At 39.8% G+C, this 72,089-nt stretch overlaps 1 protein-coding gene across 1 annotated transcript; it reads right to left on the reverse strand.

Annotated features, from left to right (window-relative positions):
* Positions 1-26,026: 26,026 nt before the first annotated feature.
* On the reverse strand, positions 26,027-27,785 carry LOC147639333 (12-oxophytodienoate reductase 7-like). The gene is made up of 4 exons (XM_086783249.1): positions 27,672-27,785; positions 27,137-27,505; positions 26,812-26,994; positions 26,027-26,740 (listed from the first exon to the last, which is right to left on the reverse strand). Exons 2-4 carry the CDS (start codon positions 27,291-27,293, stop codon positions 26,082-26,084), a joined length of 999 nt encoding a protein of 332 aa, XP_086639375.1. The 5' UTR covers positions 27,294-27,505; positions 27,672-27,785; the 3' UTR covers positions 26,027-26,081.
* Between the last annotated feature and the right edge of the window lie 44,304 nt (positions 27,786-72,089).

Genomic DNA, 72,089 nt, shown 5'->3' on the forward strand with positions numbered 1-72,089 from the left:
TGATTCTGGGACTGTTGCTGCTGCTACTGCTGGCCATAATTCTGATTACCTGTTCGGCCACCTCCTTGACCGCGTCCACGGCCTCCTCTACCTCGTCCTCTTCCTGAACTCATGTAGAAGGCCTGTTGCTCTGAACTGTTTTTGCTTTGTGAAGACTGTTGGTCTTCACCCAAGCTCTTCTCTTCGATAATCAGCATAGACACCAAATCTGTAAAGTTGGGAATGTTTTCCTGAGTCTAAATGGACATCTTGAATGCCTTGTATTGTGGCCCGAGACCACATAGACAGACTTCCACCTTATCATCATCATCTACTAACACACCAATAGATGCAAGGGATTCCACAATACCCTTTATCTTCAATGCATAGTCATTCACAGACATGCTCTTTTTCTCCATAGTATGAAGTTCATTCTTCAACTGTATCTTACGTGCCTTGGTATTTGTTTCATAGAGCTTTACCAAGGTGTCCCATGCCTCCTTGGGGGACTTGGCATCCTGAATATGCCCAATCATGGTGTCCTATATACTAACGGAAAGCCAATACATAACCTTCCTGGCTCCTTGGTTCCAGTCTTTAAACTCTTTCACATCTGCAGTAGTCGGCGGATTTATATCCGGTATCTCCGGTGCCTCTTCATGCTCACCTTCTATGTAGTCCCAATAGCCTTTTCCCATCAGGAAATTCGTCAACCTGAACCTCCAAGCATGGAAGTTATTCTTATCAAGCTTCTCAGCCACAGTCTGAGTTATCCCATCATTTGACATCTTGCCAAACACACAATTTTACCAGAAACTGCACTCTGGTTTTTTTGCACAAAGTGCTGTATTCTCTGCACAGTGGTACTGTAGTACTCTCAAATGTCACAACCAGTGACTTCAATGTGCATACATACACCCAATGGCAACTGTAGACCTCTTTACACCACCCACAGTGTCTTTACAGTCAATCTGTCATTCTTGCAGTTCTTAAAACAGAGTTCTGCAAAGAATTGATGACTTACCCGCAATGCTCGAAATCACCTGCTTTTTGAAAAACGGAGGTCCAGACGCGCCCGAAACGCGTTTTTGGCCCAAAAATCTTAGTCCGATAGGATTGTATAGTTGCCCTATAGCTTTACTTCCGCGAAGAAAGCTCCTCAATCAGAGATCGTTGCCGGTGCCTCCCGTAGAGCTCCCGACAAGGGTGTAGTCACCAACACAAATAGGGAAGAGTAGTTGAAGCTCTTACCCTCATACCGCTTCCTGTGGTTCTCTTGCTTGCAACTCAGCCCTTAGCACGAACCAGGCTCTGATACCATGAGAAGATGCAGGGGGGAAGAGAGCTTGAGCTCTTGCAAGCACACACACACACTCACAAAACCCTAATAGAGAACACACAAGGTGAGAGGCTGAAAAATATTCTTCTTCTCTTCACAACACTCAACACACCATATACAAGATAAGAGTACACACAATATGAAAGGTACTCAACCAAATACATACACGGGTTCTCTATAGTGTGAACCCGACTAAATGAGCTGGCGCTATAACTATGCCAGTCTCTAGAATGGCTGTCACACAGCCTGTCATCCCACTGGCCGCATATCACCCAAGATCTCACCAACCATGCCAGTGGTGTAAGTGTGGGGCCTATCTCCCAGGTGGGTCATCAGTGTCCACCGCCTCACTAGACGAGCTCGATATCTCAACATATAATACATTCACTGATATGGAGCATATGGAGGATGTAACAAGCTGCAATGAAGATGATGTCGAATATGCCAATGAAGATGTTGTGATCGATGATCAAGAAATAAGAGATGATCATGATAATGAGGATGAGCATGCCATTTCTCATGATCATGAGAATGACCCTACCATTGAGGAGAATGATGGTGATGTTGATAAGGATGATTAGGACGGTGATACCATTATCAATGGACAGAATATCGATAGTGGAATAAATTTAATCTTAGCCTTACAAATTGATCAAATGGATATTGATATTGATCGTTTGGCAAGGATGGATCTTATTGAAGATGAGATCGAACCCTAACCAATCCGTCACTATATCGTTCTAAATTGATGACATTTCTATTGTATATGTTATCTTTTAATTATCTCATGATTTATTTTTGAATATATTTCATTGTTGTAAATGCATGTAGTGGGATTGTGTAATGATATATACTGTAATGTACTATGAGATGGTTTAAAGAAAATAGTTTTTAATTTTGTAAAGAAATTTAGTTTTTCTAAATAATAATGTATTGATGCGTGTATTCATGCGTGTATTAATGCGTGTATAATTGCGTGTATATACACGCGCTTATACACGCATTTTTGAAACCAGTATACACGCGAATTTAGATGCTAATATACACGCGTTGGTAGACGCGTTACTTAAAGTTCAATACACGCAAATTTAGATGCCAATATACACGTGCTCGATACTATTCAAATACATGCGCGACCATACACGCACCCGTAACTTATCGCGTGTATGGCAGCAGTGTCTTATAGTGTGCCCAACATGGTGAGACATGGTTGTAAGACATACCAACTTGAAATAGTGCCAAAGATATTGCCAGTCTTAGAGAGGGAAGTGATGAAGGTTGGCTTGTGGGAAAGCCATAAACTAGACCACTACTTATGTCAAAGAGTTTTCAGAATCTGATATATTTGGTATGTCTTGGAAGGTGACCACCCGATGGTGGTGGCCATGATTCACAGGTTGAATCGAAAAAGGGTGTGTTTTATTCATGAAAAATTCACTAGATAAGGAATTTTTAAAATAGACCTTGAACGCACATGATATAGAGGGTTTACATATAGTGAACCCCATGAGCACATGACTAGATGATGATGAGTGGTTCTAAGAATTAAGGGATTTTGAAAAATCACATTATGTGATGATATAATGCACCCTTCAATGCACATTAGGAGAGTATCTTAGTTACTTGTGTTGATGTGTGAACATAACAAAGAAAATGATTTCTATTGTGCAAATGATTGAGAAGGTCCTATATGTGAGGTTTAACCCTCATGAAAGTTATGAATGTTTCAATAACTAGAGCCACTTTGTTATAAAGGGAAACATAGTTGACAAAATGTTTACCCTTTGGTGCACATTGGGAAAGCCCCTTAGTTACTTCTGATGTGCAAACATAACAAAGAAAATGGTTTCTATTGTGTAAATGATTGATCAGGGTCTATATGTGAGGTTTAACCCTCATGGATGTTATGTGGAAGATTTCAAAAACCAGTGCCGCTTTGTTATAAAGGGAAAAATAGTTAGCAAAATGTTTACCTTGGATGTAAGCATACCTGAAGTGAAGGTTTCATATGGTACATATGTGATTGTAGACAAGCATAAATGCATTGGACATGCTAATATTCAGAGTTGAAGAACATACATGTCTAGAATATCAGTATAGCTTTACGAAAAGTTCAAAGTGAATGGAATGCATAGAGAATCAAGTATGTAACACATGCCAAAATTGGGTCAAAATTGGCTAAATAGGCTGAGAATGCATTTCCACATGATAAGTATATACATCAAAGACCTTTGCATTTCCACATGATAAGTATATACATCAAAGACCTTTGCATGTGGTGCATTTTGATCTTCAAGGCTCTATTCTAAGACACTATCTCCATCAACCCAAGAGTGACCTATTAAAACATCAAGCATTTTGAAAGGAATGCTGTTACACCTAGTGTACAAAGAGCCAAAGCAATGTTGAGAACACCTGTTTGGTAATCTAGGTAGACATAGGTCTACTAGAGCTGTTAGGGGATATCCATTGGATAGGTTGAGATATGATGACACATCCCATCATTATGAAAGGAATGTTTTTACACCTAGTGTACAAAGAGCCAAAGCAATGTTGAGAACACCTGTTTGGTAATCTAGGTAGACATAGGTCTACTAGAGCTATTAGCGGATATCCATTGGATAGGTTGAGATATGATGACACATCCCATCATTATGCATATATCGTCAAATATTTAGAAGAGTAGAGCCCACATATTTTTAAGAGGAACTTGGATATAAACATTGAAAGTATGCCATGGATGTGGTAAAATCTTTAGAAGAGGTAGAGCCCACATGTTTTGAGGAGGTACGTGGACAGAAACATTGGAATGTTAGATGGTAATGAGACATGGGATTTGGTGTAACAAAGGTATTAGATGTATGGAACTGACTATGAGGAGACATTCAATCTAGTTGCTATGATGGCAACCATGAGAGAAACAAAATCTATTTTTGCAGTTAAGGGATGGTCTTATCATGTATTTACATGATAAGAATGCAGTTAAGGGATGGTCTTATCATGTATTTACATCAAAAGAATGTATTTTTAGATGGTGTCTTGCATGTGGAAGTGTACATGGCAATTTGGCACCACCGCCAAACACACAGGAATAAACTAGTGAAGATGATGGGAAGGACCGAAGGTTATCCTTTCCCATCCATGAGAAGAAACTCACTTAACCACCAAATGTGGAGGACCTCATCTCTTAAGGCAGCTTCTATGACATTCTTGACACACCCTTTGATATGATTGAAATTTGCTCAATGGTGAGAATCAACACATGGATAACTTGTTTTTCCACTAGTGGGAGAAGGCTAGTAACATTGATCCAAGGAGTACTATAATACATAGCCATGTATCACCTTGGAGAACAATTCGAGTGGAGAAAACCCTATCAAATACATGATCACCAGACGTGGAGAAAGTGCATGGCCATGATGCTAAGAGAAATCCACATATCAATCCAAGGTTCATGCAAATTCATGTGAATCAAATGAAGGTTGTCCTCGTGGTAAGTTCTTACAATTGGTCCACCTACAACTTTCTATGCTTTGATGGGGCCTCACACCACTCATCACCACATGGAGATACAACTCAATACTTTGATGGGGCCTCACACCACCACACAGAGATACAACTCCATACTTTGATGGGGCATCACACCACCACACAAAGATACAACTCCATACTTTGATGGGGCCTCTAACCACTCACCACCACATGGAGATATAGCTCCATACTTTGGTGGCCTCACCACCATAGAGATGTAGCTATGAATGAGAAAATTTAATGATCTTTGTAATACACAAAGGTACCCAATCCCACAGCCATAGTTTCTACATAATGTACCTTCTAGCTCATCATCCTCATCCTCTACTAGGTGCTAAAGGACTAACATATAAGCAAATAACACATGATCTTTGACCTCAATGATGGTGCAAATTGTTTCCAGCAAATCCATCTCTATAACATGGACAAATCAGGGTAAAAATTAAGACATCGATAAAATGATCTAAGTATAGATGGGTTGGCAAATGATTTTATATATGAACCTAAACCTTTAGGAACTTGGGTGAATCTTTGAAATTTTCTATCTTATATGGTATGATATAGTGTACTTTTGGTGAATTTGTCTCCACAACCCACTAAAAATTGGAATATTTTGAGTGATTCTTCCTTTAAAAAAAGTTTGTGGGGTGAAATAGCCCGACAATATCAAAGACCCCTCTAAATTAGCCATTGGGCTAAAAATATCCCCTAATGTTTTCATTAGGCTAAATACTTAGATATGCTCCCTCATGACTAGTTCTTTTAATTTTTTGTTATACTTTTCATGACGAGGTATCAATATGCTCCCTCATGACTAGTTCATTTAACTTTTCATTATAGTTTTCATGATGACAATCTTCCTCTTGCTTATCAATGTATTACTTTCAATTCATGCACATGTGAATCCTTTTCTCCTTATCTATTATCTATGCTAGATTTTTATTTTCAACTTCCAAAGGTAAAGATATTGCACTAGCTTTTTTTAAGCTTAAAGAGGCAGGAGACGGAGAAGACAGGGATGTTGGGAAGGAGCACATTTTTCTCTTTAGTTGTACATGAGCATTTGCACTATAGACTACATAGCCATCTTTAGTGCTTGGGTCTAACACAAATAAACGCTCTATCACCTATGTGGCTAGATAGAGATAATTCTCACTTATAATTCATGGTACACAAGATGTTTATGTGAGAGGAAAATGTTTTCTAGAAGATTTTCCATGCATTACAATGTAAGTGAAAAAAAACAAGCACATTGTACATACCTAGTATAAGAACTAATTTACTTGATGTTATTTTTTTAATGTGATCATGTTCAATGACTTTTAAATACAAAAGCAATCATTATTCATACTACGCTATGTTTAAAAATGTTGAAACTCCATATCATTTTTCCTAAAGGTAAAGAGAGTGAGATAGAGAGAAATTGTGAGTTAGGGAAAAATAGTGAGTGTTAGAGATAGAGAGGGTCAAAAAGAGAAATTAGAAAGAGATTGAGAAAGATAAAGAGAGTTTTAGAGTGAGTGTAAGAGAGAGAGAGAGAGAGAGAGAGAGAGAGAGAGAGAGAGAGAGAGAGAGAGAGAAGGGCTAGAAACATAAAGAAAGAGAGTTTGAGAGAGAGAGTTAGCGAGAGAGTGTGTGTGAGCAATCCCCCTGGGGTAGACCTAGATGCATCGTTCGAGAAACAGAATGATGAGGCTAGGAAGGTACGTAATTTTTTTTAAATATTCCTGAAAATTTTGGTGCGGAGCCTCAGGGGCCTGGGGACCCCACACATGTAATCTGCAGATTTAGGGCCATCTTTGCCAGCCTTCCGCTGGCTTGTCTGGAGGGCCCTGATGAATCCTAGATTACATGTGTGGGGTCCCTAGGCCCCTGAGGCCCTGCACAGACAATTTCATCTCATTTGAAAATATTTTTTTCATGTAATTGTATTTTGGAATAATTTTTTATATTTTATTTTTGCATGTAAATATTTTCTTGAGGAAATTGTCTGTCGAATTATTGTCTTTCACAAGGTATGATCCCCTGATGGACAAGTCTCTCTCATGAAGATCAAGGCTTTAACAAAGGGTGCTGCATCAAGTCCATGCCTACAAAATCAAGCTTAGAGAAGGTGATGCTTTGTGAAGCACTGCAAGCTTCTATACTTGCTCGAAGCTCAGCGTCGTGAGTGAAGGGAAGATTCATTCACCAGTTGGCCTAGGCCTTGCCACTAGGAAGATTGATCTTCATGCTATCCAACTCGACGAGCTCGAAGGAAATTTTGTTGTAATTCCTTCGCTTAAACCTCCTACTGACTCTATTGAGCCTAGTTCTAAGAGGCGCAGAGTTTAGGGTTTTTGTACTTGCTTCTATGTCATGATGTAACAGTTTCTATATTAATAAAAATATATTTTTAAAGTTTTGTTGTATTCATGGTGTGATCAACAAATAGTATTTAATCATTGATTTGAAATTGAAATCAACAAATAATATTTGATCATTAATTTGAAATTGAAATCACAATATAAGTAGAAAATTGGCAAGGATCAAAAAAAAATTCATTAAGTAAAGCAGTTACATCATAATCACATGAGATTACATTATGAAATATACATGAGATTATCCTAAACCCTAAACTGTGGCTCATCACTCATCACCATAATCTTCCCTCCACTTCCGCATGCATAGAACTAGCCGCATATCTTTGTTGTCAATGATGGTGACTCTCTTGGCATGGACTGCTGCGTACACTGTGTCACCATATATGTCCACCAAAAAAGCTTTAGCAGTCTCTTCAAGAGCTTCCAAAGCTACTGCTATCCATCAAGTGGGAGCCTCACTATTGTCAACCTGACAATGCCATCGAGATAGCCGGCTCGCATTCAAATCATCCATATTCTCCCTAATGAGGAGCGATGAAAATGCCTCCTCGAGATTAGAAGGTTTGTTGTCTTATGATACTTTTTGATTTCCCGAAGAGCAACGTTCGGTGCCGGGTCTCCACCGACGTTTGGGATGTATGGGCGGTGGTGGGGGCTTGACCTTCATGGGATCAACCCTCTTGGCAATGTGCTTCGTGCGAGCCATGTTCTTGAAGAAGATAAAACAAGAATAGAATGAAAACGAAAGACTCTAAACTTATATTTATAACTTCAAAAATTGAAAATATAACTAATATTTATATTTTTATAGAATAAAAATAAATAACAAAATTTTTAGTAATTTTTATTATATTAAGTAATTTTCTTATTTTATAAGAGCCCCTCTGATGCAATATCTCACTAATTTCCTAGGGTTTCTAGAACTTCATTCTATGTTTAAAGTAATCTAATTTTTAGAGTAATTTTTATTATATTTTTTTAGTAAAGACAAAATTTTCAAAACTTCTAAATTCATTGAAATTTTATACACTTATAGTCTTTCATGCATACATGTTGTGTGAAAAATCCTAAATCCATATGAGGCGGCCTATGAACCAAAAAAATAATGCTTTCAATAAACTTGAAAAACTATGCGAGAGAAAAAGATAATAACACCCAAGATATTGAGAAGGAGCATCAAATTGTTCTTGTATTAAAAACACTTCTCATAGATTACAAGTACATTGAAACACAGGTTTACAATGCATCAAATGATTAAATTACTCAAATCATATATCCATATTCAAATTGAAGGCATCACCATTATTATGAATCCTTCGCACGAGTCTCAAATCCTTGTCCATAACAGTGATGCGCTTCACCATGAATAGCTGCCAACTGACCATCATGCATGAGGTCCACCGAATATGCCTCAACTGCTTCTTGAAGAGCTAGCAACACTTGGGCTGACTATCGCTCCACATTGTTGACTGTAGAACTAAGTCTTGCATAGAACCTATTACGAGACATTGGCTGGAGATCTTGCAATATCTCTCTCACCAGTCTTGCAAATGGCACCCTCGGTATATTATTAAGTTTGTGCTTTTTTGATACTTCCTTATTTCTTGAAGAGTAGCAGCACCTAGTCTCCATCTATGCTTCTTGTGACATGGCGGATGTGGATGCATTGTACCTATAGTAGTGCCTCCTAGATTGTCAGATTGAGTGCGCTCACTATCTGTCTCCGTTGGTATATCGATCTAGGGCTATGTTGGGCGAGTCTTAGTAGGGTTCCTCTTAGCACTTTTCTTGGTGCGTGCCATGGCTTGAAAGCTAGAAGACTATAAAATGTAAATGTCTCACCACTTATAAGCACTTATAAGTAATACTTTAGTCAACTTTAGTTAACTTTAAAAATAACACAACTGTTCACACACAAGTATGCATATACTCTCACACATAAAATCATTTAATATTATGGTTATAGTTAGTGAGATTATGGGTGATATATCACATTGGTTTACAAGCTCTATGATGTGAAAGCCATTTTGGTTTAGTAGAGTAATACTTGCATCAACAAAAAATTACAGAGTTTCAACTTGCATTTGCTCATTTGAAACACTTGACTCTCGGGTTTTCCGCTTGCTTCCCTCTCTTTCTTGAGTTATCAACAACCATTCAGCATGTTTCTCTCTACCTGATCAATTCTCAAATCGTGCCTTTCTAACCTCACTATGACTCTGTGTATTGTCTGTGATCCATGGACATACTAGGTTTCTTCTCCTCTAACCTTATTATTATCTTTCTATACCACCATAGATGTAATTGTTTCATTGGATTGACATCATAGATTCTACCTCCATGAGCAGTTGTCTTTTGAAAGCACATTGTGCTTGCTAATGAGATTGCTCCATGCCCTGTGTAGACCATATCGCTAAACTTCATTTGCAAAGTAAGGACCATGAGCATGCAATATATGCTATATTTGAAAGATCCCTATCGCCTCCGCGCAACGAATTCTAGGGTGCTAGCAGCGGAAGTAGCACTTCTTATACGGGGCAGGGGTCCCTTACTTGGGGCCTCGCCCATGTATATCCGGACAAGAGACTAATCCCTCGGTTCTTCCAAAACTGAACCCGAAAAAACTTCCCTCGCCCGGAAAGCACGGGCGATTCCACCAGGATATTTTTACTCTAACGTAGTCAAGAGTCTTAACTGAATTGATCTGACCGAACCCAAAAGTCCCATAGTCAGATCAAGAAAAAAACTTGCACTTGGATCACAGAGACCAACGCTTTTTTCCTCATTGAGAGGCATAGCCGTTGATTCTTTTCCATAGAACAATTTTTATCCGAGATTTACTTCATCTATCGTAGCATAATAGAATTGAGTTTCATTTTAGGGATCCATCAGTCCCGCTTAACCCCATCCAGTCCCGTGGGTTAGCCAACTGCCTAACCACTGTAGTGATGGGATCCATTTAGGAATTTGGTTAGGTTTTGTCCTAGGTACTAGGGAAAAGAGTTCCCAATCCCCCTAGCCGAATATTCATGCAAATTTAAAACTAGTCACTATAGTATCACTGATCATAATCCTCCAAAATATCCGATTGAATCCTAATTTCAAATTTTTCCTTCATCGGTGTATCTATGGCATCATTGGCAACCAGAACGCTCACCACCCGTCCACTCAAGGGCCTTTTGGATAGTTCCTAGCTCATAGTACCCGGCAATATATTCACTTATAAAAATCAAAATGGAATCTTTGTTGAAGATCAGCCAACAAGATCAACCAACAAATCCATATAAAAGAGCCATGGACTCATCTGTTGAGGACCAACAAGGTCAATCAACCAGATCCATGCCCAAATTCAGAAAACAACTCTTACTCCTTGTTCCAATATCTTCCACGATGCACGTGTGGGTATCTTCAGTGACCCAGAGCCCGAGCATCGTATGGTCAGCATCCTGTAGGATCCTTCGCAGGTCACCTAAGGCTTCACTCATAGGCTGCTTCCTTAGTCCCTCATCCACCATACCGGAAGCTCACCATTTAAATCGAATCAAGGCTGGTCAAGACCTGGGCCGACCTTGCTATGCGAGACGTCCTCCATTGACTCTCCGTCAGCTATTGCAAATTTAACAGATAGGTCTCCACAACCTCATTCACAACCTCATTCACAGATAGGTCTCCACAACCTCATTCACAAGATGGTCAAAAACCTTCCCCAACATTATTGACATAAAACAGTCATTTAAAAAAACTGGTCATAAATATAGTTTCTATAATGAACTCTCGTCTTTCCACATTGTTCCACATCAATCCACATTACTTAATCCACATCCAATTCATATGTATTCCCATTCTCATCCAATCACATCATTTTCCATCTCATTACATATTTCCTCGTTTATCCTCATCACATCTCATCCACTTGCATCTACCCATATTCATATCTCATCACACCTCATCCATTCACATCACATCTCATTCATTCACATCTATCCTATTTCACATCACATCACATTCATTCACATTCCATATCATTCATTCACATCTATCCTATTTCACATCACATCACATTCATTCACATCACATATCATCACATCTATCCTATTTCACATCACATCACATTCATTCACATCACATATCATCCATTCACATTCCATATCATTCATTTACATCCCAATTCACATGACATATCACATCTTTCCTCATTTATCCTCATCACATCTCATCCACTCCCATCTACCCATATTCACATCTCATCACACCTCATCCATTCACATCACATCTCATTCATTCACATCTATCCTGTTTCACATCACATCACATTCATTCACATCACATATCATCCATTTACATCCCATATCATTCATTTACATCCCGATTCACATGACATCACATCTCATTCATTCACATCTTGTTTCACATCACATTACATCTCATCCATTCATTCACATCTATCTGATTCACATGTCATCACATCTATTCACATCACATCTCATCACATCTATTCACATCACATCCCATCCATCTATTCATTCACATCTATCTGATTCACATCACATCTCATCACATCCCATTTATCCATTCATTCACATCTATCTGATTCACATGACATCTCATTACATCACATCTATTTACATCACATCTCATCACATCACATCTATTTACATCTCATACATTCATTCACATCTATCTGATTCACATGTCATGTCATTCATTCACATCTCATTCATTCACATCCCGATTCACATCACATTACATCTCATCCATTCATTCACATCTATTTGATGATTCACATCATAGCTCATCCATTCATTCACATCTATTTGATGATTCACATCACATCTCATCACATCTATTTACTCAGGGATAGCTTCGTCGGTCCTCGCCCATCGTACCAGAAGCCCACCATTTTTCAACTATACCGAGGTTGGTCAAGACCTGGGTAGGCTTTTCCGCGTGAGCCATCCTTTGAACACTCCCCGCCAGCTGATTGCAACCGAACTTCCCTTAGAAAAACACATACCAAATGCTCCCTCCAGCATTTTGGCATAAGACAATCCTTTAAGAAAACATGGTTTCTATGCAAGTTTTCAGTTTGATTTTCTTTTGAATACAAGAGTATTTCTTGAATCAATATCCCCAAAACTTCTTGATCGGAATTCTGAATTTCAAACCAGAATTCCTCGAATTCTATAACCTTGATCCACAGATCAATTCGAAGGGTCTCAAACTTAGTTTCAGATTTGGCGAGAATTTTGAGTGTGTTTTTCTAAACTGCACACCTTCTTTCCTCGAAACTTACGAAAGAGTTTGGTCTTGGTCATAGTCTGATTCAAGATTCAAGTCGGATAAGATTTTTCCTGAACTATCTTTCTTGAAAAGGTTTGATAATTCAGTTACTACTTTACCAAATTTATTTCTTTGAATATGCACTTAACTGATTTCTAAAATTAGTTACGAATTCCAATGAGGAATAAATTAATCATTTATCTAAATATTTCGATCTCGATAGATTTCGTGAATTTTCTTTTTACAATCCGTGTGAATATAAAACGATAGAAATTTTTTTCTTAGAGTATTTAATTATTCATTTATCAAATACTCATAGAATTTAAACATAGAAATTAAGAGAATTCTAATTTTGATATAAAAATTCTTTATGCATCTATTTATGCATAAAAATCAACTTCAATGGAAATAATACTTTTATAAAAAAATCCTTTTATGCATCTATTTATGCATAACATCAAATTTAATAGGAATAACACTTTTAAAATAAAAAGAATTTCTTTATGAATCTATTTATGCATAAAAATCAATTTTTATAAGAATAACGCTTTTATAATTTTAAAAAAATTTCTTTATGCATCTTTCTATGCATAAAAATCAAATTTAATAAGAATAACACTTTTATAATAAAAAATTTTCCTTTATGCATCTTTCTATGCATAGAATCAAATTTAATAAGAATAACACTTTCGTAATTAAAAAAATCCTTTATGTATCTTTCTATATAAAAATAAAATTTAATAAGAATAACACTTTTGTAATAATAAAATTTTCTTTATGCATCTTTCTATGCATAGAAATAAATTTTAATAAGAATAACACTTTTAAAAAATTTCCATTATGCATCTTTCTATGCATAGAAATCAAATTTATTCAGAATAACACTTTTATAAATAAAACATTTCCTTTATGCATCTTTCTATGCATAAAAATCAGATTTAATAAGAATAACACTTTTATAAATAAAAAAATTTCTTTATGCATCTTTCTATGCATAGAAATCAAATTTAATAATTGATATCAGTAATATCCATGCATATTCATAGATGAATATGTACATGGAGTAATTAGAGTATTTCTTTTAGATGCAAAAATGGTGGGAATTACTCTTTTGGAATAACATAAAAAATAAACGTTCTTTTTCACAAAATTCTGAAAAATTTTACCATAACCTCCTTTGTATGGCTGGCCATTTCTCATTTTTATCTTTCTTCACTTAACTTAACTAGCCCAATTTAGAATTATAGAACTCTAATCTACACAATTTTCTAAATTCAAGAGAGTAAACAATAAGAAGAGTTTAATTAATCACTTACTTAATCTTTCTAGGATTAAGAAAGGTTGGAATGTAAAGAAGAGAAGGTCAAAGACATAGCATTTGAATTTAATTCAATCATTTGCAAAACATAAAAATCAAGAAAACCATAGATTTTTCATTAAAATTCATAAACAAAGTAAGAAAATTAGCTTACATGGAGCTTGTAAGCTCTCCTTTGGCTTGTAAGCTCTCCTTTGGCTTGAGGTATTGAGGGTTCTACTCTTGTTTGAAGCAAAAGTGGCAACCAATACACTTTGGAGAGGATTAGGCCAAAAACAATTGAATTATTGAAAAATTCAATGTAGATGGCTCAGGACAGGAGTAGAGTAATAGTGCATAAACACCATTAAGATTTTACAAATGGGGAGGCTTCTATTTATAGGAAAAAGTGAGCCTCTAACTAAGCAAACTGATTCTAGAATTTTCCAGATCAGTTTGGTCAATTTTTGACCATTTTTTGTTCAGTTTAGCTTACTTTTTGGATCTAGTTTTGAAACAGGAGAGAGGAGAGATGAAAATATCTCATTTTATTGATTAAAAATTGGGAGTAATGATGAGAAAAAGGCACCTACTTCATGAGGGGAGATCCCCACACTGAGGTGTCGAAATTTAGTTTTTTAATTCTTTGCTTTGGTCCTTAGTAGTCCACTCTTCATCTTATGTGAGCATTTACTCATTTTTGGGGGGTTTTTATTTTATTCTTCAATTTATCTCCTCCCTACACTTGGATTGCTCCTATTGGCCCATAGGAACCTTAATTGGACCATAATCCAAAAATTTCTAAAAATCTAGACCCTTAGACTAAGGTCCTTTATACCTATTTTCAATTAATTCCAATTGCACATTGTCCAGAAAGTTCTTTTTGAATTTCTATTTCAAGGAAAACCATTTTAAACACTAGGAAGATTTTTATATCTAAAAGTATCTCAATTTTGAATTATCTCCCTCTAGATACTTTCTCTCTCCAAGCCAAAACAGGGTAAAACAGGATCTTTCTTTTATTTCAGAGAGGGAAATAATTATAAGATCAGAAGGGGAGGTTCTTACACATGCACACCTCAAAAGCTGGAGGGAGGAATCTTACAACATCAATAAGCAACATAATCATATTTAGTCTCTAAAACTATACAAATTAATTGTAATGTCACACTTACCATGTAATGTGTTATACTACTTGCCAAGTCTAGGCTTCAACAATTGATGCATAGAATATACCAACCACCTCCTAAAACATTAAAAAACTAGAAACACTTAGATACATCACTATCTCCATTGAGTACAATCAATGCCTACAAGAAAACTCACACAAAATTTCATGATTATTAACACATACGTGTAATTTAACACCAACTTTAACACATATTATTATTATTAACCAATAGTAATGCACATATTATTATTATTAACCAATAGTAAAACATATCTTACTATTAACTTTATTATTTACGAATAGTAATGCACATAACTAATATGAAAACATAACTTCTAGAACTCAATTGAACATAACCAACATCAAAACATTGCTAACCTCTATTTTTGTTCTCTGTTGCTTCTCTATGTTGGCTCTGTGTTGTCTCTTCTCTGTGTCTCTCTGTGATAGCAAGATTAATGAAGAGGGAAATGGTTTGTTGGCTCCAAGAAAATGACACCAGAAAATCAAATCACTCTTCATTCTCTAGCTTTTTAGTGAACAAGTGCAATAGAACAGGAGGGAAATACAAACTGTTTGGAGATGGAGGGAAATACAAACTGTTTGGCAAATTTGAAAGTAGAAGAAGAAATGAGCTATGGAAAGAATAAATTACCTAAAGAGAAGAAGAAGAGAAAATTCGTAATGCACTATTTTCTAAAATAATAAATCTAAACACATTCTTAAAATCTTAAAAAATGTCTATTCTCTTCAAATCTCTAAAAAAAAACATAAAAATGCACCAGAATGTAGATAAAGCATGAATCTACGTACTTGTAAAAAGAAATTATGAAATACAAAGTACAAATCAAGAAATTCCATTTTTAAGATAAAATCCTTCTAGAATCACGAAATGATTGTTTCTTCAATCATAAAAGAATCTAGGCATTTAAGAATGTCATATCTTTTGAGATATTCGAAACCAGCTTAAAAAATAGTTTTTGAGATATTCGAGTTCTGAGAAGGTCTGGTAAAGTTCTTGGACAGTCAATAAAATAATAAGTGAATCTATTATAAAACTAATATTTTGAGATGTATAAGATTCAAAAAGAGAAGAGAGAGGAGCAATATTTATAACATTATTTTTGCACTTTTCCTTGATTCATGGAAGAGAGAGAAAGCCCTTAGAGGGTCAGTTTGTGAGTCCAAATTTTTCCTAATGGAATATGAAGACAAGATTTCTCTGCAATACAAATTCCCAAGAAGAGCAGGATGGGTGTTTGCAAATATGTGCGAAGTTGAAAGCAAAGCGAGACACAACAAAGACTATAGAAGAAAAATGTAAGATAAGTTTGAAGTTCTAGACCTTTTAAAGTGGCTGTGTTGGTTATTTTGAATTATTTTTTTATATTAAAAAAAAAATATTGACACTCTTGAATCTCTTTTATAGTGCCCATTCTACATGCCTTGAAGATCCACAAGGAGCAGCAGAGCACAGAGCGCCAAAAATTAGCAAAGCATAGGAAAAAGTGTTTAGAGAAGAAGGAGAAATATTTAGGCCTTGTCATTGATAGCATGGATAAAAAGAAAACCATGTTGGCTCATTTTATGCATCCTCCTAAGAATCTCAAGAGAAAAATTTTATCCAACTCCATGTTGTAGGAGCCTTAGTGTGTCATGTAATCAAGGATCTTTGTTAATTTTCCTAACATTCATAAAATCCTAATTTGACAATCACCATCATTCAAAACATTATCGGAGAATGCCAAGGTGAACTACCACCCATTCTCTACTTACAACTAGATAACACTAGCAGAGAAAACAAAAAACCAAGTTCTCGTGGCATACTAGAATATGCTAGTACAAAAGAAGATATTCAAGAAAGTCGAAATTGGGTTTTTGTTGGTGGGACACACACATAACTAGATTGACCAGATATTTAGTAGGATGAGATCTATCCCATCACCACACGAGCCATACAACCTATAGAATTTCCTTTTTCTTTTCCCATTCTCACTTCCGTGGGTTTACGGGTATTGGGAATATCTGCAAAGATTTTTACCCATATTCGACCATTTCTCTAGAAATGTCTGCTTGTAGCGCAACGTGCTACTTCAATGGTTTAATATAGAATATGACTGATTCTCAATCAAATTGGTAAAGAAAAGTGCATTTGACCTTCCATAGATCTCTACCTTGTTAGTGGATACATATGTTCCCAATCCCTCCATCAAAATCATGGAAGAAACATATGATTTTAGATGCTTTGCAACTAGAGAGGCCACTAACATGCCATAATTTTCATAGCTCAATGGTCATAGTTTTCAGTATCAATTTGGAATTAAGCAAGGGGAGGAACATACTCTCATGTGGTCCAAAAAATACTCAAACTCAGGGATCTTTCATATACTCCCTTGTACTCGTCGACAAGGCAACTGTTGGGCTGCTTCTTGTTGCTCCATGTCACAGCACCACTCCCAAAGGAAAACATAAATCCACTCATGGATCTCCTATCTACGATACTATAAGCCCAATCTGCATCAGTGTATTCAAATACCTGCAACTCCATACCAGCCTCATAAAAGATACCATAGTATACTATAACTTCACGTAGTGCAATGTGCACCTGACACCATCCAAATGTGGCTTCCAAGGAACCTGCATAAACTGAATCTACAATCCAACTTTATAGTTCAAATTTAGCTTGGTGATCGTCATTTAGATCAAGCTACCCCACTATCTTTCTGTACATAGTGGGGTTCTCTAGCATCTCACCCGCAACTGCACTCAGCTGGCTAATGGCAGAGAAATTGGTTTACAACCAGCCATACCATATTTGGATAGCTTGTCCAATGCATGCTACCTCTGTGACAACCATATACCCTTGGCCATCGTAATAACCTCAATGCCAAGGAACTACCTCATTTCACCCAAATCCTTCATGTCAAATTTCTACTTGAGGAGACATTTCACACTCTCAACTTCCTCTCCACTGTCACCCCCAACAATCAAGTCATCCACATAGATTGTGATGACCATAATGCCCCTATCACTCTTCCACACATAGAGTGAATGATCAACATCTACCACATGAAAGCCAATGGTGATAATATATTGTGCTATCTTATCATGCCATGCTCTAGGTGCCTGTTTCAAGCCATATAAGGCTTTACGTAGCTTGTATACAAATTCAGGGTGGCCCACATCTTCATAACCTGGTGGTGGCTCATCCATATACATCTCTTCTAGCAAATCACCATGCAAGAACACATTCTTAACATCCATTTGCTCTACAAAATCCATCCTTTTGATGCAACCACCACCATAACAACTCTCATGGTTGCCATCTTGGCAACAAGGCTAAACGTCTCCTCATAATCAATCCCATAAGTTTGAGCATTACAACCAATCTTGCTTTATACCTGCTAGTACTTCCATCTGAGTTGTGCATATTTTTTTTGTACACCCACTTAGATCCAATAGACTCCCAAGTCTTATTTGCATCCAATGCAACATTTCTGCTTTCTCCCAATCTCAATTCCCAACAGCTTCTTCAAAACATGTGGATTCAACATCTTGCACAACATTTTCCATATATGCATAATGATGAGCAACATAACCATCATATGTCAACCTATGAATAGGTTTTTTGAATCTCGCTAACTTGCATTGTCCATGATCACTACCTGGTATTTTTTTCAACTTCTCTTTCCTTTCTTACACTAGGTGTTCTAATAGCTGGAATCCCAAGCTCATCATCAAGACTCTGCGCTAAACCACTAGACTCTCTATCAACATAAGAATGCCCTGTAGAAATGTCAGGCATACCAAGAGGCTTACCACCTTCTCTTTGCCTTTCCGTCATGTACCAACTGCATTTTCAGGACTAGTATTTTGACACAACTTGCCACTCCATGGTCTATTAACAGACCCAACACCAAATGACTCTCCAGGTCCACTTAATGACTGTGATTTCTAACTCGCATTCTATGCACTCACATTTCCAGTTACATCAACCGCAATGGCATCTTTTTTAGTAGCATACTAGCTACTCATTTCATCACACATAACATCTCTTCTTACCCTCAAGTCACGTCGTGTAGTAAGGTTATAGTATCTATATTCCTTTTTTTTTTTCAACTGGCCTTTGGTCCAAGATCCTCCCATAGCTACCAAATTTCACTGTCCGTAGACAGCCGCCCGTAGGCGCTTATGCACTCACATTTCCAGTTACATCAACCACAATGGCATCTTTTTCAGTAGCATACTAGTAGCTACTCATTTCATCACACATAACATCTCTTCTTACCCTCAAGTCACGTGTAGTAAGGTTATAGTATCTATATTCCTTTTTTTTTCAACTGGCCTTTGGTCCAAGATCCTCCCATAGCTACCAAATTTCACCGTCCGTAGACAGTCGCCCGTAGGTGCTTATTTATCCACCTATAGTAGGCGATGTGTATCTACATGTAAATTGTCTCTGAATTCCATTATTCCACAAGAAATCAAAGAACTCATTGGAGAATTATTCTCCCCCTCCATCTGACCTTAAGCACTTCACATGCTTTCATGTCTACTTTTCAATCATCACTCTAAAATTTTTAAAATGAGTGAAATCTTCACTCTTCTCCTTCTCATGAAATACACCCACACTTTCCTTATGTGATCATCAATGAATGTTATATATTACCTGCAACCACCCATAGACGTAGTTTTTACAGGACCCCATATGTCTAAATGCACAACATCTAGTACATTCCTGCTCACATTTTTGTCATGTGAAAATACATGCTTTGTCTGCTTTTCAAATTGACATGCTTCACATACTTTCTGCACACCATCAACCTTAAACTTAGGCAACCCTATCACAATTTCTTTAGACTTCATTCTTTATCGATTTACATGTGCAATTCGCTTATGCCAAATGTCTGTATTTGCAACAACTTCTGAACCCTATGCAAACATTACAACTTTCACTTCAAGCATATTTACATCTAGTGTAAACATTCTACCCACTCTATTGGCTTTTGCAACCAGCCTGCACTTGGCTTTAAGTCTTTGACATAACAACCATTAGGGTTAAAGCACACCTGCAAACCTTGCTCGCTCATCTGGCCAACATAAACCATATTTGTTGTAGTATTTGGAATATGAAGTACATCTGCAAGATATTTCACCTATTTTGCTACCTTTGCTAATTTCCATGACCTCTTTGACTCCCCCCTACCTCTGAAGTGGCCTCTTCCACCTGTGTGGTGTTGTTGTGATTCATGGGACTGTTGTTGGTGACCATAATTTTGATTACCTGTTCCACCACCACCACCTTGGCGACAGCCTCGTCCTCCACCTGCACTTGTGTAGAAGGCTTGTTGCTCTGAACTGCCTTTGTTTTGTGAAGATTGGTCTTCACCCGAACTCTTTTTTTCAATGATCAGCATTGATATCAAGTCTGTAAAGTTGGGGATGTTGTCCCAAGTTTGAATAGATGTCTTGAATGCCTTGTATTGTGGCCTAAGACCACATAGACATACTTCTACCTTATCATCATCATTAATAGAAACACCAATAGATGCAAGGGATTCCATAATGCCCTTGATTTTCAAGGCATAATCATGCACATACATGTTTTTCTTCTCCATAGTATGAAGCTTATTCTTCAACTGAATCTTTCGTGCCTTAGTTTTAGTTTCATACAACTTTACCGAGGTGTCCCATGCCTCCTTGGGTGACTTGGCATCCTGTATATGCCCAATCATGGTATCATGTATGCTACTAGAAAGCCAATACATGACTTTCCTTTCTCCTTGATTTCAATCCTTGTATTCTTTTACATCTGCAGTAGTTGGATTAATCTTCGGTATCTCTGGTGCCTCCTCATGTTCACATTCAATGTAGTCCCAATAGCCTTTTCCCAACAAAAAATTTATCAATATAAACCTCCAAGCATGGAAGTTGTTCTTGTCAAGATTCTCTATAACAATCTGGTTAATTCCATCATTTAACATCTTGTCTACAACACAAACTCACCAAAAACACCTCTCTTGTTTGTCTTGCACAAACTGTTGTATTCTCTATAGTGATACTATAGTGCACCCAAACTATCACAACCTCCAGTGACCTCAATTTGCATACATACAGCCAATAGCACATGTAAGACCTCTTTAGAGTACACAAAGTGTCTACACAACTAATCACCCTTCCTGTAGTACCAAGAACAGAGTTCTATAGAGAATCGAAACTCTTGTAGTGCACGTGAATGCCTTCTCGAACAGAAAAATGGAGGTCCAGACATGCCCAAAAAGCATTTTTGGCCCGAAACATTTGGTCCAAAGGACTTTATAGTTACCCTACACCTCCCACCCGACGAAAAAAGCTCCTCAATTGGAGTTTGTTTTCCGGTGCCTCCCAAAGAGCTCCCAACAAGGGTGTAGTAGTCAACACAAAGGAGTAAGAGTAGGTGAAGTTCTTACTCTCGTACCTCTTCCAGTGCTTCTCATACTCACCGCTCAGCTTCTTATCATGAACCAGGCTTTGATACCATGAAAAGATGCAGGGAGGAAGAGAGCTTGAGCTCTTGCAAGCACACACACACTCACACAAACCCTAGAAGAAAACACACAAGATGAGAGGCTGAAAATTGTTCTTCTTCTTCTTCACAACAAAATGGTTCTACCAAAAGGTAAGGGAAATACAACATAAGTATAAAAGTACTATATACATATTCTCCATAATGTGAACATGCTAAGTGAGGGAGTTGGCAAGATAAGTATGTCATAACTACTAATAGCCGGTGGAGTTCAACTGTAGAATCACTGGCAAAGATCTATCATGCCAAACACGCCAGTGATGTAAGTGGCAGAAACGGTCACCTAGGCATATCATGAGTATCAACTTGTGTTGAGCTTAACATCTCAACACTAAGTGGAGAGTGTAATTCCCATGCTTCTAATATACTACGTGGTCCTTTGTGGAAATACTCTTCTCTTTGGCATTTTCATTAGCATGTGTTTATGTGATGCTTTGTGGTGACCTTGAGTACATTATATTTCTCATTGGTTACATCTCATTCTTATCTAAGTGGTTTCATGTGTTGCTCTAGTGGTGTGAGTTTGCTTATGTGTGACAACCATCTCATTCTTATTTAAGTGGTTGCACGTGTTGCTCTAGTGGTGTGAGTTTGCTTATGTGATAAGCATCTGAGAAGCATCTCCATTGTGTGATTCATTCATTCATTGTCAAGCTTAAGCTAACACCATGTCTTTTAACAAGGGTGTCTACTATGTGTTACAACCATCTCATTCTTATTTAAGTGGTTGCACGTGTTGCTCTAGTGGTGTGAGTTTGCTTATGTGATAAGCATCTCCATTGTGTGATTCATTCATTCATTGTCAAGCTTAAGCTAACACCATGTCTTTTAACAAGGGTGTCTACTATGGAGTATCATCTAATAAATCCTCCTCGAGATCATCCTCGTGATCTGAATCTATAGAATCAGTGCTCATATTTGCAGCTATGCATGCTTCTTTCATGGATAATCATGCCTTTGATGCTTACCCATACAAGCATAGCATAAGCCTTGATTCTTTGCTTTCTCAAACTGATCGAGAGTGAGAAGATATGTGGTCATTCTTCCTTGACACCTTTCTTTTAACTCCTACAAGAGTCTTTGTAGATGAATGTACACTAGACATGGATGCCTTTCCTTTTTTACCACTGGTGTGCCTGGAAGCTTCATAAGTAGGTCACATAAAATGAGACTTTGAACCTAGACCCACTGCGTGAATTCAACCTTTTCGACCATCTTCATAAACTAAAGCCATACTATAGTTCAAGATAATGTTTAACACTTCTCACGGGCGAACTAATGGACGAAGTTTATCATTTAAACCCAAGGAAAACTTATGAACCTATAAGAAATCTGGTAAAATTTATGGTATCTTCATAAGCACCTCTCAATACTTGTCTACATACTCCTAAACTATGAGATTCTTTTAAGAAATAAAAAACCAAGTTTCAAGCGCTCTACTCTACTCATTTGGAGGCATAAAATTTGAGTAAAATTTTGAATAAACATATTTTAAACTCCTCCCAAGTATTCAAAATTGTCTTATTTTCCTCCACCAATGATGAGCCACATCCTGTAAATTATATGCAACATGATGGATTCTAAAGTGCTCATCCGTGATATCATATAAAGAAAAGCATTGCTCCAACTTAGAAAGTCACTAATCTACTAGATCAGTTGTCTGGAAAGGTAAAGTGCTAGTGTACTTTGGTGGCTTCAAATCTTTTAATGCAAGTTTTGGGTTTAATACATTTTTCAAAGTGTCCTCACGATTACCCAAGGGATGAGAATCGGAAGTGAGCGACAACGACGGTTGAGGTACTATAGGTGTTATCATGGTGCAGATAGCATTCATAAATGAATTCATTTGCATGCATTTGTTGGCGAAGAAGGATGTCCTCTGGTGATGGTCGGGTAGAGTTGTCCAAATCCATTTTTAAATCACAAATATACAAAAAGCAGGGATAAGTAACCCCCTACTGGTAAATATATTCAAATCAATATAGGTCAATGCCATGGAGAGAAACAACTTCAAAGATCGGGCCAAGAGCTTCAAGAAACAGTCCACCGAAAAGAGGAATTTGTGGCCTACAAACTCTACATGTGACCCACCTCCAAGAAACATTTGAAATATGACCTTAGGGCTTTGATATAAAAAGAAAAAAGAAAAAGAAATCATGGTTTTTTTTTTTCTGTTGTGCGCTGCATCGTCGGCGCGAAGCTTGACAATGGTGGCTTGGCTTCTACTTTGTGGTGTTGACGAAAGAGGGACGAAAGCATCATAGGTTCGGCTTCTTCTAGAAAGAACCACCCAAGGCTTGGCCACACGACCAGCAGGCGACGGCCAGTGGTGACCACGACTGTGGCGACTGGCTGTGTGGCTTGGCCACCAAACAAAAAGGTTAAGCCACACTCTAGTGTGGTGGCAAACCTCAGCAACAACCGTAGCAGCACGGCCGACCGATGGAACAAATGAACGTCGACGGACGCACGGATTTTAGACAGCGTTGACAGAACTAACGAAAACAAAAATGGCTGCAATAGCGATGATGATTCTCCTCCTCTTAATGCCACCTCAAGAGAGGCTCCAATCTCCTGCAAAGCTTCCCCCATAGCCAAAATCAAGGATTAGGATCTGATACCAAATGTAAGATCTCCATGCAAGGTAGGCACGGTCCCGGTATCTAGCCTCATGCAAAAAACATGAGGGAAGAAGAAGAACTCAAGAATAGTAAAAAATAAACCTAGGTTGGCATACCATGTTTAACAGCCCAACCATTATATATACCATTGAACCTGGGCATCCAATGTGTACCGTACTGGCCACACAATACACATGTACCCGTGTGTCCCTGCTGGTATCCCATGCTACACATCATTGGGTCTTTGGCCTACAACGTCAGTTCACACTTATTATTATAAGTGATGATGTGCAATAGTATGCTACCATTGGTTTTCCCATGCAACTTCTGAGTATCTAACACATTACTGGTGTGCAAATCCCACGTACGAATGTACGTGTCCCATGTGTTGCCACGTGTAAGGGTCGTAACACCTACCTTGTTCAACCTTGTCCAATACTTCCTCATTATAATCATCAAATCATGTTGTATATTGCAACAACCACCTCTTAAGTTGGCATTGAGAACAGAACAAGTGCAGCTTTACCTAACCCATGCTACAAAATTTTCAGCTATGAAGGAGTTTCTAGGAAGAAGAACCTCCACCCTTGCACCTATGCTCCAACAGCCTCCCACCAAGCGTATACAATTACGAACCCTATTGTTTTCAGTAACATATGTATAATTATTATAGAAGCAACGTATGCACCCCATACATATGTCAAGTACTAATCGAGCATGCTAACTACGGCCATGGCTTATTGATTTACCTTAAAACGTGCTAATCTCAACTATATTATTGGGCTAACAGGTTGTCCATTTGCAAAAGAAATAGTTTTTCAAGATGATGTATCGCCTTGATGGAATGAAAATTTGCAACACCAGAGAAAAAAAGATCACATCTTGATATATGCACCAAAGCTTGAGCTAGCCACGTAGATCTTTCATGCTAGTTTTCCATTATCTTCAACCTTACTATTATACTAGATGATAAAGCTAACCCCCTGGGTTAATTCAAGCCCACTAACCCTAGTTAGTCACTGATCTTGGTTAGTACGGGGATGCAACACTTCCACTAAACAATGCACTTTTTTGATGCTATTCTATGTGCATATATGAAATGACTTCAAGCAATGTATTTGAAGAATAGAAAAAGGAGTATGGTCACAAAGATCTTCCTTTTTTGTGTATCATGTTTATTTAAATAGATACGTTTCTTGCTAATCAAAAAGTTGAAGCATATATAAACTATTCACAATTCAAAGCATATGCCAAAACCTTTTCATTCTTGTACTTTTCAAAATAAAAGTGATGCAAGTACTAATCCTTATGATGTCTAGGGACAATTAATCCATCGTCTCATCATGACCCATAGGGTCATGCTCGTCTCAATAATAACCATTTGGTTGGTCTTGACTTTGCGGCGTGTCATTTGTTTTACTTTCAATTGTAAATGTGATATTGTTGTATAGATTTGTCACATCTCTTCTCCAAATCTTATCAATACAATAATATTTGATAACAATCTTCTTGCAAATCATGACTAACACTACCCACATTTTAGTTGGTTTTCTTTTCTCTAATTTGCTTACTTCATTCACAAGACACATATCGTCACATAGCTAGAGGTTATTTTTTAGCATTTATCTTAAAATTCAATGGCAATAACTTGACGTTGTCAACATATATATTGAATCACATAAGGGTTGAATTAAGAGTTTGAATGTGTTTAGTAGGGTACGGTGTACCCTTGCTAGACTCTAGTGCTTTGCATAGGATTGTATCCAAATAAGAAAGCAATAAGCATCGAAAAAAGTATGGGAGGAGGACTCTTACATTGGAGTCATAGTCAACCACACGCGAAAATACAAGATAAAAATTCATAATATTATAACGGATCACTCATGAGGTTGAAATTATTTAGGGGCACGTGCTATCAAAGCTCAAAACCTTCGGCTACGTGGCCACCACTGGCGTTCCGGGTGACCAGAGATCTCCGAGAACTCTGCCGCACGTGGGATTAATCTCGTCCGCCACCTCCTTGGAACTGAGCGCGCCATAGTACACGTAACCCTTCACCTGGTCATGCGTAGAGCGGTCGTAGACGTTGGGCTTAGCGTCGATAGCGAAACGCAAAGGTAGATCCGGATTGGAGATGAAGAGCCGCCCGTAGGAGATCAAGTCCGCCTCCCCGGTGCGGATAGCCTCCATGCCGGTCTCACGTGTGTATCCTCCGCTCGACATGACCGTTCCTTCGTAGGCCTCGCTGAGGACTAGACAGTTGCCTGCAGTGTCCTTCACTCCCTCCTTGGTATAGCGCGGCTGGGTCAGGTGGAGGTAGGCCAGCTTCATCTTGTTGAGCTCCGAGATGAGGTGAAGGCCAAGGGCTTCCGGATCGGAGTCGGTGGCGCCGAGGTGATCTGTTATTGGCGAGATTCGGATGGCGGTGTGCTCCTCCCCCATCTCTCCAGCTACAGCCTCCAGCACCTCCAACCCGAACCTGCAACGGTTCTCAACGGCGCCTCCATACTCGTCCGCCCGGTCGTTGATTCCGTCCTTGAAGAATTGGTCCACCAGGTAACCGTGGGCGGCGTGGATCTCCACCCCATCGAACCCTGCAAAATTTGAGACCCATTAGCCCTAAACCATCATTAGGGCCCTAAACGATGGACGCAGTGATCTTTACCTGCCCGGCGAGCATTCCTAGTCGCCTGCCGGAACTGATCGACAATCGCGTGGATCTCGTGGACTTCGAGGGCGCGGGGCTGTGAGTATTCCGTCATAACCCCGTCCGGCAGTCTTACGAACCACCCCTTGGGCACCTTCCGCCCAGTGGACGATAATGGAGGACATCCGTTAGGCTGGTAATCTAAAATCAGAACACAACTAACAAGAACAATATCCTTTAGGCTGGTGATCTGAAATCAGAAAACTATTAATCTGAGCTTAGATCATGAACTTACACCTCTAAGATCTTAATAATCTACAAGCCAAGCCCCCCACATACATACATGTATGAGATGCACGGCCCACATGCCATAGCTGGCAGAAGATGATGCCGCCCTTGTCATGCACTGCTGCCACTACCTTCCTCCATGCCGCCACTTGCTCCTCGGCCCAGATGCCAGGAGAATGGAATAAAGGACAGTTTAGACAAGGTCTCAACATTCATTTGCAAATAAAGGGGATGCTTTTACTCTGAAGTACAGCAAAGGACAGCTAAATGAAGAAAATGAGAGACTTTGGGCCCCTTACCCAATGCCTTCTTGGGTGACAGCCACAGCCTCAGTGATTAACAAGCCCCCTTCAGTAGCTCTCTCGGCATAGAACTCAATATGGGCAGCCTGAGGGACGTAATTTAGTGCTCGGCAGCGAGTGACCTATGGAGCACAAAAAAGAGGAAGTAAATAATCAGAGCCATCCCTTTTAAGCACTACAGTCCCATTACATGAAAAAGTCATCACAGCATCAGGAAAAATTATGCTTGATGTTAAAATAGTCATACTGAACGAACAATCACAAAATTAAGAGAGAATTTTACAGCACCTGTGAGAAAGCTGAAATCCGCTCAGGCTCAAGGGTGCTAAGAGGTTGCTGGAGATGTCATCTTTGCAGTTGTAGGATATGGCTGCTCGTCGGCGCATGCTGATCTGTTGTTGTGATGGAGAAGATGAGATGAAATGGGAAGGAAGGGGGGGGGGGGTGGGCTGATAATTAGTGGTGCTCTAGCCTTAATCACAAGGTGTATTAGCTCTATAAATCAATTCTGATGCTGCGAGAAGGCTTTTCGGATGTGGAAATGTTTGAGATCCCCAAGGGGCGAAGGCATTTTATACATGAAAGAGGGAGAGGAAGAATGGGTTAAGAGATTGAAGACCCTCTACCGTGACGTTTTCTGGGAAGTTTCCCAGCCGTGCAGACTACGCTGCCGCAGCACACACGGTCGTTGGTCAATTCTAATTCAACAGTGAAAATTATTCCGAATACCAATACAAATGAGACCATAGTCCTCTTCCATAAAGCAGCAAGTCTTCGTGTTACATGAGCTCACGCCTCAGAGACCTTAATGGTCAACAACTGCTGCCTGTAGCCTCTAGCTGTGGCTGCTGTGCCCAGTGAAAATCCATGGCCACCACCCTAGTGACCGCTGTCCCGCATGAAGCTACGCAATCACAACATCAAAATTTTCAAAGCAAATTACTCACAAGAAATCAGAGACGAGAAATTCTCGAAACTGAAATAATCCACTTATATAAAAAAAACCGATATATTATAACCAACCAACCATAAAGGCCCGAGGCCTGGCTTAAAGCGCGCGTCCATGCCATATGAGAGAAATATTACACATAGAACAAGTTGTCTATGCCATATATATGAGAGAAATATTGCACATAGAGCATATAAATACGCTTGAAAAACTATGTTTGTAAGGTGGACCCCACAGAAGTCCTAATTGATTTGCTATTGTCACATGGACCATAGACGAACACCTGTCAAAGGGTTTTGTAAAGTCCTATTCGAGACTACTAGTTTTGGTGAGGCTAAACCTAGAGTACTAGGGTCACATTAAGAAAAGTTGGATCTAGCCAATGCTTCACCATTGGGTAAGTGTCGCCCAAGGCATGTTGAGGGCATACTACTGGGATTGATTGAAGAGGTTATCTTGTCTCGCTCAGCACTTTGTTCACATTCTCACAATCCATTGCATGAGGTTTTGTGTTTACAACAAGCGCTTCCTTCTCAATAGCTTGTGTGATATCTCTCATAACTATGCACTCTATCATAACTAGGCTCACAATCCATTGCATGAGGTTTTGTGTTTGCAACAAGCGCTTCCTTCTCAATAGCTTGCGTGATATCTCTCATAATTATGCACTCACATTTGCTCTAAAAGTTACACATTCTTACATATCTTTGAGTGCTCACATATGATATGCTTGCTAATATATCTTTGAATGCTCACATATGATCACGTACTATGCACGCTCACATATCTTTGAGTGGTCAGATATGCTATGCATGCTGTCACAGTTATGCATGCATAATCACATATGATCACAAGCTATGCATGCTCACATGTCCTTGAATGCTCATGTATTCTATGCATGCTCTCTATGCAACCATGCCCACATATGCTCTCATAGCAACTAGGGCACCAAACGACACTTGATTTGATAAAACCACAAATACAACTTCCCAATGTGGGTGCACTAGCTCATCCGTCGTGTCCTCACTCAATTGTTGTCACATTGGAATGCTTCATTTGCTAAGAGGATGAAGGTAGAGATTTTTCCCATAGATGCAAGAACTGAGAGGAGATACCCTTCATGGTGATTCTCTCTTGCCAGAGGTGATAAAGAACAAGCTCAAGAGAGAGAGAAGCCTACAATCAATCCTATCCAGGTAAGCAAACCATCAAGCTATACAAACAATGCGAAGATCCAACACAATAATATAGCAAGACAGAGTAGAGAAGAGGGAAAGCTCACAGGTATTCTATTGCAAGGCAATGAATGTGTATTGCTTAATGTCAAAATTCACTAATCTAAAAATGACCTCGGGGGGGTCACTCGTATAAATATGTAAGTATCACGTGGGTTCAACAGAAGGACATTTTAAATATTTAAAACTTACAAAAATATATTTACAGAGAGGATTTATTTATTGTATTTTTTTAAAAAAAATTACAGATTTGAATAAGAAAGGATATATTATATTCACTAAAAAATTCACAGATAAGGGACTTTTTAAATAGGCCTTGAACGCACGTGATATAGAGGATTTACATATAGTGACCCTCCCGAGAAAATGACTAACTTTTAGCTGGATAAAACTTATCAATTGGTACTAGTTCTGGTCCTAAGCAACTCTATACATGAAGTTTGTCACTTCCTTATTTGGCATTAAGATCAAGGTTCATTCACTTTATAAAGTCATGCTAATAGTGAGTAATCATGTCCTTGAATCACCAAGCTTGGGTAGTGAAGATGGCATCCATTCTGGAGATGTGTGGTTGGTCAAACATGTAATTTGCCGCGTCGTGAAAAGACTAATCTACAAGCTTTGAGTTTGTTTTGAGGTAGGAAGAATGTCAAGGTTGCATGTGGTTTAATCTGGGGAAAAAAATCTTTGATCTGAGGCCTCATTTTTGAGTTAGTGAGATGGTGGGACCTATACAAGGAAAGAGGGCCTGTGGATTTTCTTCCAAATACATGTTCCAAGACCACCTAATGTGACTGATGGTGATCCTGAATTGGTTAGGATGGCAAGGTATAATTTTGAGATCTCTAGGTGCTTCATTATTGCTTTCTACTCTTTGGTGGTGAGTTTCTTGTTGTGCCAGTGAAGGTAGCTGAAAAGAGGCAAATTGCTCCATGAAGACCTCAGGGAGTTAGATTGTCTAAAGACCACTGGAGGGTTCTTATTCAAAGAGTATCTACGTGATACGTCATACCATGGCTCAGGCTTTCACCCACCACCATGGCCCCCCACCTAAAGATGTGCCTTGATGTGTACCTAGATGGATGGTTGTCTCGATGATGAGGCTTGGTGTATGTACTAGCTATTGTGAGTGCCTATGTATCCAAGATGTATGTGATTGTGAAGTATAAATCCCTTATGATTAATACAAGTATTGATAAGGAATGAAGATGTTCCCATGTGTGTACACTCCTCCATCAGGTGTGACTTCAACTCTCTATTTTCTTTGACTCTTATTTCTACTTTCTTTGACATATACCTTTAATCTTGGTTTTGGGGAATCAAGGTCATGAAGGCTTTTTAGCACCCCTCTTTGATTTGATGACGGTTTTATACTACCTCCTTCGAGTCCAAATTGGAAATAGCAAGTGGTGCCCAACATGGTGAGACATGGCTGTGAGACTTACCAACTTGCAACAGTGTGCAAGATACTAGCAGTCTTATAGAAGGAATTGATGAAGGGTGTCTTGTGGGAAAGCCATCAACTCGACCATTGCTTGATGTCAGAGAGTTTCGAGAATCTGATCTATCTGGTATGTCTTTGAAGGTGACCATCCGATGGTGGTGGCCATCGGATGTCAGAGAGTTTCGAGAATCTGATCTATCTGGTATGTCTTTGAAGGTGACCGATGGTGGTGGCCATCGAAGTATGTCTTTGAAGGTGACCGATGGTGGTGGTGGCCATCGAAGTATTTGGCCCAATGAAAACATTAGTGGATATTTTAGAGGGGTCTTTGATATTGTCGAGCTATTTCACCAAAAAAAAAGAGGAAAAATCGCTTAAAAGTTTTTAGTGGGTTCTAGAGACACACATTCACCAAAAGTACACTACAAACTACCATACAAGATAGAAAATTTCAAAGACTCAACCAAGTTTCTAAAGTTTAAGGTTACTATATAAAAGCATTTCCCAACCCATCTATACTTATACTATTTTATTGGTGTCTTATTGTTTAGCTCGGTTTGACCATGTTGTAGAGGTATATTTACTGGAAAAATTTGCACCTTCATTGAGGTCAAACATCAGGCATTATTTACTTATCCTTTAGTCCTTTAGCACCTCCTCGAGGATAGTTCATCAAGGAAAAGAAGGAGATATCATAAGGTCAAGGACAAGGATCTGAATCGTACTTATCTCAACTTTATAGTAAAACAAATACACCAAAAGGTTGAGGATGATGAGGTAGAAGAAACATTATGTGGAAACTATGGTTGTGGGATCGGGGACCTTTCTGTGAAGCAGAGATCATTAAAATTTTTCATTTAGAGTTGCACCTCCATAGTGGTAAGTGGTATGAGGCCATCAAAGTATGGATCTGTATCTCCATGTGATGGTGACTCGTGTGAGTCCCCATCAAAGTATAAAACGTTGTCGATGGACCTGTTTCCCTCCATATGCAAGAACTTACTACCATGACCACCTCCATTTGATTGACATGAATTGGCATGAACCTTGGATTGATATGTGGACTTCTCTTAGCATGGCCATTACTCTCTCCACATTATGTGATCATGTATGCGACATGATTTTTGCCTCTTGGATTGTTCTCGAGGGTGATATGTGGCTATGTATTACAGTAGTCCTTGGATCAATGTTATTGGCCTTCGACTCCCACTAGTGGGTAAACAAATTGTCCATGTGTTTATTCTCACGAAGATTGGTCAAATTTTAATCATATCAAAGAGTGTGTCAAGAATGTTGCAGAAGATTCCTCAGAAGATGAGTTCCTCCACATTTGGTGAATAAGTGAGTTGCTTGTCATGGATGGGAAAGGATACCCTTGGGTCCTTCCCATCACCTTCACCAGTCTAGTCTTGTGTGTTTGGCGGTGGTGCTATATTGCCATGTAGGACTCCACATGTAAGACACCATCCAAAAATGCGTTCTTTATTTCGATCTGATATAAATACAAGATAATACCATCCCTTAACTACAACAATATAAATGTTTGATCTCACGGTTTCCATCCTAGCAACCTAATTGAATGTTTCCTGATAGTCAATGCCATACATCTTGTACCTGCTAAACATACTCATCTTCATTATGCTTGTAGAGAGGTTCTCTCTACCGTGCAATATAGTGCTCATAGAGTACTATCGATCAACAAATGTGTTAAGAAACACAATGTCAATCCGAGGACTCGACCCGATTAGTACATGAAGGCTTATCCCATGAGGGAGAGTTCACATACACAAACCACCACTTGACGATTCAACCATTCAACACCTCAATCAATCTCTCAATCCCTTAAATCCACTACACTAATCAAGACAACAAGCAATGCATAGCAATCTCTTAATCCCATTCAAACATTGATTAAATCTTAGCTTTCCCTAATGCCTGCAAATCCATAAGCGTGCATCTACTAACCCACAAGCTTAAGCAAGCAGAGAATGTAACATTCACAAACCCACAAGCTCATAGAGAGAGTCTATCCATGAATAACTCATTGCGAAAGAGGTGGGCAAGAGCTTGCATCAATGGAGACTACACACACACACTACAAGCATACAGCATACACAAGAGAAAGAAAGAAGCATTCAACTAATCATAGATTAATCTACTTCAATGATGCTAAAACAGATTAAGAGAAAGAAGTGGAGCTATACTCATTGGAGCTTGATGCTCATTAGAGTACAATAGAGAGAGAGTTAGAGAGCTGCCATAGCTTGAGAGCTCAAGAGCTTCACTCAATAGCTCAAGAGCTTCACTCAATAGCTTATGAGAATGGCAAAAACGTCCACTTTCTTTAGCTAACCTCTCTTTTGTAGAGATGTCACTAACCCTAACCCTAGGCCTCTTTCACACATGGGCGGACAACCCCATAAGTGAGCCTTGCTTAATACATTTAGAACTCTCATTTGAAAAGATGCAGGGGGGAAGAGAGCTTGAGCTCTTGCAAACACACACACACACTCACAAAACCCTAATAGAGAACACACAAGGTGAGAGACTGAAAATCTTCTTCTTCTCTACTCAACACTCAACACACCATATACAAGATAAGAGTACACACAATATGAAAGGTACTCAACCAATACATACACGGGTTCTCTATAGTGTGAACTCGACTAAATGAGCTGGCGCTATAACTATGCCAGTCTCTAGAATGGTTGTCACACAGCCTGTCATCCCACTGGCCGCATATCAACCAAGATCTCACCAACCATGCCAGTGGTGTAAGTGTGGGGTCTATCCCCCAGGCGGGTCATCAGTGGCCACCGCCTCACTAGACGAGCTCGATATCTCAACACTCCCCCTCGAGCTCAACTCCATCTCATGTACAACAAGCGAAGCTCTAAATCTGCAGAGCTTCTCTGTACCCAATGCTTTGGTGAAGATGTCAGCTACCTGATCCTCTGTGCTAACATAAACAAGGTCAAGATCTCCTGCCAAGACCTTCTCTCTGACGAAGTGGTAGTGGAGCTCTATGTGCTTCATACGAGCATGAAAGACTGGGTTCCTGGCCAACTATATACTGCTAATGTTGTCACAGAAGATGACAACCTGTCTATCCAGTGATAGACCCAAATCTGCAAGTAGCTTTCTCAACCAAGCTACCTCACATGCTGCCTTAGCAGCTCCTCTGTACTCAGCCTCTATACTCGATAGAGCAATCGTAGGCTACTTCTTGCTGCTCCAAGTCACAGCAGCACTCCCCAAAGAAAACATGAATCCACTGGTAGATCTTCTATCTGAGATACTACCAACCCAATCAGCATCTATGTACCCATGTACACATATCTCTGTCCCAGTCTCATAGAATAGTCCACAATGCAAAGTAGACTTCACATACCTCAGTATGCATCTCACTCCATCCAAATGCGGTTTTCGTGGAACCTGCATAAACTGACTCACCAACCCAACAGCATAGCTCAAATCTGGTCTGGTGATCGTCATGTAGATCAAACTTCCTACTATGCTCCTGTACATAGTAGGATCCTCCAAGATCTCTCCTGAATCTGCACTCAACTTGCCATTCTGATCCAATGGCACAGAAATAGGCTTACAGCCTGTCATACCATACTTGGACAACATGTCCAAGCCATATTGTCTCTGCAGTAATCCAATACCATGTGGTGACCTAGTCACCTCAATGCCCAAGAAATATCTGAGCTCCCCCAGATCCTTCATCTCAAACTTCTGTCTAAGCAAGATCTTTACATCAAAGATCTCTGCATCATGGTCCCCCGTAATGATCAAGTCATCTACATAGATGACAACAAGCACAACTCCTCTATCACCATGTCTCACATACAATGAGAAATCTGCATTGGCTACATGAAAGCCAATAGTGACAAGATATTCAGAAATCTTGTCAGACCATGCCCTTGGTGCTTGCTTTAAGCCATACAAGGCTTTCTTCAACCTGCAAACATGCTCAGGGTGACCCACATCCTCATAACCAAGTGGCTGCAACATATACACCTCTTCTTGCAAATCCCCATGCAAGAATGCATTCTTTACATCCATCTGATGTAAAGACCATTGCTTTGATGCAACCAGTGCTATCACAACTCTCACCGTTGCCATCTTGGCAACTGGGCTGAAAGTTTCCTCATAATCAATCCCATATGTCTGCGCATATCCTTTGGCTACCAATCTAGCCTTGTACCTGTTTATGCTTCCATCACTGTTATGTTTAACTTTGTACACCCACTTGCATCCAATGGCTTTCTTGCCTTCAGGCAATTGCACTGAATCCCAAGTTTCATTTCCATATAGTGCATCCATCTCCTCATCCATAGGTTTCTCCCAACACACATTTCCAACAGCCTCATCAATGCATCTGGGCTCTCGGGGGGGTCACTATATGTAAATCCTCTATATCACGTGCGTTCAAGGCCTATTTAAAAAGTCCCTTATCTGTGAATTTTTTAGTGAATATAATGTATCCTTTCCTATTCAAATCTGTAATTTTTTTTTGAAATACAATAAATAAATCCCCTCTGTAAATATATTTCTGTAAGTTTTAAATATTTAAAATGTCCTTCTGTTGAACCCACGTGATACTTACATATTTATACGAGTGACCCCCCCGAGTCTGGGCTCAACAACCTGCACAACCTTTGCCATATATGCATAGTGATGTGCCACATAACCATCATAGGTAAATCTCTGCACAGGATTTCTCTCTCCCAGATCTTCGCAGCTTTTCATTCATGGCTTCCATAGCCTTCTTTACACCAGGTGTTCTCATAGCTGGGATCCCAAGCTCCTCATCAAGGCTCATATCTGAGCCACTAGACTCTCCATCAACATGAGAATGCCCTGCAGAAATGTTAGGCATACCAAGGGACTCAACCACTTTCTCTTTTCCTTTAGGTGACGTACTAATCACATTTGCAGGACTGGTATTATGACGTAGCCTACCACTCCATGGTCTATCAATAGACCCACTAGATGAGGACTCTCCTGGTCTACTCAAAGACTGTGATTGCTGACCTGCATTCTGTGCAACCACACTTCCACTCACATCAGCCCCAACAGCTTCTTTTTCAGCAGTATACCAGCTGCTCATCTCATCAAAGACAACATCCTTGCTTACCCTCAACTCACGTGTAGTAGGGTTATAACACCTGTATCCCTTTTGCTCAAGGGAGTATCCAATAAACACACATTTTTCAGCTTTTGGATCCAGCTTAGTTCTCAGCTCATCTGGCACATGCACATATGCAATGCATCCAAAGACTTTCAAATGAGATAAATCTGGTTTTCTGCCAGTAAACCTCTCCTCTGGAGTTACATCATGTATGGCTGCAGTTGGAGTCCTGTTCATGATGTATACTGATGTAGAAACAACCTCAGCCCAATAGCAATGCGGCATATTCTTCTCTTCCATCAATGCTCGCGCAATCTCAGCAATGTGCCTGTTTTTCCGCTCAGCAACTCCATTTTGTTGCGGAGTGTATCTGCATGTATACTGTCTCTGAATACCATTCTTCTTCAAATATTCAGAGAACTCATTGGAGAAGTACTCTCCCCCTCCATCTGACCTTAGGCACTTTACATATTTCCTTGTTTGCTTTTCAACCAAAACTCTGAAATTCTGAAAGTGAGTGAACACCTCACTCTTCTCCTTCATGAAATATACCCACACTTTCCTTGTGTAGTTATCAATGAAAGTCACATAATACCTGCAGCCTCCCATAGATATGGTCTTCGTAGGACCCCATACATCTGAATGCACAACATCTAGTGCATTTCTGCTCACATATCTGTTACGTGGAAACACATGCTTTGTTTGCTTCCCAAATTAGCATGCTTCACATATTTTCTGCATACCTTCCACTTTAAATTTTGGCAGCCTTGTCACAATTCCTTTTGTCTGCATAGACTTCAATCTCTGCACGTTTACATGTCCAATCCTTTTATGCCAAATGTCTGTGTCTGCAACAATTCCTGAACATCGTAGCACTCATTTCAGGCATGTCTACATTTAATGTAAACATTCTGCCCACTCTGTTGCCTTTTGCAACCAACATGCACTTGTCTTTAAAATCTTCAACATAACATCCATCAGGGTCAAACTAAACCTGCAAACCCTGCTCAATCATCTGGCCAACTAAAACCAGATTCTTTGTTATGTTCGGTACATGAAGTACATCTGCAAGGTACTTCACTTTGCCATCCTGCATAGACAATGGCACATCTCCAACGTGGGCAATTGGATGAGCAGTGTCATCCCCTATTTCCACAAAACCTGGTCTTTCCGGGTTTTTCATCTCCTTGAACCACTCCCCATGACTCGTCATGTGGTTCGAAGCGCCTGAATCCACATACCATAGATTATCTTTTTGTGCTGCATTAACATTTTCAGACATGGCATTCACGACATGCTACATACAAACAACCTTTCATTATCCTCATTATTTCTGCTTGAGGATGCATAGTTGTTTTGCTGCACTTTCCCATTTTGCATGTCAGCCTGCTTCTTATAACATTCTGCCTGCACATGTCCAGGCTTACCACAATAATAGCATTCACGTGCATCATTATATTTCCTTTGCCAATTTTCACGGCCTCTTTGACTCCCCCTGCCTCTGAATTTGCCTCTTCCACCTGTGTGTTGTTGTTGTTGTTGATTCTGGGACTGTTGTTGTTGCTGCTGCTGCTGGCCATAATTCTGATTACCTGTTCGGCCACCTCCTTGACCGCGTCCACGGCCTCCTCTACCTCGTCCTCTTCCTGAACTCGTGTAGAAGGCCTATTGCTCTGAACTGTTTTTGCTTTGTGAAGACTGTTGGTCTTCACCCAAGCTCTTCTCTTCGATAATCAGCATAGACACCAAATCTGTAAAGTTGGGAATGTTTTCCCGAGTCTGAATGGACGTCTTGAACGCCTTGTATTGTGGCCCGAGACCACGTAGACAGACTTCCACCTTGTCATCATCATCTACTGACACAAGGGATTCCACAATACCCTTTATCTTCAGCGCATAGTCATTCACAGACATGCTCTTTTTCTCCACAGTATGAAGTTCATTCTTCAACTGTATCTTACGTGCCTTGGTGTTTGTTTCATAAAGCTTTACCAAGGTGTCCCACGCCTCCTTGGGGGACTTGGCATCCTAAATGTGCCCAATCATGGTGTCTTGTATACTAATGGAAAGCCAATACATAACCTTCCTGGCTCCTTGGTTCCAGTCTTTAAACTCTTTCACATCTACAGCAGTCGGATTTATATCCGGTATCTCCGGTGCCTCTTCATGCTCACCTTCTATGTAGTCCCAATAGCCTTTTTCCATCAGGAAATTCGTCAACCTGAACCTTCAAGCATGGAAGTTATTCTTATCAAGCTTCTCAGCCACAATCTGAGTTATCCCATCATTTGACATCTTGCCAAACACACAATTTTACTAGAACCTGCACTCTGGTTTTTCTGCACAAACTGCTGTATTTTCTGCACAGCGGTACTGTCGTACTCTCAAATGTCACAACCAGTGATGTCAATGTGCATACATACACCCACCAATGGCAATTGTATACCTCTTTGCAGCACCCACAGTGTCTGCACAGTCAATCTGTCTTCCTATAATTCTTAAAACAGAGTTCTGTAGAAAATCGATGACTTACCCGCAGTGCTCGAAATCGCCTGCTTTCTGAAAAACGGAGGTCCAGACGCGCCCGAAATGCGTTTGGGAGGTTCAGGTTGACGAATTTCCTGATGGTAAAAGGCTATTGGGACTACATAGAAAGCTGCAAGAAAGCTCCAATCAGAGATCGTTTGCCCAATAGCTTTACTCCCGCGAAGAAAGCTCCTCAATCAGAGATCGTTTGCCGGTGCCTCCCATAGAGCTCCCGACAAGGGTGTAGTCACCAACACAATAGGAAAGAGTAGTTGAAGCTCTTACCCTCGTACCGCTTCCTGTGGTTCTCTTGCTTGCAGCTCAGCCCTTAGCACGAACCAGGCTCTCATACCATGAAAAGATATAGGGGGAAGAGAGCTTGAGCTCTTGCAAGCACACACACACACTCACAAAACCCTAATAGAGAACACACAAGGTGAGAGGCTGAAAATCTTCTTCTTCTCTACTCAACACTCAACACACCATATACAAGATAAGAGTACACACAATATAAAAGGTACTCAACCAATACATACACGGGTTCTCTATAGTGTGAACCCGACTAAATGAGCTGGCGCTATAACTATGCCAGTCTCTAGAATGGCTGTCACACAGCTTGTCATCCCACTGGCCGCATATCAACCAAGATCTCACCAACCATGCCAGTGGTGTAAGTGTGGGGTCTATCCCCCAGGCGGGTCATCAGTGGACACCGCCTCACTAGACGAGCTCGATATCTCAACATCATTTAGAACCCACATTGGTCTAAAATGATTTACATTGCACTTCGGCACAAAAATATGAAAAAATTATGTGTGTCTTTATGTTCCCATGGCTACAATTCTGCTCTCTCGCATTAATTGCTTCCGGCCTCCTTCCATAATCCGTGTTCCCGTGAGTGTTCCCGTGGAACATTCCCCCCTTCCTAAATCGTGCACGTCCTCGGGCACGGTAGAAACAAAAGCTGCAAGACAAGTAAAGCCTTTTAGTGAAAAAAAAACCAGCAATGACAATCTCACACGTGAGCATGCAAGTGAAAGGCCAATTAGAGTTTTAAAGAGTGCTAAAAGATGTGAGTAAAGACTAGTCAAAGTGAGACTAAGTGGTAGATAGTGCTATGCAAAGGCAAGTGTGCTTGTACACCACATGTTATGACCGCAGTCTCAATGTCCTACAAGTATTTAAGTTATTCCTAAGTGGCAACCCTACTCCTAAATACGAGCAATGGTGATTGGACCTTTTTTTTTCTCTCTTTCTTTTTTTCTCTTCTTGTTTTTTTTTTTGATGTGTGTGTGTATAAAAGATGAATAAAGAGGAAGGTTCCACTCCAATGAGACCCAAGCAATGGCCAAGAGACCTCCGCCAAGAGAATCTAAAGGCCGCTAAGTATCTCAAGGGTGACAGAGCCTTTTCTTTCTTTTTGACATAAGGAGTACCCCATGAAGATGAGGGCATCGGTCTCGAGGGCCCATAATGTACCCCAGAGTCCTACCAACATCTATCAAGGCGATAGAGTCCTTGAAGGTCTTCTTCTTAATCCTTTAGACGTCAGTGTTCACCCCATGGAAACCAAGGCATCGGCTCCAAGGTGCTAAGACAACCCAAGGTCCTACCAAGCATTCCACATGGCTGTAGACACGTCATGTCTCGATTCACTTGTATATATTTTTTAGGGCATGATTTTCGTAAATTTTTTATTAATCGTAGCACCTAGCCCATACCTAAGAGGTAGCTACCACTAGGGATAACTACTAGACTTTGACAGCATAAGAACTTGGCATACTCCATTGGCATATATCTTACACCATCTTCAAATAGAAATACCTTCTACTAAGTCCTCTAAGAATCTAGAAATCACTCACCACATGGTAACAACTAATTTAAAACTTAAACCAGCCAACTGTGTGTGAACATGCAAACAATATATGCAAAAGTGAAAAGCACATAAAGAACAAAAGATTATGATTTGAATACACCTGTTGTAGTGCTCGTTGATGTTGTGCAGATTGCTTCTCTTTGCTCTTTGTAGGCATTGCATGTCTCCCCCCTTCCTAATTTGTGTGCACGGTAGGTGGACTATTGGGGCATGTTTGTATGCTCTTGTTTAGCTCATATCTCTGCAAAATGTCTGATTAACAAACAAGAAAAGAAAAGAAAAAATAAAATTTGTTATTGGTGCCAATCACCGAATATAGCCGAGGGGAAAAACCCAATGGGAGAAAAGTGCCCTAGCTTGTTGATCTTATTGTGGAGTCGATGAGCTTACCCTTGCACAGGTGGTGGATCCATGTCCACTTCTACTGGAAAGATGGTATCAATCACTTCAGGATGCAAGGACAACCCTGTACAAAAGCCAGCCTCTAGAGAAGGTGGTAGAGGAAGGAGTGCTTCCTTTGTTAAATTATGGCATTGGTTCTATGGGAAGGTTAAGCAGACAATTCCGATTTTGGAATTGCTCAATATAGGTACTCATAGTGATCCAAAATTTACATGTTGAGGCTGGGGGAAGGAGGGCTTGCAAGATAGGTGGTTGCAAGTCATTTATACATGTATCCCTCCATTGTTGTGCTTGAACCTCCTCAGGTAATCTACGTTGATTTGGTCCTCGGTCTGGTACTCTCACATCAAGAAGGTTATGGCATTGGGGTGTAATTCCCACAATTTGTTTCATTAAGCCCCTGCCATATCGTCGAAAGTAAGAGCGGCATAGCCAATAAATGTGTGAAGCTTCTCCTAATATACGAGTCGTGCACACTCTTGACAATGTGAAAATGGGTGATGCTGTTGATAGAATAAAGTGACAAAGTGATGCCCACAGCAAATTTCAACTAAGGGAGCATAAAAGTACCTAGAATGAGTTTGAAAAGGAGGAGCACCATAACCCCCGCGATGTTCAGGTTCAGTACTATTAGGGTCTATGCATGGTGGACATGTATCTTGCCAAGTATCCATCAGGAGGTATCTGGGCGTAGAACAATGAACTTTAGAAACTTGAAACTTTATACACTCATATCCATCATTACAATCCCTATCAAAAACAATGTAGATAAGATCATCTCAAAAAGAACACAATCCTGTAAAGGCATAAGGAACCACATTAGTAAAAGTGAGACTATTCAAACACTGATCTACCAAAGAGCTTCAATTGTAGTGTTAATGCCTTACCTTTGGTTTTGGGTATGTCCTTCTTAAGAGGTGGGAAGGTTAGCAATTGTCGAGGAATTTGAGCAAGATAAGAGGATTTAGGCAGTGAAGTGCTAGAATCTATGCTCAAAGGAGACTCATGTAAAGTTGGATTTGTCTTAGGTACACAAGTTGATGGTGGAATTGTGTAACAAGGAGAAATTGGGACAACTGGTGATTCAATACATGTTTGGAGAAGGTCAACACAAGTAGATTTGTAGGTGCTATTACAACCACCTATCCTATCTTGAAGAGTGTGTTGATTTCCTTTGCTCCCACTGATATGAAAAACCAAGAGTGGCTTTTGGAATCTTATTGATACACTCTTTTGGCTCTAGCAAACCATAGCATTTGGGAAGCCAAAGTATTGTTGCACCCTCATAATAGCCTTGTGCTTTAAGAACATGCTTTGGGACCCCATTAGTAAGCAGAGTTAGGTATAGGTATAATAAGTTCATACGACCTATACCATTCAGGGATAGGAAGGCATCATAAATCCTCTTCATTCCTCTTGCTTTGAAGCGGAACAAGGCTTCTGACAAGGTGGTTATTGAGGAGGTGACAACAGCAGGTCCACAAGGGCTTAAGAGGCTTGTAAAGGGGGCTGGTCTGAAAGGAAAGGAGACATTAGAAGAGAATGTCGATAGGGATGATTTGGCAGAAAACCTTCTAAATTTGGAGGAGGGAGAGAATAACGACAGACTTAAGGCGGTGCCTGGTCAGATTATATGCAATGTCTTGTACAGCACCAAGCAAGAGGATTACCCCATATTGCTCCAACGGATGTTTATATGCTCGTTGAAAAAGAGAGATCAATGACAGTATTGTGCTTACTTGTTTAAGGTGTGTACTCTTCACCTTTTTTTGAATGCTTTCTTATTTTGATTTGTTTTTCCCTTTCCTAATGTTTTTAATTCAATCTGCACGGTACTATTGAAAGAGCTTCTGCCAGACCAGGTAAAGCAAGTATATATTTGTGATCCCTTGGTATCAACTCTCTTGATTGACCCGTCGAGGTCTGACGAGGACCTTGCTCCTTATTTCCAAGGAGTTAGTCCGAGTACCTGCTTTGTTGTGCTGCCATATATAGAGAAGTATGTATTTTCTTTGGATTTCAAGCTGTTGATGGAATTTAAGTTATTAGTTGCCTGTGTTAGGTTTCTTATATTTTTTGTTTACTTTCTCAATTTCAGAGGGAACTAGTCTGCTTGTTTAATAAATGTGGTGAAATGTTGGATAATTTTTTTGAATAGCCTTCTCGGAATGCACGGACAGTCTAAATTGTAAGTCATTATACTTTATATCGTTTCCTTCTTGCTTCCCAATTGTTGATTGTAAGTCATTATTTATATCGTTGATTGTAGGGCATGTAAGAGTGTAATTGCATTGATTGAAACTCTATGTCCTGAATTGAAAAAGGATATAGAGTGGAAATTTCTCAACCAACCCGTTCCTATTCCAAATGATTCGCACTCTTGTGGCTGGCACGTAGTCGCAAATTTCTGGAAGTTCCTCCTTTCCAAGTACACTAATTTTGATAGCTGTGTAAGTTTCTTGTGTCATTGTAATATAATTTCTCTATGTTCATTTCATGAGAGATCCCACATTATTCTAATTGACTTTTTTGTTGTTGTGTAGTCTATTCTCTCAGACGAGTTCTGGCTGTGGAGTGTGTGGGCAAAGGCAATAAACATTATTCTCAATAATGCAATTACACCTGATGACCCTGACTCGCCACTTCCACCAGTTGTTGCTGGCAGTAGTGCATCAAAGAAGAGAAAAAAGATGCCGTTTCATTCCCTTATTAAGCATTTCAGCTTTAAACAAGGAGTCCCTGAGAAGGGAAGCAAGGGCAAGGCGAAGAGGAAGCTTCCATTTGCAGGCAAGGGCAAGGACAAGGCAGGCAAGGTGCCAACAAAAGAGGAGGCCAAGGTGCCGAAGGCTGAGTCAAAAGAGGCGGCCAAGGCTGAGTTAAAGGAGGAGGCCAAGGCTGAGGCTACATAGCCCGAAACCGCCTAGAGTCATTTTGTATGTCCAGAGACAACGTTGTAAAGATTCTTTATTTTTATTGAGCTCGGCTCATATTTGTATAAACATTCTATATTTTTATTAAGCCCTACTCATTATTGTATTTTGTGAGTATTGTGCTTTGCCATAATAAAATAGATTGTTGAGAATTTTTACTCATAACTTATCTTTGGTTAAAACTGAATTTTAAAGACGTTTGCTTCAAAATCATTATGAGTACTCTGTAGAGTAGACCCATGTCCATGTAGAAATTTTTCGTCACATTAGTCATTGCTAAGATATAAGAGTTCAGTACAAGTCTTAGTCATTGCTAAGATACAACAGTTCAGTACAAGTCTTACAATGACTTCTATTACTAAGATCTTAGTCAATGCAAAATCGTTTTGAGTACTGTTGTATCTTAGTCATTGATGCAACAGTTCAGTACAAGTCTTACAATGACTTTTATTGGGCCTAATTCCATCGATTTAAGACCTTTCTAATTCTGCACGACATATTTTTCCTCTGTCTTCTTCTCTGGGGGGTTGTTCATCTGAAGAATTCTTTGATGCACCTCTTTGGCTTCATCTATCACTTTGTCTACATCTTCAAGGTCTTTTTTGAAGCTTTCAGATATTTGGATAGGTTGGTTATTTGTATCGAGTCATTCATCTGAAGAAACAGCTAAAATAGCTAGCCTAGCAACCTTGCTAGGAACAGTCCTCTCATTAGAAGAATTTGCATCCATGGGCGACTTTTGTATAGAGCTTATAAGTTGTAAGATATTATGTTCTCAATTCCCTTATGGACTGGTCTTTGTATACTGTTTTGGATGGACTCCAAAACCATCGACATAAAAAAACATGTGCTGTAAATCTGTGTGTGACTAAACCATTTTGGAATAGAAACCCTAGTATCTACACTGAGCTGACCATTATTTTGCACATACAAGATAGCTTTAGAGTAAATTTGTTGAGTTATAACTTTAATATAAAAATCTAAATTCATAGCTATTAAAAGACAAAAATTCATTGCTCTCAGTACACTTTTTTGAGGGCAAGGACTTTACAAAATTAACATACTTGAAGTAGCTTCAAAATTCACAAAATTCAAAATCCCCATTAATTGAGCGATATACCATCAACATCCCAATCGGGATCTACCAAGGTCTTTGGCTCTAGTCATTTTTGAATCTTCCTATTGCTCACCTTGAATTGTGCTGCTCTGATAATATCCTCACCTCCCATGATATTGAGGTGCTCTCTACTATTTAGGAGGCTCCAATGTCTACTTGCACCTACAACTTCCACTGCACCACTGGGCAACCGAATGCATATATCGAGACGCAAAACAAATTGTTCATCTGCCTGCATTTGGACCCAACTATTCTTTTTCATCCACTGCTCATAATAGAATGGCACGAGCTTTGAGATACCGAAATGAGACACTAGATTCTACTATATTGCACTTGAATGTATCATCCTTATGTATCCCTTCTACAGTCCTCCACTGGTTTGGATCCATTGGAGACTCTATCAAATCCAACCATTAAAGCTTTTGGAATACCATTGGCGAGTTGCTATGGCCATTTTCTCAAGCATTGGTGATTAATCCTCATGCTATGGACAAATTGGGGTTATTCATGAATGGAAACCCTAATTTACGGAATTTTAACATTCCTACATAACTCATGATCCATTGGAAAGTGATTACATGCTCTTATTGCTCACATATTTCTTTAATCACACCCATTTGGATGTCATGTGGCCATTTGTGAGACAAATGCAAGATTCTTTGATGAATCCATGCATAAATGGATGAAGGACTGCATATGCTTAGATGCATTGATTGAGCCACATGCATGGAGTGGATGTTGGGTAATAATGAGAAGGCTTTTGCTATGGACATGATGCTTTTATGCATTGGCATGATGCTATTGAGCATTGAAGAGCTTGATGTGTGATTGGAATCAATTGGTAATGCTACATTCAAATGCAAGTTGATGCCCTTGAATGCCATTTAATGCCAATTACTCATAAGCAATGCTTATGGGAGTTGCCTATGGGAGTGATACCAATTGGATATTGATGTCATTGGTATATGGTATTACCTCACTTGTGCTTATTGATTGATGCGGGATCTTTGGATGAATGGCGGACATTTGGAGCTATGTGGATAAGCATGAGTTCATACATAATGGTTTATGAGTGTATTGTAATGGGCATGAGTCATGCCACATCCTTGTAATAAGTGATCCGCCTCATTTTCATATTCAAGCTATATGCACCTCACAATTGTTTGCACTCACTTCAATTTCCAGAAACTAGATATGTTGGTGAGGGTATCCCAGGTGTTGGCGGAGAGGCCCAGGGGAGGAGCATGGCTTGAATCCACCGTGCTGTGAGTGCCGTGGTAAAGCGGTATGGTGGAGGATTAGGTGTGGAGGTGAAGACTTGGCCTCAACCCGTGCCTTGGTTCAAACTAGGTACGGGGGTGAGAAGAGCTTGGCCAGGAGAACGACAAGCTTCAACGCGCTACACCGACGACGATCCTCTTGGTTTATGTACATGGCAATGGCGCCTTAATATGGACATCTCATGAAAATTGATCTTGCATTATGCCATGGGAAACGTATGGTGAATGCTTGGTATTGCAAGGAATTTGTATGCCTTTCGGTGATGCAAGTTGAGGCACATGCTATGTAATTAATGGGAATTGATAAGAGGATTATGGATTTTTTACATTGCTACTTGAGAAAAATTGAGATTTAGCTCCTAAAACAAAGGAGACTATGTCAAAATTTTCTCAAATTTCTGGTCATACATGGACAATTGAAGCTTGTGGAGCATAAATTGCAGACCTTGGCATGCCAATGAGGTGCAGAAGGTGTTGACATTGGTTTGGGAGCAAACAAGGATCAATTGGGCACAAAAAGGGTCACTTTGGCAAGAATCTGTAGATTCACAAAAACCCTAATTCAGTCCCAACCCTTTTGAATTGAATTAAAAGGGACCATATGATCTCTTAGTGCTTCCTTAGAGCTACCCAACGAGCCCTTAACCTCCACATTTTGATATCTCTTTAGGGTAGATTTTAGGATTTTTGCAGAAATAGTAAACCCTAATTCAGTCACAAGGGTTTGAAGGTCTTCTAGATCCAATTACATAGGCTTGTAGTACTCATCGAAGGCTTCGATTTAAGCTAAAAAGTTTTGCATTTGGATATCTCTAGCTCAAGTTGTACCCAAAATACCGTTTCAGCCTATAACCCTGTAAACCCTAAAACTGAGAATAGTAGCATACCTCATCTCTTACGTGTCTTTGCATAGTGGTCTAGTACACTTCATTAGCTCTCCAACAAGCTTTAGATCTTTTTCAATTGGACATTCCTATCTCAATTTAGAGCCAAATTTTTGAAACCGAAGGTTTCCATGGGGCCGAAGCCAAAAGGGCGACCGAGGCGCAACACTTTGGCTTCCGACGAGGTAGAGGGTGAAGAGGCAATGATGGAACAAGGAACTTTGGATGCTCCAGAGGATACTCTTGGGCACACTTCAAGATAAGGGGATACTTTTGGGCATACTTCAAGAGAGGGAATGAGGAGTTGAATGTCGGAAGTGCCCATAAGCACACACCCACAATCTTTGCATACCATCCCCATCGATTCGATCATGCAAATGCTGATGGAAATGAATGCTAAGATGGACACGATGGCTACAAGGGTGGAAGTCAATGGTAGGCTTGACACTATGGCTACAAGGATGGAAGTTTTGGAAGAGAGGGTCGCTCGGCCAATGAGCCAACCTTCCTATGATAGTGGTCATAGTGCTTTACATGAAGGCAAGCAATTTGGGACAGCTTTTGAAGGCCATAGGGAAGGCAAGCTACCCTGTTGAAATGTCAAGCTCGTATACAGCTGGAGGATAGCACATGGGTGCTGACAGAGTGACAGTATGGTAGATAGATATTGTGTGGTGTGTTTATGACCGCGTCCAGCTGGTCATGTGTGGTGTGGACATTACATTAGGTTTACTTTGTAGTGTGGACATAACACTATGTTGTGTTCCCTTTTGTGTGTGAGAGAGAGATGGTGACTATGGCTTCTCTCCTTCTTTATGATTGATGATTATGGATTAGGGTTTGCTTCTCTTATGTGTGTTACATCCTGCTCCTGTTTTTTTATCATGGTATCAAAGCCAAGAGCTCATTAGCTGAGTTGTGAGAGAGAGTGAGAGAAGAGGGAAGAAGAAGGAAAAGCTGTGAAGGAAGCCATTGGAGCTTGGAGCAAAGGAAATGCTGTGGAGCACACACCGGCATCAGATCTGAGAGCTAAGGACCATTGGTAAGTGTAGCAAGACCCCCTCTGCGGATTGCAGGTGCCAAAGAGCAGGTTCAGTGAAGATTGAAGTGAATAAAGCAAGTGAAAAATTCTGGTTTTTTCTCTAAGCTTTCATGGAAAGCTTGAAGTGAATGTATACTCTTGGCAAATGTATACACAAAGGCACATGTATTTGGACTTGGAAATACATTAACAAAGTGGGGCACAAGCAACATACAGAATCTTGAAGCAGATTGGGGTGGTTGCAAGATCAGGGTGCCCAGTTTTGTCCACTCAGGCACCCTATAAACAGTAAAAAAACAGGCATTTGTTTACCTTTAGTGGCTAATCTCTCCTAGTAAATGAAGGAATTTCGTTTCAAGTTCTTTTGTTGGAACATCATATTCAAAGTTGGAAATATAGTTGCATAATTTGATTAAGCATTAGATGGTCAAAAGTCCTCATTTTCTTAGGTACAAGGTCAATGTATACACCCTGTCCCAAATTTGAACTGATTCCATAAAATGCTAATATCTTTTACATATAAACTCATATGAGATTCCCACTTTGTACCTTAGATCTTCACATAATATGGAGCTTAACTTGATTTTTCAAGAAAATTTTAAGATATTTGTCTATTTTCTTTAAATATTTCAAGGTCTCTAAAGTGTTATAATATACGCCTGTTTTTGTACCCACAATAGCTACCACTTAAAATCCTCAATCTTGTAGATCAAAAGAGTGGGTAGATACTAAGACATTAGTAGAATGTGGTGGTTAGTAAAAATTGCAAATCCAATGGTTGGATTTTTAATGATCTCTTTTTCAAAATTCTTCCAGACTATCAGAAGGCCTGCAAATATTAATAATCTAATTAGTAAAATTACATTTTTGATGTGAATCATCTAAAACCTATAGGGACTAGTGTACTTGTAATGGTGCATCTATGGAAAAATAAATTGGATCACTCTAAGTATGGAAAGATCATTTGTTTATTATTTCATCATATTTTTGATTAATTTTGATTAATTAGAATAATTTATATTAATTTAAGTTATATTAGGTTAATTTAAGGCAAGTGTATTTTTAATTATTTGCTTGATCTAATTTTAAGTACCTTGCCCCTGAAAATTTGCTCTCCAAGCTATGTCCTAGTTCTGCATAAACTGGACAAAACTGGATACCCTGATCTTGCAACAGCCCATTGATGCATACAGATTTGATTAAAATCAAGAGAAAGTGGATTTATGTAAAAGTTTCTGGTTTTTCACAAAACCAGTGGACATACCCCCCGTGGAGGATCAATTGCAGAAGCTACAGAGAAAATTGAGCTAAACCCTTCATACCCAAGGTAGATTAGGTCATTGCTAACAAGCCTATCAAGTCAATTTGGATTTCCCCTCTCTCTACAGCCCACAAGAGCAGGCGGCGCATTCATCTGCAGAAGGATGGACAGTTTCACTTGATTTCATGCAATTCACTCATTTTGACACCAAATTAAATGATTTAAAGCTTGGAGAGTTTAGCAAAGACATTGCTAAGGACTTGTGATGCTTGGTTGCAGTTCATTTCATGTATTTGGAGCTCATTGAAGTGATTTATCAGAGGTGTGCAGGTTTACAGAAAGTCTGTCCAGAAACAGAGTAGTTTTAATCAAGGCATTAATCTTTGTCTATATCAAATTGGCCAAATTCCTCTGGTACAAGTAGAGTCCTATGAGTTGCTAAACTTTTGAATCAAAAAGTTTTGGATTTGGAGAAGATTTGAAGGAGATATAGCATTTTTAGTGAGAGGTGGTACCTGACAGGTGCAGAAAAATTCAAACCAGAGGTTACAAAAATTGGTGGTTCTCATTCCCCTTGAAGAATTGGATCAAACCCTTCTAGGATATGTTGGAGAAATGTGTTGGAAGCCATTGCAAGTTGAATCATTGCATTTGGACAAGATTTGAAGGATTTAGAGCATAATCTTGACTGGATACTGGCGAGAATTTACTGGCGAGAAAAAAACCAGAAAATTTTTTGTGAAGGAGTTTCATTTGATTTCAACTTTGATCGAGTGTACATTGTTGGTGAATCATTGTGGGATGTTAATGCACACAATTTGCAAGCATTTGATGTGATTTGGAGAGATTTGGAGCATTACAGGTACTTCGTACATTGTAATCGAAAGGGTACATCTACTCTATTTTTTTGCAACAATGGGAGATGGTCCGATACAGATTGTTGGAGAGAAGCTTGATCGCACTAACTTTCAAGTGTGGAAGTTTCGAATGAAGAGTTTTTTGAAAGGCAAAGGTTTATGGAGTCTTGTCTCGGAGGAAGATCCGGAGCCATACCTACCTCCTCAACCAAATAATGCTCAGTTACTGGCTCACAAGCAGTGGGTAGAGCGGTCTTCGAAGGTGTTACATTATTTTTCAATATGTGTAACAGATGCCTTGCTCATTCACATCCAAGATGCAGATACACCGAAAGAATCATGGGGTATATTGTGCCGAATGTATGAGACAGACACTGGTGCAAGGAAAATACAACTAAAGCAACAGATTCATAGTGTAACACGAAGAAATAGGAGCATACATGAGTATGTTCAGGAAATCAAGGGTTATGCTGATTCCTTGTCATCAATCCATGCCCCGATGGATGATGATGATTTGGTTGCTCTCACATTGCATGGTTTAGGCAAAGAATACAAATCTTTTGACACTTCCATCTCAGTAAGGTTGGGAGGAATGCCAGACTTTAATGAGCTTGTGTCATTGCTCATTGTGGAAGAATTGAAGCTTGGCCTTGGTGGTATGAGTGTTACAAGTGGTGCCTCCTCGTCAAGCAATGATGAACATGCAAGAAATCAGGCTTTTTACTCATCTAGAGGCTCTCGAGGCAGGGGGAGATTTACCCCTCGAGGCCGTGGATGACGTGGTTGGAATGACAGGTCTACTCAACCACAATCAAATCAGAATTTTCAGAATTCACAGTCATCATTTGGATCACGTGGAGGTCGTGGATTTCAATCCCATAGGGGGAGATTCGGAACAGGTGCTCGTGGTAGAGGACGATGGCAAAGTCCTCAACAAAATTTGAATGGGATTGAATGTTACTATTGTGGCAAACTTGGACATTTGGCAAAAGATTGTTACAAAAAGCAGAATGATGTGAGGAATGGAAGACCACAACATGGAAATTATGCATCTACCAGTAACAATGATGGGAGTTCGAATCATCTTTTTGCAATGAAGCATGTTATGGGGACAATGGATTCTCAGAATGCAGGAGATGAGTCATGGTATATGGATTCAAGTGCCTCAAACCACATGACATGTCATGGTGAGTGGTTTGAGAAGATGCAACCATTGGATACAAATGGTTATGTGGTCACAGGAGATGATACTCAGCATCTTATAACACATGTTGGCAGTGTGCCTTTGAAGATGCATGATGGAAATGTGAAAAATATGTCAGAAGTGTTATATGTACCATCCATTACAAAGATTTTGGCATCAGTAGGCCAAATGGTTGAGCAGGGATTACAAGTAAGATTCAATGAGAAAGGCTATTTTGTGGAAGATTTTAAGCATGGCTGTAGATTGGTTGCCAAGGGCAAGAAGGAAGGAAGGTTGTTCAAATTGGATGCAGGCATACCAGAATTGAGCTCAGCCATGTTTTCAAAGAGCAATGGGATTGTGCAGGACATTGACATGTGGCACAAGAGGATTGGACATGTCAATATACAGAGATTAAAGAACATGCAAACAAGAGGCATTGTCAGTGGATTGCCTCGATTTAAATATGATGGACATATGCATGTTTGTGAAGCCTGTCAGTTTGGAAAGTAGGCAAGGTTGAGGTTTCCTAGAGAAGGAAACATGAGTAATAGACCACTTGAGATAGTGCACAGTGATGTATAGGGCCCAGCACAAAACCCATCTATCAAAGGAAGTCTATACTATGTGACATTTATAGATGACTTCAGCAGGATGACATGGATATATTTTTTGAGAGAGAAGAGTGAAGTGCTGGAAAAATTCATGGATTTCAAAGCTCTTGTAGAAAAACAATATGGCTGTTGGATTAAGTGTCTGAGAACAGATGGAGGTGGTGAATACACCTCAAAAGCATTTGAGCATTTCTTGCGGAAGCATGGGATAAGAAGACAATTGACATGCAGGTATACACCTCAGCAGAATGGTGTGGCTGAGAGGAAGAATCGTGTCATATGTGAAGTGGCAAGGGCAATGCTCAATGAAAAGAGCATGCCAGATTACTATTGGGCAGAAGCATGTGCTACTGCAGTGTATATCCTGAACAAATCACCTACAACAACCATTCATGGAAGCACGCCTGAGATGCGGCTAACAGGTTACAGGCCAGACATTGGACATCTCAAAGTCTTTGGATGTGTAGCTTATGTTCATGTGCCTGATGAAAGAAGACGGAAGTTGGATCCTAAGGCAGAGAAATGTGTATTTGTTGGATATGCACAGGATCGAAAGGCTTACAAATGTTATAACCCTCAAACTAGACAAGTAGTCATCTCACGAGATGTGGTATTCGATGAGCTTGCTAGTTGGTATAAAGCCAAAGATGAGGGAGTCATTGACTCACTTGAGGCTAATGTGCCTGTGAACTTGCCATCACAAGCAAGTTCTAGCTCTACTACTATGTTTGGGCCAGCAGCAGAAGCTGAGAGTAGTAGCAGTGTACGTCCATGGTCAGGACGTCTGAGACATGAGAGTGTGAGCACTGGGAGTAGTGCTATGGATAAAGGCAAGAAGAAAGTTGAAGGAATTGGGATCACAGGTTATGAGTCCTCTAGCTCAGAGAGTTTGGATGAGGAGCTCGGGATACCTGTTGTACGCACACCTGGTGCTAGGCAGGACAGATATGTGCCACCACATGCCAGAGTTACAGGTGTACAGAGTGACCCGCATGCATTGCGGAGATCCCAGAGAGTCAGATATCCAGTGGAAAGATTGACATATAGAGATTTTGCTATGCATTATGCATACATGACATCTATGGTAAAGCATGTGGAACCTACATGCTATTCAAAGGCTATTGGAGAGCATGTATGGCAGAAAGCCATGGATGAAGAGATGGATGCTTTGGACAAAAATGATACATGGGAATTGGCTGAGTTACCTAAAGGAAAGAATGCAATTGGATGCAAATGGGTGTATAAAGTAAAGTGCAAGTCAGATGGCAGCCTAGAGAGACATAAGGCAAGGTTGGTCGCTAAAGGATATGCACAAACTTATGGTCTTGATTATGATGAAACTTTCAGCCCAGTGGCTAAGATGGCTACAGTGAGGTCTATCATTGCACTAGCAGCACAAAAAGGTTGGGCTTTACATCAAATGGATGTAAAAAAATGCTTTCTTGAATGGTGATCTACAAGAAGAGGTGTACATGGAACAGCCAGAAGGATATGTACATCCAAAATATCCTACTTTCGTTTGCAGGTTAAAGAAAGCACTCTATGGTTTGAAGCAAGCACCTCGTGCTTGGAGTGACAAGATCAGTAGATATCTTGTCAGTATTGGATTTGTGGTTGGAAATGCAGACTCTTCACTTTATGTGAAGAAGACACATGATGGTATCGTGATGATAGTCATTTATGTTGATGATCTGATTATCACAGGTGATTGTGGGAAAGGCATTGATGAGGTTAAGGCCTCTTTATGCAAAGAGTTTGATATGAAAGACCTTGGTGATTTGAGGTTCTTTCTTGGCATTGAGGTGATTAGAACAGGCAAGGGTATATGGTTGGTGCAAAGGCAATATGCACTTGACATGCTGGCAAAGTATGGTATGACAGCATGCAAACCAATGTTGACACCATTAGAGCAAAACATGAAGCTTAGGGCTGATTTGGGTGATGAGCTTGATGATATCACCATGTACAGGAAAATGGTTGGTAGCCTTATCTACATGACCATTACGAGGCCAGATATCAGTTATGCAGTTGGTTTGGTGAGTCAGTTTATGCAGAGTCCTCGTAAACCTCACTTGGATGCCTTATCTACATGACCATTACGAGGCCAGATATCAGTTATGCAGTTGGTTTGGTGAGTCAGTTTATGCAGAGTCCTCGTAAACCTCACTTGGATGCTGTGAGACGGATTCTGAGATATGTCAAAACTACCGCGCATTATGGTCTTTTCTATGAGGCAGGAAAAGACATGCATGTCTATGGATATACAGATGCAGATTGGGCCGGTAGTGCATATGACAGGAGATCTACCAGTGGCTATGTTTTCAGCCTTGGTAGTGGAGCTGTGAGTTGGAGCAGTAAAAAGCAACCTACAGTTGCTTTATCTACCACAGAGGCAGAGTATCGTGGAGCAGCCATAGCTACATGTGAGGCTATGTGGTTGAAGAAGTTGCTAGATGATGTTAGGCTACAGAGTGATATGAGCGTTGTCATTCATTGTGACAACATGAGTAGTATTCAGCTTGCTAGCAACCCAATTTATCATGCCAGGACTAAACATATTGAGGTCCACTATCACTTCATCAGAGAGAAAGTGCTAGACGGGCATGTTGATTTGACATATGTGCAGACAGATGAGCAGGTTGCTGATATCTTTACCAAAGCACTTGGTAAGGATAAGTTCGAGTATTTTCGTACTAGATTGGGAGTCCTAGAGATGGACATGTCGAGCTTGAGGGGGAGTGTTGAAATGTCAAGCTCGTATACAGCTGGAGGATAGCAGATGGGTGCTGACAGAGTGACAGTATGGTAGATAGATATTGTGTGGTGTGTTTATGACCGCGTCCAGCTGGTCATGTGTGGTGTGGACATTACATTAGGTTTACTTTGTAGTGTGGACATAACACTATGTTGTGTTCCCTTTTGTGTGTGAGAGAGAGATGGTGATTATGGCTTCTCTCCTTCTTTATGATTGATGATTATGGATTAGGGTTTGCTTCTCTTGTGTGTGTTACATCCTGCTCCTGTTTTTTTATCATACCCATGGTACAAGAGGTTTCTCCCAAGGTAACACATGAGCATTCCACCAAGAATGTCACTTTTGGATTCATGGCGGATGCTAGGAGGCCTTCTATGCGGGAGATGAAGCCTACTACATTCCAAGCGGGTTCTTCTCAATTGGATGGAAAGCAACATGCACCTACATTCAGACATGAGGAGTCAAATTTTGAGGATCTGAGGAGAGTACCTTTGAAACCCAAAGCAAATCAGTTTTGCATGCTTGAAGAGGAGGTGTATGATATGGATGATGTGGTTGAGCTTGATTGGGAACATATGTCATTCATTGAGAGACAAAGAGAAGCTCATGATAGGTGGATGGAAATGCCAAATTTCCTCAAGAGGGAGTACAAGGATTTTGCACAATTCCTTGGATCTTTTGTGCAAATGCAAAAGCACAAGCCCTCGCACCATCATGAGAATGCATCGTCAACCGTGTCAAAGGATGTAAAGGATAAGATTTCACTCTCTTTGAAGATTGCAGCGAGGAGACACATGAAGAAGACGTGGAGGGTCATTCTTTTGTCATAGAAGAGGATGAGTTTCCTTTCGACCCTGGTGGAAGGGATCATGCATGCATCTTGAGGGACAATATGCTAAAAGATGCAAGAAATGCAGAAAATGCAGAAGTATCTTGTCAATGAGAGTACTTCCAATATTTACAGAAAATTACAGCAAGGAGATGGTGAAGAATTTCCTCATTATAAACTTCGGAATGGTCTACTATGGCACAAGGATAAGGTGTATTTGGTTCCAACCTCATCCTACATATCCAAGGTGCTTCATGAGATGCATTCCTCACCGCTTTCGGGTCATCTTGGTGCTCTCAAGACATTTGACAAAGTGAGCAAAAACTTCTATTGGAAAGGCATGTGGAGGGATGTCAAGAAGTTTGTTTTGGAATGTGTGTCATGCCAAAGGAATAAGGATAGTCACCAATTTCCAAGTGGTTTACCTCATCCTTTGCCTATTCCGGATGGAAAATGGACTCACATTTCCATGGACTTCATCACGAGCTTGCCAAAGACGAAGGACGGATGGGATCAAGTATTTGTGGTGGTGGATAGACTCACCAAATCAGCTCATTTTATTGCTTCCAAGACTACTTATGGAGCCTCTCACATTGCCAAGCAATTTATGGAGCATGTATTCAAGATACATGGTCTACCACTCAACATAGTTTGTGATAGAGATACCAAGTTCATGGGCACTTTTTGGAGGACACTGTATGAGAACTTGGGGACTCAAATCACTCCTTCTACAGCCTATCACCCTCAAACGGATGGGAAAATGGAGTGCACAAACAAATGGCTCGAAGTGTATTTGAGGCACTATTGTCACATGACATGCAAGCATCATGGGATGAATGGCTTTACCTTGCTGAATTTTGTCATAATTAAAGCAAGGATTTGAGTATTGGGATGTCACCTTTCGAGGCTCTTTATGGGTATCAAGTGCATGTGCCATCTATTGCCTTCCATGAGAGTAAAATGGTTAATCCTTTAGCCAAGGAAGAGTTGGAAAGGATGACACAGCTTCTTCAATTATGCAAGGATAATATGAAGAAGGCACAAGAAGTCATGAAGGCAAATGCGGATGAGCATAGATGCAAAATGGAGTTCAAGGAAGGTGATTATGCGTTGCTCAAGCTTCCTAAGAGCCGTCACAATATTCTCAAAGGGTCTTCAAATTCCAAGTTGGCACATAGATACTATGGACCATATTTGGTAGTCAAGAAAGTGGGTGACTTGGCTTATAAGCTTGACCTACCTCCTTCTACAAGGATTCATAATGTGTTTCATGTATCCAACCTTAAGAGGTTTGTGGACTATCTTCCTCAAGAGATTGAAGAGTTACCACCGATGGTGGATGAAGAAGGGGAGATTATCTATGAGCCGGAGAGGATTGTGGACAAGAGGACAAGGGTTTTGAGGAACTGGAACATTGATGAATTCCTTGTGAAATGGAAGCTCTTGCCCATGGATGAGGCTACTTGGCAATCAATGGATTATGTTCAACAACATGATTTATTTGATGGAAGTATTCCTTGATCAAGTGGCATGATTATTATGTGAAGAATGGGCATATCATGAAGTTTTATATGTGCTGTAATTTCTGGACAGCTTTGGTTGGATCTATTGTTGGGGTTACCAATCTACTCCAACATACTTGGAAGATCATTTGGTTTGATGAAAAATATGTGGGACCCTTTTGGGTGCGGCTACGCATCATTTGTAGCTCATTTTTATGGAGGTTTCATGAAGAATTTCAAGGGAAGCTTCATCGACAACATGGCTGCCATAACAGTCCTACATTCTATTTTTGGAGAAGGATTTTGCCAGCTTCACTACATTTGGTTTCCCTATTCCAAATGTATTTGAGGTGCATTTTTGAAGACCTCTCTACTTCCCATGGGTTTACATTGAGTTTGTGATTCAATTGTAAATATCTTGTATGATTTTGAGGACAAAATCTTTGGGAAGGGATGGTTTGTCATGAACCATAGAGCTTGATTTCCACATGTACATAGGGGCCCATGGGCAAAAGAAGAAAGTGACTATAAATAGGACTTGGGGTACATTGGTAGGATCTTTTGACACTTTTACTAACTTTGGTCATCTTGTACCTTTGGGCTCCATCAATGGAGATTTGGCCTTCCATGGTCAAGATGGCTAGCTTTTGAAAGCCATCCTCTTGTACCTTTGGGCTCCATCAATGGAGATTTGGCCTTCCATGGTCAAGATGGCTAGCTTGAAAGCCATCCTCTTGGTGAGAGGTTAAACACGCTTAGACTATTTGTGCATCTTCTCTTGCTACATGCACTTATAGATTCTCTCTCTCTCTTGTATATTCATGTGATGAGCCATTTGATAACTAATCTCATGATAAATGGATGCTAGATTCTTGCTTTGATGTGTTTATTGACTCAATATTTTGCTCTAGATCCATTTCACATCGTTTATCTAGATCCATTTGATAACTAATCTCATGATTAATGGATGCTAGATTCTTGCTTTGATGTGTTTGTTGACTCAATATTTTGCTCTAGACACAAATATCTAGAGCATCACGTAGCGATGAGACGGGCATCGCATAAGTGGCACTTAATGGATATTTTAATGATTCAAAATTCCAATTCTCAGTTCTCTGTCTGTCTCGTCTCTTTAGCATGTATTTACTTTGGAATGACGGTTCTCTCTCTCTCTATGTCTCTCTCATTACAATACTTCTCTCTCTCACACACACACATACATACAATATCAAAGTACTAAGTCTCTCGGTCTCTCTCTCCCTCTCTCGATTTGAATTGGATTGAGCTCACACATTAGATTAGAACTCTCTCTCTCGACTTGAATTGGATTGAGCACACATTAAAAGAGCTCTCTCTCTCTCTCTCTCTCTCTCTCTCTCTCTCTCTCTCTCTCTCTCTCTCTCTCTCTCAGGTCTAACACACAAGTGAGCAAAGATCAATTCAACATGGCGAATTATAACATCGATAAGCAAATTACATTTATGCACAAAGTTGGCCAAAAATAAAACCTCATGTAAATATATGTAAGCGTACAAGAGTACAAAGTATATAAAGTGATTAAATGTCTGTAAATTAAAAAATATGATGAGTATAAATGGTAGAATGTGAGGCCGGCATAGTCTACCTAATCCTCTACTTATGTCTATGGGTAATAGTACGTGTATAACTATGTACAATGTTGTCTCCAAGTATAAAATGTGGCTCAAAACAAGCTAGGGATCTAGAGCAAGGAGAAGGAGGATCCTCTAGTATCCATGGTCTTGTCATCCTCATGATCATTGTCCCTTAATGTAGGCTGCTCTGTCGACATAGATTTTTGGCACTTTGTCGATCTACCTCCAACATGTCCTGCAACTCCTATGGTTTAGAAAACATAATTAGTTGATGTTTTAATACTTTAATTAGAAGAATGAAATTTAATCTAGATTACTTATAGAAGTAGCTGGTAGAGGTAGCTGGGTCTTTAGAAACCTATAACCCTAATAGGTGGGCGTCTCTATCTCTTAAGGAGTGGGATCGTGGCCATAGTCCTTCACGTGTTATTTAAAATCCACATGAGTTATCGGTTGATATAAAGAACATAAGATACACACCTACATTCATGTCTAAGACAAAATGTGAACATACAAAAGTGGCAATTAAGCCCTTCTTGCCCATCCTGCCAAGACGTGATGTATGCCTAGCCTGTAGCCTAGCTTGTGCTGCATCTTATAGACATATGTTCGAAATAAAAAAGCACATGTATAGACCGAAGATTTAAGAAATAAAATAGTACATATCTAAGGAGTAAATATTACATATCTTTTGCTGATCCCAATGTGTCTTGAGTTGCATTTCTTGCACCGAAAGGTCCTCCACAACTCAAGATGTATACTAGTGGGGCGGGTATTCTTTGCCACTGTGCAATACCTTTTGCTGATCCCAATGTGTCTTGAGTTGCATCTCTCGCACCGAAAGGTCCTCCACGACTCAGGATGTATACTAGTGGGGCGGGTATTCTTTGCCACTGCGCACCGAAAGGTCCTCCACGACTCAGGATGTATACTAGCGGGGCGGGTATTCTTTGCCATTGCGCAATATCTCCTACACATTTCAAAGTCACATACAAGAACTTACAATAGAAAATAAATTCATGTATCAATAACTACTCTATGAGCTGTGAAACACTCTTCCATCAAGCTGTTAGCGACCTTCATATCACATAGACATAGGTTGCAACAAAAAAATGAGTCTAAATAAAGATTACAAGTACATATAATACCTACTAGGCCATGCATGAGGTTAATGAGGCATATACATACTATGAGAAGAGAGTTCCATATTGGTGTGTGAACTATCGAGGCACTCACCGACTTCGCATGTATAGTGAGTTCATAAACACGTGTAACAGAGCGTGTATATACACGTAAACACTATGTTCTAGATGCAGATATACATGCTTTATTACACGCGATAGCAAAGAAAAACTCCATAGCAGAGAGCAAATATTATTTAAGAAAAACTCCATACCTTTAAAAATTTAAAAACCATCTTCTTTAAACCATCTCATAGTACATTACAATATATATCATTACACAATCCCACTACATGCATTTACAACAATATATATTCAAAAACAAATCATGAGATAATAATTAAAAGACAACATATACAATAGAATTGTCATCAATTTAGAATGATAGAATGATGGACTGGTTAGGATTCAATCTCATCTTCAATAAGATCCATCCTTGCCAAACGATCAACATCAATATCCATTTGATCAATTTGTAAGGCTATGATTAAATTATTCCACTATCGATATTCTGTCCATTGATAATGGTACCGATGCTCTGATCATCCTCATCGTCACCATCATCATCAATGGTAGGGTCATCCTCATGATCATGAGAAATGGCACGCTCATCCTCATTATCATGATCATCTCTTATTTCTTGATCACATCGATCACAATATCTTTATTGGCATGTTCGGCATCATCCTCATTGCGGCTTGCTACATCCTCCATATGCTCTATATCAGTGAATGTATTGTACATCACTTTGGAACGTGGTGCAATAGGGATGGCGTATCACCATTTAGTGTCATGCCCATTGGCAGATAGATAACCTACTCAAATACACATACTGCAATTAATTAGCATATCAAAAGTCAAGGGGTACGTGAGCTTAGATATATACGTACATGAAACACATTAGTAAAAAAACGCATACCTGCTCACATTGTTGTGGAAATACGAGCCTATCTTTCTTTGTTTGCCAAAACTTTGTAGAGTCAATAGTTACATAGCCACTTGCATGGCATTTTATCGTTGCTTTAGGCCCTTTTTTCACCACGTTCATTTGCCATTTGACATCCAAAACGTACACAAAGAAGCGACGAAAGTCAAGCCTAAATATGTCTTGGATTGTGCCACAATAATCATTCATTTTTCCAGTGGCTCCCTCAAAGCTACTAATGACACCGCAAAGCTACTAATGACATCCAAAACATACACAAAGAAGGGACAAAAGTCAAGCCTAAATATGTCTTGGATTGTGCCACAATAATCATTCATTTTTCTAGTGGCTCCCTCAAAGCTACTAATGACACCGCAATCTTGTGTATTCCTCTTATCATCAATTCTTTGTGTTCGAAAATGCTTTCCTTCACACCATATAGCATTAAACATAGTACACTAGACCAAAATAGAAACAATATTTGTGTAAGCAATGTGAATAAATATTAAAAGCAAATCACTTACAACTAATGCAAAACATTAGTTCTATGTACCTTTAACATGCATCCTTGTGCATACTCCCATTCTTCTGCCATGATATGTAGCCACTCGTCTCTCTCTCTGCTCTCTCCATTTCCTCATGCAACCAATCAACATGGATATCATTTGGAAGTGTTGCTAGATGCTTAGGGTATGCCTTACGAGAGCCATGTTGCCTCTGAAAGAGAGCTCTTTTTGCTTGCCTTCTTGTCTTTATATCCTCATATCTTGTAACCCATCTGCTCATCACATCACTATTAAGAATGCAAGTGAAATTGAGATTATCAATCAATGCTCTGTCAATTACTTTACTCTATCCTTTTCCTTGAGGCACAATAGAGGTCATCCTCAAGTCCTCTTCATTGCTCCATAGTTGCGGGCAAAGAGCTGTTCACTTGACTAAGAAATTCTGAAATATATACAAGAGACTCTTGTATCAAAACCAACCCTCGGCCATTCTTCCTTCGAGCCTTGCACTTTGCCTCACAAAGTCTTTTAAGGTCTTCATGAAGTGCTCTAGGAAGAACATCCAACGTGCATGCACAATGTCGCATAAAGCAATTTCGTCCACCAAATGCACAATGAGATGTAGTTGGCTTGTGAGAATGGTTCGCGGAAAAGTTTCCTCTACCAAACAAACCATCTCCACTACCATAACACGCGCATCATCCAATGTGGCTAGATCAATTGCTTTGGAACTAGCATATCTGGAAAAAAAATGAATAGTACGTTATACCTGGCCTCATGCTCGTTCATTTTGAAAAACTATCAAATCAAAGTGCAAGGTATAATGAAGGGTGATCTGACATGGGTTTTACATACCTCACAAGCTCGCCCATTTTATAAATACATTTTTTTTGAGGCATTACAAAATTTAATTTCAATGTACAAAACTTGAAAAACACTTACTTGGAGCATCTTGTGCCAATGGTGGGACTTCAACCAGTATAGTTGCTCAACAGCTCTTTTGTTAGTGGTTGTAAAGGCTCCCTTCAATGATGTCATGCATCCAGTAGGAGTACGCAAAGTAGTGATGGCCTGCTTTACTTGCTTCTCCTCCTGCTTTAATATAATCCACGATGCATGCAGAAGACGAACGTGCCCACCCTCCTCTCGTGGTGGTCAAGCTTGACGCATCCGTCCTGGGACCCGCAAGTCCTCTTGTCATATGTTGACATTGTCCCGTTTACCAATAACATGTTCCCAAATACGAGATACCACATTCTTGAAGATGTGCATGGGATTAAGATTCAGATGGTTGATCTTGAGATGGGTCCAATATGGTAGCCGGAAAAAAATGGAGTATCTACACAAGAGATGCCATGACATGATTGCTCTATGTGATCTTTAATCCAATTAGAGACTACACAAAAGAAGATTGAAAAACATTACTGTACCTATTCATGCCATCTCTGGAGGAAGAACATTTGTAGACTCCCAATGCACTTCTTTCAATCTTTTGCCCGAAGTGTTTGTGGAGGAATGTTACTCTTACTAGCAATATATTTAGGATGATCTGACCGGAGAAATCGATGATGATTATCGAATATGGTCTTACACAAACCATCAACATACTCATGTAATAACGAAGGGCCACAAACAAAACATGCATGTTTACCCGATGTTTTCAAACCTGTTAAAATATAAATAAAAGTTAGAATAATAAAGTCAATAGTTGTAATTAATATAAACAATAGTATTAGAGTAGGGAGTTACTTGAATTCTTACCAGAACAATCGTTGTATCCTAGAAAGTCATGCATTGTCCACATCAACACTGCTTTCAAGTCGAAGTGTCGAGAGGAGGGAGGCCTACTAACATCCAGCACCGCAACACCTCTCCAGAGTTCCTCCAACTCATCAATCAACTGTTCGAGATAAACATCCATGTGCTTTACTTTATGTTTCCCTAGAATTAGAAGGGATAACATAAGATGTCCCTTCTTGATTGCCATTGATGGTGGAAGGTTGTAATTCACCAACACAACTAGCCACATGCTGTATGCAGTGCTTTTGAAACCAAATGGATTCACTCCATCCATACCTAGGCCAAGTCTCAAGTTTTTGGGCTCTGTTTTGAAGCTGGGCCACTCATCTTCAATATGCTTCCAAGCAGGAGTGTCTGCAGGAATTCTCCACATGCCATCATCTGATCGATGTGAGGAATACCATGACATGAGCTCTGCTATGGATTTGCACTTGAACACATGTGTTTGATGCGAGGAATTATAAGAAAGTGTCGCAAGACTTTACGAGGTACATCAAAACTCTTCACATATGTTGTTCTATACCTTGCTTCACCACAAGTGGGACAATGTCGAGCCTCCTTATGCGTCCCACAAAAGAGAATGCAATCATTGATGCATGCATGTATGCGATCATAATCCAATCCTCCAAGAGATGTCACATAGCGCCTCACTATGTGACATCTCTTGAGGTGGGTAGTCTATTCCCCTTTGGAAGCATGTTTGATAATAGCCTGCATCCAATATCATCAATTAACGATTAAAACATATTGAGGTGGAATAGTCTATTCCACCTCAAGAGACATAGCACCTCGCTATGTCTCTTGAGGTGGGTAGTCTATTCCCCTTTGGAAGCATGTTTGATAATAGCCTATATCCAATATCATCAATCAACGATTAAAACATATTAAGCTTTATTTATTGCAAAACCCTTAACCACTAATTCAAATTTGCAAGTTAGAATGCTTACTTCAATAATGTGTCAAGACTTGCATTGCTCCATCCATAAACTATTTGTAGATTGAGTAATTCAAGTGAAGCACGTAAAACAGAGAATGCGCACCCTTCAAATACCAGTGTCAATGAAGCCTTGTAAAGATGCTCTTGATCAGTTTCATCGTCGTCCATACCTTTGGGATCATCCCTAAAAAGATGCCGCACCATATCATCAAACACTTCCTCTTCCACGACTTCATGGGGTGCAGGGCTATTGTCATCCCTTTCCCACTCATCTCTGACAATAGATCCCGAAGCTCTAGCATCATCCCGTCGATGCTTTGCATGCTCTCGCTGAGCCTAGGGCACCATGTTAGGGTGTGGTACTACATCCTGCTCCAATTAGAGTATATATATTAACAACTCCATTGATTTGGACACCATGAGTCATTTGGATACTATCAGTTTATATCTACTCACCTCTAAACCTGTTTGATTCCATTCTCCATACATGGAGATGTGATTCAAGGTAATTCGATGCGCTCATACAATGCATCCTTGACATCGATTACACATACAGTTGATGCTTTGTCCCAACCACACATCGCGATTACGGTGATGCATTGTCTCATCTTCACCAGAACCGTTTGAGGAGGTTGATGACATTGTGTGTATAAAAGTGCAAATACATAATCATAATCAATTTTTAATCAAAGTATAAAAAGTCTCTGTATCGCGTGTATAACCACGTGTATCTATGCGTTTACCCTGTGTCAAAATGCGTGTATTTTCACTGCAATGTTACCATACACGCGATCATACACGCAACGGTCAATGTCATACTTAAAATAAAAATCGTTGCCTACTCCAAAACCCTATCGCTTTCTTCAATTTCATCTTCTTCGTTGCCAACAAAGCATCACAAGTGCAAGGAGCTTGCACGCGGGTGGAAGGAGCATACACACGGGTGTACACAAAAGCCAAAAAGGAGACTCACTTGTCAAGAGGTGAGTCAGTTGGTCATGTCTCTTCCCTTCTTTTTCTTTATGCAAATGTCCCTTTTATTTATGCAAATGTCTCTGTCCTTTCTTCTCTTTCCTGCAAGTGTCCCTTTTCTTTATGCAAGTGCCCTTTTCTTTGTGCGAAAGTGACGTTGGTCGCTAGGCGATCTTTTTTCGGCACTTTTTTCGTAGAGTCGCATGTATGCTTGCGTGTACTCTGCTAGACAGTTTTTCACGCTGAGATACACGCGATCCTGGACGGGATTTTACACGCGACTCCATGATGCATGATAAACTTCATGATACATGATGCATACAAATGGATTCTTTTTGCAGATTCTTCATGGATCTAGGTTCTTCATTCGATCCATTTGCGTATGGCACTTGGATGATGGAGATGCTAAATCATTTTGGGCACCACCTTGACCCCCAATTGAGCTTATAGAGTATATGTATGCCCATCCTCCTCCTAGATTCCCTGGTGTATAGTCACCCCGCTCCTGAGTGCCCATGCCACTCCACAACCTTCTTCTGTGCCAGCGAGTCCGGTGAGGAGACATACCCCTTCCCCAGACACACTCAACCCCCTCCCAGGCACCGTCACGTCAAGGCTCACAGCCACCATCACGTACTCCCTCACAGTCACCGTCACGCTCAGTTTCATGTCCACAGTCACGTACACAATCCCCCAGTCTCATGACTCCACTCACAGTATAGAGGAGAGAAGACGCCACAGTAGGGAGAGCAGACGCCGTAGTAGGGAGAGTGGGAGTGGAGGATGGGGAGGATGCGACGGCGGATGCTTTGGTGGGGGAGGTAGTAGGGCACGCGATGAGATAGAGGGAGAAGAGTTGGAGGAGACAATAAGGATGAGGAGGTGGTGAGAGAGGTAAGGGAGAGTTATACTATGATGTGACGGATAGGGGTGGGATAGTGATGGATGCAAGGGGGAAAGAGGTAATGGAATACATGTGTGGGGTAGTATCAAACTTGTATAGAAATTAATTTATTAAATTTAAAGATCAAAATAGTCGATTAGTTGGGGAGGTGATAGATGCTGTACATAGTCGGTACCCCAATCCCCCACATGCGACATTCTCGGATGTATGGGAAAGGATGCGAATAAGGGAGATCTTAAGTAATAAAAGATCTCACCTTAAGAAACTCACATATGATGATTGGGTAAATATTGCGGGTGGCTATCCTGCCAAGAAACCTGCCATTGCCCACAAATGCAAGTGGAAGGAGGCAAAGAAACAAGCAAAGGGTGGCGTGAAGAGCAAACAGCATGTGGAGGCACGACGGATCCAAATGGAGACCATTAGATCTTCGCATTTTGGATTTGAAGGCGTTGAGTCGTGGGAGACAGAGTTCGTAAGTATCTTGCCACCTTATTTGATTTTTACTTAATTCATTGATGCGCTGATTGTTTTAATCTTACAAATTGTGTTGATTATGTTACAGTGACGGGTTATGGGGAGGAAGCCCACAACCCACGAGGCTACGTATGCTTGTCGGCATAGCACGTGACACGTGGGCCCTCTTCAGAACCAAGGGACATATTACGGACGTGCAGTTTGATATGGCTATGAGGCCGTACGGTCGACAGGTACTTGAAAAATCTAAACGAAAGATTTTGGTTTATAAAATTTTGAATTACATATATATATACTTATATATATTCATGTCTTTCTTGAATCATGTATTGATAATGTCGTTCTTGAATCGTGTATTGACGGATTTGTTTTTGGTGAATTGCACCATCGTGTATGGTGCAATGCACCCAAAAAAAAATCCAGAGAGTGCTATTGGGTGCTGGAATGCTGGAATAGATTTCAGGCACCAAATACCACTCTCTGAATTTTTTTATTTTTGCTCTCTATTCGCATGTATCTGTGCGTAAAGTCTGCCAAAGTCACGTTTATATGCGCGGAAAATCTATTAAACACGCGTGTATCAGCGCAGCAAAACTGGTAAAACGTGTGTATAAGCCCGTGTATAATTGCATCTGACGGGCATCATACACGCGCTTTAACATGCACGTCTGTGGCTGCAATTATACACACACCGATACATGGGCCCGCTACTTTTTTTCACAAGTCATTTTCCACGGCTAACAGCGCAGGTATGAGCTCGATCCCTTGTAGTGTTTCATGGGCTTGATCGATCTATGCTTCTTCACATGCACCATAGTCAAGTTGTTCTTTAGTTACAAATGGAGGCATGTACGTACTAGTTACCTCCTTGTTCTCAGTTCGAGATGTCTAGCGATCATTCCTTGCCTAGTCGCCTACTACCTCTCATAAAGACATATAATCATAGACATTATGGTAGCTGGTTGGGTGCATCACTTCCAGTGATAGAGAGGTTTTAGCTTTTGGGGTGCTTGCTATGTGATTGCATTATCTTCGATTGCCGACGGGGGTCGAGGTCTTTTTATTGTACATGATTTACATGTCCTAGTTCACTCTCGCTCGTAGTAGTGACGCTTGCTACTACAGGCATCCATCTGGCACATTGTGTTACTATACCCTAGTAGCGACACGTTAGGCATTGCATAAGCAATGCATGGGCATTGCTTAAGCAACACATTTTCATCGCATAAGCAACGCTTAATAGGAGGCGTCGCTTATTAGATGCAAATATCTAGAGCATCGCATATGTGATGATGGGATCGTATAAGCGATGCTCAATGGATATTTTAATGATTAAAATTTTTAGCTCTTAGTTCTCTCTCTATCTCGTCTCTCTAGCATGTATTTGCTTTGGAATGACGGTCCTCTCTCTCTCTCTCTCTCTCTCTCTCTCTCTCTCTCTCTCTCTCACACACACACACACACACACACACACATTCATACAATATCAAAGTACTCAGTCTCTCTCTCTCTCTCTCCCTCTCTCGATTTGAATAGGATTGAGCTCACACATTAAATTAGAACACTCTCTCGACTCGAATTGGATTGAGCACACATTAAAGAGGTCTCTCTCTCTCTCTCTCTCTCTCTCTCGCTCTTTCTCTCTCTCTCAGATTGAGCACAGAAGTGAGCAAAGATTGATTTAACATGGTGGATTATAATATCGGTAAGCAAAATACATTTGTACACAAATTTGAGCAAAAATAAAAGCTCATGTAAATATATGTAAGCGTACAAGAGTACAAAGTATATAAAGTGATTACTAATGTCTGTAAATGGCAAAATATCACGAGTACAAATGGTAGAATGTGAGGCTTGCATAGTCTACCTGATCTTATACTCATGTGTATGGGTAATAGTATGTATAAGTATGTACAATGTCACGTTCAAATACAAAATGGGGCTCAAAACAAGCTAGGGATCTAGAGCAAGGAGAAGGAGGACCCTCTAGTCACCATGGTCTGTACCCTCGTCGTCCTCATGATTATCTTCCCCTGATTTTGTAGGCCGCTCTATCAGCATAGATTTTGGTGCTCTATCAATCTACCTCCGTCATGTCCTGCATTTCCTATGGTTTAGAAAACGTAATTAGTTTATGTTTGAATACTTTAATTAGAAGTCGAATGACATTTAATCTAGATTACTTATAGAAGTAGCTGGTGGAGGTAGTTGAGATAAAATTCTTAAATTCTTTGAGATAAATTTTATCTTAAATTCTTTGAGATAAAATTGAATTCAGGAGAGTCACTCCCAACTTATCTGAATTACATGAAAAGAAGAATATTGAAGAAGATGTGGTCATAGTTGTCTATGGATGTGGAAGCGTCATCCCTCTTAGAAAAAGATGCAAAAGTTAAGTAGAGATAGGGTATTAGAGATGGTGCCTTAGAAAAAGATGCAAAAGTTAAGTAGAGGTAGGGTATTAAAGATGGTGCCTTTAAAAAAAAATAGCTATAAGATGTCTAGCAAAGGGTTTTCTAAAGGATCAAATCCAAAGAAAGACTTCTCCAAGAAATCATGTAATTTTTGTGGAAAACCAGGGCATGAGGAAAAACAATGTTTGTTTAGAAACAAGGTTTATAAAGCTCTACTTGTAGGAAGAATAGATAAATCAAGTGAAGAAGAAAAGAATGACAAAGAACAAGGAGCCTTAGTAGAGGCTAACTACATCAAGCATGACTGGGTTTTTTAAGATCTTCTTGGGCCTGACTACCTATAGTCAACCCTCTATCCTAAGTGAAATGTAAACATAACTAGAATCCTAGCATCTGGCAGCATCAACATTTGACATTGTAAACCATCATGCGTAAGACCTACGGGGAAACTTGGATGGTAATCATAACTAGCATTGTCATCTTAGTAGCCATGGATATTTTGTTGAGAGGGTATTGAAAAAAAAAACACCAAAATGTACATGTGCTATTGGGGATAAGGGCATATGGTCCAAAAGTCATTTTAGCCTTAGAAAATATGTACAGACTATGGTGAGTAGTATCCAATAGCCTCTTTTAAGCATGTTCTAGGTGCCTAGGGCAAGTGGGAGAGGATCTCTTTTTGCACTCTAATCTAGGATTTTAGGTGCTCTCTTCAAGATATTATTAGGGTTTTTCTTAGGGCAAGGGGCACTCAACTAATGCATGACTACACAACCTCCATTATCCCATCTCATGTGTCATTATATTGTACATTTAGTTAATGTTGTGATTAGCATTAATCTCTCCACACCTAGTTTCTTTTAAGCTAATGTAGTAAGTATGATCATAATGTCTCTCCATCCACCCTTATTTCAGCATTGAAGAGAAGTTTAGAATTCCAGCTCATGTTACATCTCGTGTACAAAGAGCTAAAGCAATGTTGAAAACATGTGTTGGTAATCTAGGTAGACAGAGGTCTACCAGGTTACCAACTAGAGCTGTTAGCGGATATCCATTAGGATCCCAACTATTGTAACACCTAGTGTACAAAGAGCCAAAGCAATGTTGAGAACACCTAGTGGTAATCTAGCTAGACATAGGTCTACTAGAGCTATTAGGGGTGATATCCATTGGATAGGTTGAGATATGATGACACATCCCATCATTCTACATATATGGCCAAAATTCTAGAAGATTAGAGCCCACACATTTTGAGGAGGCCCACCTAGTTTGAGGAGGCACTTGGACATAAACATTCAGAATATGCCATGGATGAAGGTAGACATAGGTCTAGAGAGCTATTAGGGGATATCCATTGGATGGTTGAGATATGATGACACATCCCATCACTATGTATATATGGTCAAAGCTTTAGAAGAGGTAGAACCCATGTATTTTGAGGAGGAACTTTGACATAAACATTAGAATGTTAGATGGTAATGAGACATGGGATTTGGTGCCTTTGCCTAAGAAAAAGAAGGCAAATGGATTCTCAATGGATGTAAGTGTGTCTACAAAGTGAAGCATCGTTCCACGGGAACACTCACGGGAACACGGATTATGGAAGGAGGCCGGAAGCAATTAATGCGAGAGAGCGGAATTGTAGCCATGGGAACATAAAGACGCACATAATTTTTCCATATTTTTGTGCCGAAGTGCAATGTAAATCCTTTTAGGCCAATGTGGGTTCTAAATGAGAGTTCTAAGTGTATTAAGCAAGGCTCATTTATGGGGTTGTCCGCCCATGTGTGAAAGAGGCCTAGGGTTAGGGTTAGTGACATCTCTACAAAAGAGAGGTTAGCTAAAGAAAGTGGATGTTTTTGCCATTCTCATAAGCTATTGAGTGAAGCTCTTGAGCTCTCAAGCTATGGCAGCTCTCTAACTCTCTCTCTATTGTACTCTAATGAGCATCAAGCTCCAATGCGTATATCTCCACTTCTTTCTCTTAATCTGTTTTAGCATCATTGAAGTAGATTAATCTATGATTAGTTAAATGCTTCTTTCTTTCTCTTGTGTATGCTGCATGCTTGTAGTGTGTGTGTGTAGTCTCCATTGATGCAAGCTCTTGCCAACTTCTTTGGCAATGAGTTATTCATGGATAGACTCTCTGTATGAGCTTGTGGGTTAGTAGATGCACGCTTGTGGATTTGCAGGCATTAGGGAAAGCTAAGATTTAATCAATGTTCGAATGGGATTAAGAGATTGCTATGCATTGCTTGTTGTCTTGATTCGTGTAGTGGATTTAAGGGATTGAGAGATTGATTGAGGTGTTGAATGGTTGAATCATCAAGTGGTGGTTTGTGTATGTGAACTCTCCCTCATGGGATAAGCCTTCATGCACTAATCGGGTCGAGTCCTCGGATTGACATTGTGTTTCTTAACACATTTGTTGATCGGTAGTACTCTATGAGCACTATATTGCACGGTAGAGAGAACCTCTCTACAATGGCGCTGCTGCCGGGGAGCGAGTGCCTACATTAGTTGAGCACCATACACACACTACCACTCCTTGTTAAGCTCCAATCGGTTGCAAAACTGTTGGATAGGAGAGCAGGCTTTCGGACTAATTTTGGTATTTATTTAAGACTAATCTGTTGTTAAATTCTCTTTATTTGTCTTGCAATTTGTGTGCGATTGGCCAGCTATGCTTCTCCCTTGAGGTCAAGACAAGGATTCGACACACGGGAAGGATTGGAGGTAGGCGCTAAACCTGCAAATTTTAATTTTTGTGCGGAAGAGAGAGGCTTGTTTTTGCATTTTTGTCATTCTGTTTGAGGATAATTTTTACAGTTTCAATTTTCTGCATGTTCGTTTTATTTTCTATTCCTAGCTTAGTTTAGTTTTCTGCATCTTTAATTTTGTGCATTTTAGTTATCTGTTAAACCTGCATTTTCGTTCTCTGTTAAACCTGCACATGTAGAGAAACTAAAATCTGTACACACACATGAAGATTGAACATTTCGAATTTGCTGCAAATTTCAGAGCTACACATGCATTGAGTTCACTACACATGCATTTCAAAAAAGAAAAAAAAATAGTAATAAAAGAAGGCAATTGTGCGTGAACAGCGCACCGCGAGGAGAGACCCACACACTGCACCGTAAAGACCGTCACC

The sequence above is a fragment of the Cibotium barometz genome, chromosome 4, assembly GCF_041138505.1.
Source record: "Cibotium barometz isolate CiBa-2024 chromosome 4, ASM4113850v1, whole genome shotgun sequence".
NCBI lineage: Eukaryota > Viridiplantae > Streptophyta > Polypodiopsida > Cyatheales > Cibotiaceae > Cibotium > Cibotium barometz.

Coding starts and splice junctions, on each gene's coding strand:
- LOC147639333 (XM_086783249.1), bottom strand. CDS start 27,293: ATGTTGAGACCTTGTCTAAACTGTCCTTTATTCCATTCTCCTGGCATC. Junction 26,995..27,136: donor GGGCCGTGCATCTCATACAT/GTATGTATGTGG, acceptor TTCTGATTTTAG/ATTACCAGCCTAACGGATGT. Junction 26,741..26,811: donor TAGGAATGCTCGCCGGGCAG/GTAAAGATCACT, acceptor CAAATTTTGCAG/GGTTCGATGGGGTGGAGATC.